Below are 72,089 nucleotides of genomic sequence, written 5' to 3'. Positions count from 1 at the left end.
TAATATAATAACTATTAGGTTATATAATAAGTGTTTAGGTTATAAACTAAAAAAAGGAAAAGAGGATAAGAGCAAGACGTAAGAGTGAGAGTGAGAGTGAGAGTGAGATTGATTGAGATCAAGAAAGAGAGCCTAGAGAAAGAGAGGGACGGCGGGAGGAGAAGAGGAAAAGAAAAAAAAAGATTAAGGTTTTGTTTTGGTGATTTTATTAATTATTTAAGTGATTTTTTTATCTTTAAAAAATATTATAATTTATATTTAATTTGTTGTTTTTATTTATTTGATGTTGAATTGATTTCGTATTTATATGTAGATGATTGATTGATTTTAATTATTTTGATTAGTTGTGTATGTAAAGTTTAAGGTTTTTAGATGATTGATTGATTTTAATTATTTTGTTTAGTTTGTGTAGGTAAGGTTTAGGATTTTTAGATAATTGATTGATTTTAATTATTTTGATTAGTTGTGTATGCCAGGTTTATGATTTCTATATGTATTTATTTTATGGTTGTCATCACACTAATGGATATATGAAATTAAAATAAATTAGGAACCCATAGAAAAAATTCCTTACACTCCACCATGATTCTATGGATTGTTGTTTTATTTGAGTGTTGGTGAGAAAGAGTATATGAAAAAAAAGGTGATGATTATGAGATTTATTTGAATGCCTTAGGCTTGGTATTGTTATGCTTGTTCTCATGAGTAAGATGTTTTGTATATATATATATATATATTGTTGTTTCGTTCTCATGAGTAGACGAGTGCTTTGATTTACGCACGTACGTATATGCTAACCATTCGGGGAGTGTGGGTCAAACTCGAGATGATATCCCCGTGCAAGTTTGGCTTCGGAGCGGTGTTAGGTATACGAGAGGCACATGGGATATATGTGTAGGAGGGGAGTGGAGGCCGAAGTAGTGGAGTTAAGGTACAAAGAATTTAATTATGAGTTTATTGTTATAGTGTGAATTGTATTGAATTGTACATCTTGAAAAATAGTAATTGACCTCCATAAATTATGAAACTTGAGCAGAGACATGTATATATGATTCTAGACAACTTTTGTGTTTTAACTTTTTATTAAAAAGATTAATTAGAACTTGTAATTGAATGATCTTTGTTACAATAGTTTTTATTCATTTTAGCAATGCAGACTTTAGATGCTGTTTTAACTCACGAAATGAGCTCATTTTTCTTGATTTCACGTAAAGTGAAGTAAAAAATTATTCTGCACATTTTTTGTGTTTTGAACTTTTCCGAAAAAAATCATCTTAGGGAAGTTTCTGTTCGTTTTCAGTTTCAGATTTTTCGGTTGAATTCCGTCTAGGATTTTCTATCAAATTTTTCTCTCAACCTATTCAGTTTCTACTAAATTTGTTTGCGCTGTCTTTTAGGAAATTTAATTATGTACAACTTTTGTTCTTTGACTTTTGGTCAATTCGAATTATTTAAGCATGAAACGGTGCATTTTTATACTTCTTCAGCAAATTCCTTATGATTAAATTATGCTAACTTTATTTTTTTTCAGGATGGTGGGTCTTACTAACTTTTTATGCAGGGATGACTCACCATATTTTTATTTTTATTTTGTTTATTCTATACTCAATTTATATGTCGTTGTGTACGGGCAAGAAACTAAATGCCATCGTATCTCGGGAAATTACCCACTAGTCTCGGCATAGATGGAACTACTTGTCTTGTCCTGTAATAAGAATTAAAGGTATTTTTGTTTGTGTCTGGTGGACACGTAAGTGTTAAATCTTGTACTCATACCAGTATACTTGTATACTAACCCGTTTTGTCTTTAGGCAACTGGGGTGTGTTCTATTTGAGCGCAGTCGAGCTTCCTTTGCAGGATTAGTTGGGACTACGGTAGTGAAGAGGAATAACTATAGTTGTTGGACATGTCGCTTGGACTTCTTTTATTTTCTTGAGTTTAGGGTTGATATTAGTTTATGTATTTATTATTTTTTTTTGTAACTTTAATATTTAGATAATTTGGCATGGTTTGTAACCTTATATTATTTAAGTTATTTTAACTATGGATTGTTTATAGCGATCCCGGTTTTTTCTCTCATTGTTTATTGTATTTCGGATTCGGTTCCGTTGATAGTTATTGTTGTCTGTATTTCATTTCTGTCCTTTAACTATTTGTATTTGAGTTTAGAATTGTCTTGGGCGTATTTCGAACAGGTTGGTTGAGCTTTTGTCCCAACTCTTGTTGCCCAGATTTTTAGTGATCCGCTCGAGCGGAGTTTGCATACCTTCAGTAGTTTGTCCGTCTGCAAAAATACTGCAAATGTGTTTTTCACGCTCGAGCGGATTTCCTTATGCTCGAGCGGGTTGCGCTTGAGCGGGTGTTCGGTGTCTATAAAAATACTGGAATAGTGTAATCTATGCTCGAGCGGGTGTTCCTTTGCGTTCAAGCGGGTGGAGTTTTGCAATTGGGTCTTGGCGCTTGAGCGGGTATCCTTGCGCTCGAGCGGGTCCAGTTTTTGTGTTTGACGCTCGAGCGTCCTATTCTCCGCTCGAGCGGGTCATACGTATATCACTTGGCAGCTGGGTCATTTTAGATCACTTTTTCAACTCTCACTCTCTCTCTTACTTTTCAAAAACCTATTTTGAGAGCTTCTCTCACTACATTTCACCTTCTCTCTAAGGTTTGATCTAGTTTGAGTGATCTTCTACCTTAGTTCCTTTGCAAAAAGTGCAGAGCTTGGCTTGGGCTACCTATCAATCCGAAAATCTTGGGATTTGGAGCACTTTCGATTTTCTTCACCTTCTCTTTTGGGCTCCGAATTTGAGATAGGGATAACTACTCATGTTAACGATCTTTGACATAAACTTTTGGTCATTTTGATTTAATGTTAAAGTTGGGTGATTTTTGGTGTTAGGGTTTCAACTTGAATAAAGAGGGGTTTTGCTATTTTGACCAATATATGTATATCTTGTGTCTTAAAATGAGCCTATTGATGTTGTTGTTAATATTTGAGCCTTTGGGTCAATATTCAGAAAATAGAGAGGAAAGCCCAAATTTTATGATATGAATTAATTTGCTTAATTAATTTGGAAAGTCATGGAAATATGAATTTGAGTTGGAAATAATGAAATTGGCTTATCATGAGATTGAATGGTGGAGTTGGATTTATTAATCACTCACCTTTGAAAATATTAATAATTTATCTGTTGAGGCATTTATTATCTGTTTAAAAATAATTGCTTTGGGCTATCGGTGGAGGATAGTCTTGATTTTGTAGACACTGCATGATGATTAGGTGAATTAAAACTAATCGGTTAAATATGTCATTGAATATGACGGTTCGAATAATACATCGAATTTGTGTATTGATTGATCGTGTATATGATAATTATATATATATATATATATATATTGTATTGTGTGGGAGGAGATAGGGGATGTACTACACGGTTTAGGAGGAGATATGGGATGGACTCCTAAATTGGATATTATTTGGGAGGAGATAGGGGATGGACTCCATTGATACAGCGAATCTGTGTATCATTTGTGAAGTATGGAAGTGTTTTAATATGACATTGATACAACAAATATATGTATCTATTTTGAAGTATGGAAGTGTTTATTATGAGTTATAATCTCATTTAACTTGTTGATATTGGAAAGGTTTTTAACATGAGCCGTAGTCTCATGGGAATTGTTTGGCCAAGTTCTGAGTCATGTTTATAAATCAAAATTGTTAAGTAAAGGAAAATGGAATGAAGCATGGACATATGTGTCATGGAACCGAAATGTGTTATGAGTTGATTTATATGAGTTAAACATTTATCAAATGCTATTGTTTTAGTCATTGCTCATATTATGTTTAGCATATCTCTACTGGGCGTTGGCTCACCCTATATGGGACATCATTTTCAGGTGCAGGTGATATGCCGCCTCCAAGGACTTAGCTTGGGAGGTTTTAGAAGATGAATGCTTACTTTTGTAATTATTTTGTGTATTACATGTAATTCAAGCCAAGGGCTTATTTTGTGTTTTGAGTTAGTACTCTCCTTTTTGTAACCAAGTGTTGGCTTGGAAAGTTGTAAGCCCGTAGGGCATTTACTTTTGTTGTCAACATGTAATACCTTTGGATTAAATACTCTGATGAATGGAAATATGTTTATTTCTCTATGTTTATGGATGTCACGAACGTATGATGTTTTTTGAGTTTATTTTGAGGGCGTTACAACTTGGTATCAGAGTATACCGGGTTTGAATACTTTGGGTACGTGGGAAGTGGTAAGTACCACAATGGGTTTGTCTCGCTTGTTAGAGACTTAGATGTAATGTTATGTGCTTATGTGATAACATGCTTATGTGACTATATGGGTATGAGATTTAGTTTCTAGGATGTTGATTGGATCCTTGGGTTTCTGGGAGTCCTATTGGAAAAGCACTTGATCAATGCTGTTTCTAACTGGAACTCTAGTAACGCCTCGGGACTATCATTATCCGGAAATGAAATTCGTAAGTACTTATGTGATTATGTGCTTACAGTTGTCTATTGCATTAGGATGTGAGTGTTATAGCTTCGGCACATTTATGAATGTGCTAATGTTCTTCGTTACCTTTATTAGGATGGCAGGACGAGGACGTGGTGGTAGGCGAGGTAGGCCTAGGAGGCAGGAGATTCCTATACCGGATGAGATTCCGGCGCAGCATGAGGGTGTTGGTCAGGCCAATGTGGCCGAGCCAGTAGGTCAGCAGGCCATGGGCGCCTTAGCCCGCGAGATGGCAGGAGCTTTAAGGGAATCTATGGGCATTCTCAGGGCTAAGAATCAAGCCCAGGCCTATGTGGTTGAGGCAGGGCCTTCATTTCTGAAGAGGGAGTTCTTCCGGTCTAATCCGGACGAGTTTATTAGCGATCCGAAAGAGCCACTTAAGGTTGATGAGTGGCTTGAGTAGATGACGAAGACGTTTGAGATGCTTGGCATCGAAGACGAGGCTTTGAAGGTGACCTTTGCGTCTTTCCAGTTGAAGGGAGATGCGGGTCAGTGGTGGAAGTTCATGAGGGGTCGAGTTGGTGATACATGGGAGGCCTTTGTAGATGCTTTCGGAGAGAAGTTTTTGTCTGTAGTTGTTAGGGAGAGGTTGAGGGACCAGTTCTGTCAGCTCAAGCAGCTGAGTATGCCAGTGGCCGAGTTTGAGGCCGCATTTACCAGTTTATCTAGGTTTGCACCTGAGTTTGTGGCGTCTGAGGAACGCTGTTGTCTGGAATTTGAGAGGAAGTTGAGACATGGGCTCAAGACCAGAGTTGGGGGATCCATGACCCGGGAGTATGGGCGCCTTGTGGATGCCGCGGCCCCTATGGAGATTATGATGCAGGAGGAGGAGGAGAGGATGAGGGGCTCCAAGATGGTCGGAGGTAGAGGGGTTCTAACCCTCAGCAGTCCCAGGGAGCTTTTGTGAGATCTACCTTTCTAGTGCCGAGTGCAGGCTCTGGGAGAGGCTGTCAGGGAGACGTTACTTGTTACAAATGTGGTCAGCTGGCCACAAGTCTCCAGCTTACCCGCAGAGGGGAGGGGGGCAGAGAGCAGCTTCATCTTCGGCTCGACCTCAGAGCCAGAGTCAGGGCAGAGGCCAGCCGCTCTCTTGTTACCAGTGTGGTCAGGTAGGGCACCTGAAGAGGTATTGCCCGCAGTTGAGTGGCACTTCTGGTGCGTCTGGTTCGAGGCAGACGCAGAGTTTTCATCTAGCACAGTCAGTTCAAGCCTCGAGGGCCAATCAAGGGGCTTCATCGTCTCAGTCTGTGCAGCAGTCTTTTGCTCCGAGAGGTGAACAGGTAAACCAGAGACCTTCAGGGCACGTGTATGCTGTTACCGTGCAGGATCTTGTACCAGCTCCATCTGTTGTGAGAGGTACCTTCTTGTTTTGCAACTCGGTTGCCAATGTGTTGATTGATATGGGTACATCACATTCCTTTATATCTGCTGCATTTGCATCTATTTTGGGGTTGGAGTTGGAACAGTTAACATCTCCTATTTGCGTTGTATCACCTGTTGGGGGTGAGTTGATTTTGAAACAAGGGTATCGAGGCTGTGATATAGAGGTCGCCGACCGCCGGCTTTCATTTTCTTTTGTAGTTATGGCTATGCCGGGTTTTGATGTGATTTTAGGTATGGACTGGTTATCGTCATACCGGGCTGTTATTGATTACTACCACCAGAGGGTCTCTGTATGTACCCTGAGCGGGGATTGTTTACATTGCTTGGGGGATCGGGTTGGTAGAGTGTTGCCACCGGTGTATGATCCACGAGGGCGGAGTGAGCTTAGTGGCCTTTTCGCTAGCTTTATGAGTAGTGAGTGTGATGAGATCCAGATTGAGTTGCCCAGAGTGGTTTGTGAGTACTCGGACGTCTTTCCCAAGGATCTTATTAGTTTGCCACCACATCGAGAGGTGGAGTTTTTTATTGATTTAGTGCCCGGCACGGCGTCGATTTCTATGGCACCTTATCGTTTTGCCCCAGCCGAGTTGAGTGAATTGAAGATTCAACTCCAGGAGTTTCTAGATAAGGGTTTTGTCCGCCTTAGTGTTTCGCCGTGGGGAGCACTGACCCTCTTTACTAAAAAGAAAGATGGAGCTTTGAGACTTTGCATTGATTACCGGAAATTGAATCAGGCTACGGTTAAGAACAAATACCATATGCCCCGTATAGATGATCTGTTTGACCAATTGAAGGGGTCCCGTTGTTTCTCTAAGATAGATTTGAGATCGGGTTACCACCAGTTGAGGGTCAGGGAGGAGGATATTCCGAAGACGGCATTCCGTACGCGGTATGGCCACTATGAGTTTCTGATGATGCCTTTTGGGCTTACCAATGCACCGGCAGTGTTTATGGACTTGATGAATCGGATATTCTGGGAATTCTTAGATCGTTTTGTAGTCGTTTTCATAGACGACATCTTAATTTATTCACCTTCGGAGGAGGAGCACGAGGAACACTTGAGAGTGGTGCTTGAGTTGCTTAGAGCCTATAAGCTGTATGCCAAGTTTGGGAAGTGTGAGTTCTGGCTAAGAGAGGTTAAATTCTTAGGCTATGTGGTCTCCGGGAAGGGGTGTCTGTTGATACATCCAAGATAGAGGCAGTGCAGGATTAGGCATAGCCTAAGAGTGTTTTTGAGATCTGCAGTTTTCTGGGATTAGCTGCGTACTACTGCCGGTTTGTGAAAGATTTCTCCAGACCAGGTTCGCCGTTGACTAGATTGACGTGGAAAGGCGTCAAATTTGTATGGAGTGAGACTTGTGAAAATTCATTCCAAGAGTTGAAAGTTAGATTGACCACCGTTCCGATTTTGATTATTCCGGAGAAAGGTTTGGGTTATGCGGTTTATTGTGATGCCTCACGAGAGGGTTTGGGTTGTGTGTTAATGCATGAGGGGAAAGTGGTAGCCTATGGCTCACGTCAGTTGAAAATACACGAGTGGAAATACCCTACTCATGACCTAGAATTAGCAGCTGTGATTTTTGCCTTGAAGATTTGGAGGCACTACCTTTATGGTGAGAGATTTGAGGTGTTCTCGGATCATAAGAGTCTGAAGTATCTGTTTACACAGAGAGATTTGAATTTGAGGCAGATGAGGTGGATGGAGTTTATTGAGGATTATGACTTTGAGTTGCATTATCACCCGGGAAAGGCCAATGTTGTGGCCGATGCCCTTAGCAGGAAATCCATCAGTGATGTAGCTTGTATAGCCATCCGAGAGTGGGAGATGTTGGGTGCACTTGGCGAGTTTGATTTGCTTCTGGGCGAATCCGTTGAGGCTGCGGCCTTGTTTTCTGTTGTTGCGCAGCCTACACTTGTCACTCGAGTGTTAGAGGCACAGAGAGGTGACCTTGAGGTAGAATCCCTCCGAGAGAAGATCTCTAATGGGAAGGTTGAGAAGGGTTTGACTGTGTATCCCGACTAGAGTGTGAGATACCGAGACCGTCTGTTTATGTCGGAGTCTTGCCGAGAGGAGGTACTCCGAGAGTTTCACCATTCGCGTCTTGCAGTGCATCCGGGAGGCACTAAGATGTACCGTGATTTGGGTCGCTAGTTTTGGTGGCGAGGGATGAAGAAAGATGTGGCAATGTTTGTATCTAAGTGCCTTACTTGTCAGTAAGTGAAGGCCGAGCATCATAGGCCAGTGGGTTTGTTGCAACCCTTGCCTATTGCCGAGTGGAAGTAGGAGCATGTCACTATGGACTTCGTTGTAGGTCTTCCGAGGACTCAGCGAGGTAGTGATACCATTTGGGTGGTTGTAGATCGGTTGACTAAGTCGGCGCACTTCATTCCTATGCACGTGAGAGATTCGGTAGATCATCTTGCCGACTTGTATATTCGGGACATAGTGAGGTTGCACGGGGTCCCCGTGTCGATCGTCTCAGATAGAGATCCACGTTTTATTGTTAGGTTGTGGCAGAGTTTGCAGAGTGCCTTGGGTACTTGATTGACTTTTAGCACGGCTTATCATCCTCAGACTGACGGGCAGTCTTAGCGTACTATTCAGATCCTTAAGGATATACTTTGAGGTTGTGCCCTTGACTTTAGTGGGTCATGGGAGAGGCACTTGCCCTTGGTAGAATTTGCCGACAACAACAGTTTCTAGTCCAGTATCGGTATGGCACCGTTTGAGGCCTTGTATGGCCGACCTTGTAAGTCTCCAGTGTGTTGGGCCGAGGTGGGTGATGCATCTTTGTTGGGCCCGGAGTTGGTTTCGGGAGACAACGGAGAAAGTTGAGCTTATCCGTAGGAGGCTTGTTACAGCCCAGAGTCGCCAAAAGTGTTATGCCGACCGTAGGAGGAGGCCTTGGCATTTGAGGTGGGTGATCACGTCTTTTTGAAAATATCACCTTGGCGGGGTTTGATGAGGTTTGGGAAGAGTGGGAAGTTGTCCCCTCGGTTTATCGGTCCCTTTGAAATCCTTGAGAGGATTGGGGAGGTTGCATATCGTCTAGCTTTGCCGCCGCAGTTGTCTGGAGTTCATGACGTGTTTCATGTTAGTATGCTTCGGAAGTACGAGCCGGATCCGTCGCATGTATTGGATTGGACCGACTTAGAAGTAGATGAGGATGCCTCGTATGAGGAGAGACCAGTTCGGGTCTTGGATAGTCGGGAACAAGTCTTGCGAGGCAAGACCATTCCCTTGGTAAAAGTTTTGTGGAAACATCACGGAGTGGAAGAAGCCACTTGGGAACGTGAATTGGGGGTCCGAGAGAAATATCCGGATCTATTTGTGGATGTTTGAGCACATGTTGTATATTTTTCTGTATTGATAAACGTTAAGAGCATTGAATGTGTCTTAAGTTGTAAAACATTGTAAATGTTTCGGTTTATGGAGATATCATGGAACTTGCCTTGAAATGGAAGTTTATTTTAAGATTGCATATGTTAATTTTGTTTTAGAAATGCAAATATATTATTGGCATTGAATATGTAATTGAATGGTGGAATATGTGTTGAAATTGGTAAACTTCAAAGGAAAGCATGTTGATAATGCATATTGAGTAATATATTGTGATTTGCCTTTTGAAAAGAGATGAGATGACCGGTAATGGGTTAGGTTGTTGAATATTGAGTTGTAATATTGTTAAGAATTGAGAAAACATGTTTTTGAAACTTGTATCTAATTTCCGGGACAAAATTCTTTAAGGGGGGGAGGTTATAGCGATCTCGGTTTTTCTTCTCATTGTTTACTGTATTCTGGACTCGGTTCCGTTGATAGTTGTTGTTGTCTGTATTTCATTTCCGTCCTTTAACTCTTTGTATTTGAGTTTAGAATTGTCTTGGACGTGTTTCGAACAGGTTGGTTGAGCTTTTGTCCCAACTCTTGTTGCCCAGATTTTTAGTGATCCGCTCGAGTGGGTCTTCTTGCGCTCGAGCGTAGTTTGCATACCTTCAGTAGTTTGTCCGTCTGCAAAAATACTGCAGATGTGTTTTTCACGCTCGAGCGGATTTCCTTATGCTCGAGCGGGTGTCCTTGTGCTTAAGCGGGTGTTCGGTGTTTGTAAAAATACTGGAATAGTGTAATCTACGCTTGAGCGAGTGTTCATTTGTGCTCGAGCGGGTGGAGTTTTGCAGTTGGGTCTTGGCGCTCGAGCGGGTCCAGTTTTTGTGTTTGACGCTTGAGCGTCCTATTCTTCGCTCGAGCGGGTCATACGTACATCAGTTGGCAGCTGGGTCATTTTAGATCACTTTTTCAACTCTCACTCTCTCTCTTACTTTTCAAAAACCTATTTTGAGAGCTTCTCTCACTACATTTCACATTCTCTCTAATAGTTGGAGTGATCTTCTACCTTAGTTTTTTTGCGAAAAGTGTAGAGCTTGGCTTGGGCTACCTATCAATCCGAAAATCTTGGGATTTGGAGCACTTTCGATTTTCTTCACTTTCTCTTTTGGGCTCCGAATTTGAGGTACGGATAACTACTCATGTTTATGATCTTTGACATAAACTTTTGGTCATTTTGATTTAATGTTGAAGTTGGGTGATTTTGGGTGTTAGGGTTTCAACTTGAATAAAGAGGGGTTTTGTTATTTTGACCAATATATGTATACCTCGGGTCTTAAAATGAGCTTATTGATGTTGTTGTTAATATTTGAGCCCTTGGGTCAATATTCAGAATATAGGGAGGAAAGCCCAAATTTTATGATATGAATTAATTTGCTTAATTAATTTGGAAAGTCATGGAAATATGAATTTGAGTTGGAAATAATGAAATTGGCTTATCATGAGACTGAATGGTGAAGTTAGATTTATTAATCACTCACCTTTGAAAATATTAGTAATTTATCTATAACGACCCCAAAATGCGTATAAGAAGTTATCCTTATTTAACTAGGGGATAATGTGTTTTAATTTAATTATATCTATTGGAATTGAAGAACTATCTATTGAGTTATGACTTTAAAACTAGCATTACCGACCTTTACGGGTTCAAAAATCGGAATTGAGTACTTGGGTATGTTAATGGGAATTTTTAGAATTATTTGGAAAAATTATTTGGAATTCTAATTTGTCTGATTCGTTAATGCACGTTTGGGTGGTTAATTTTGTACTGCAAAATTGAAGGCCTTAGAGGCTTCAGAAATCGAAACAGAGGACATATTTATGATCAGCATAATTTTTAGAGACATCTGGGAAGTTTAATTAAAATTTGATTTTGTGCGATTCGTAAGGCCACGTTTGGCTCTTCCTATTGTGTTAAATTTGTGTGTGTGGGTATATTTATATAATGGATGCCTTAGGAGTTGATGGACTCATCTCTTAGAACCAAAAATATCTTGAGAAAAAGGGGAGCCATGTGAGAGAGGGAGAGATAGAGAACTGAAAGAGAAGAAGGAAGGAAGAGCTTGAGGATGAAGAGGAAAGATGGGGAAATTGATGGAATTAAGGTAGACTTCAAGAGATTGGCTCTAGGTATGTGGAATCAACTTAACCCCTTAAGATTGATCTATTACTAGTTTAAATTCATGATCTAAAATGAAGAGAAACCACCTAATTGAGTTGGGGTTGAGAAATATGAGTTTAAATGAACTATTTCCATGAATTGAACCGTGATTTCCTTTAATTTGTTTGATGTGGGTTCAATCTTAAGAATGATTTATAGAATAACAAGATTTAAGGTGAGAATCAACCATGGGTAAGATGTATTTGCATGATTTTGAGCATATATTATGGAAGTTTGAATATATGGAAAAAATGAGACAAAGATTGATTTATTTGAGATGAGATTACACTTGGTTGATTTTAGTTTATCATGTTATTAGGCAATTTTACATGTTTTTGAGTAATTAGACTTGAAATCAAGCTTAAAAAATGGTTAGATCAAGTGTTGGAGCAAGAGCTATTTTCGGACTGTTTTTTTTTTTGCCCAGACCGCATGAGCGGCCACGGGCACCGCACGAGCGGACATGAAGAAAAAAAAGAGGTTTTCATTTTGCTTTTGGGCGCTCGAGCGGCCGGGTTCTTCTGCTCGAGCGGAATTGGGCCGCACGAGAGGCCAAAGTGGAGCGGCCAATCCTGTTTCAGTCTATACCTTGTAACTTTGAACAAGCATATCTTTTGCATCCGAACTCCGTTTTGAGTAATTCTTGAGCCTAAAATCAAGCCCCGGAAGTCTAGTTTCCAATGGTGGAGGTCTCACTCCCAAATTCTAAGTACAGAAATAGTTATGCCCAAATTAGTGACAACTATTCACTTTCTATTTACTGAGTTTGTACCGTTTCTTCGCCTGAACCTTTCTCCTATCGATTCCTCCTATTTTATGAAGCATGGATTATAACCTATGGAGGACTAATGAGTCTAGAACCACCATAGCTATTGAGTAAGGAATAAAAAGAGATTGGTTTTATTCTCATAATCTGTTATGTGCATTGTGTTTGTAGGTCAAGACGAGAACATCGTTCCACCGCTATCAGAGGCCTACCACTGTGAGTAATAGTAGTGTAACGTTACGTTTCACTTACTTCTATGATTATGATTTATGTATTGTTGTTTGGGAATGGCCTATTCCATCGATATTGTGCTTTGATTAAATTAATAGACATGTTTGAGAAATGGCTTTGCTATGGACCAAAGGTCATTCTGTCCCTATTAATAGAAGTGGGCCCGAGGCCATTATGATGTGAATGGTTCTGTCTCTATCAATAGTACTGTAGTGATACACGTGCCTTCTGGTAATGGTTATTATTAATGTTCTGTTATTCGTAAGACAACTATGTCTGTAATAAACCATGGGGAAATGTATGTGCACTATTGTGTAATGGTATTCTGATGAATCTGGAGTTATTCTGTTCTGTTTATTCGTTCCGTTTATGCTATGAGATGATATGAATTGTTCGGTCTTTAAGACCTAATGATTTCTGGTATGGAACAAAGTGTGGTACAGAACTAAGTGTTACAGTGCGAGTCACCTCTAGAATCCGTACGAGACACCTTTTGAGTCCATACATATGTGAACTGGGCCTATGGCCAATCTGTGACATCTGGGCCTATGGTCGTTCTGTATCTGTTAGGCCTATGGCCGTTTTGTATCTGTTAGGCTCATGGCCGTTCTGTATCTGTTAGGCCAGAGGCCGTTCCGTATTATCTGTGGACCAGAGGCCATTCTGTAAGATCTGTGGGCTTAAAGTCGTTCTGTATCACATATAGGCTTAAAGCCGATCTGTATGATATCTGTGGGCTTAAAGCCGTTCCGTATTATATGTGAACCTGAGACCGTATTGAAATATAGTTATGGATAAGACCTATATATGGTTGGTATCTGTCTATTTATTTTATCCAAGGTTTTGCTTATTCAATTAACCTTCTTAAGTTGCTATTATTCACTGAGCCTTGCTCATTCTGTTTTATGTATATTTCTGTAGGTGAGCCATCAGGGATTGACACTAGAGTTGTACCAAGGTTCGCCTGTCTGCCTAGTCACCTGGGGTATGTCTCCACGTGGAGACCTCAATTTATTGTTGGAAGTCATAAATTATTAAGTCTTATGTAAGTGTGTGTGAGGTTTATATAAATTCTGTGATTGTATATGTATATTTGGAAATGTATTTAAATTCTTAAATCTAATTAAACCATCCCGTATGCACAAGCTCAATAGATGTTGCCTTTTAATGATTTTGCTTGCGCTTAAGGCCCCGTATGTAATTAAATATTATTCTAAAATTCTGTTTTGAGGCCGATGTACAGGCCGGTCATGGACCTAACTTTTAGGGACGGGTTTGGGTCATGACATTATCTGTTGAGGCATTTATTATCGGTTTAGAAATAAGTTCTTTGGGTTATTGGTGGGGGATAGTCTTGATTGTTGTAGACATTGCATGATGATTAGGTGAATTAAAACTAATCGGTTGAATCTGCCATTGAATATGACAGTTGGAATAATACATCGAATTTGTATATTGATTGATCGTGTATATGATAATTATTTATATACATTATATTGTGTGGGAGGAGATAGGGGATGTACTCCACGGTTAAGGAGGAGATAGGGGATGGACTCCTAAACCGGATATTATTTGGGAGGAGATAGGGGATGGACTCCATTGATACAGCGTATCTGTGTATCATTTGTGAAGTATTGAAGTGTTTTAATATGACATTGATACAACAAATATGTGTATCTATTGTGAAGTATGGAAGTGTTTATTATGAGTTATAATCTCATTTAACTTGTTGATATTGGAAAGGTTTTTAACATGAGCGGTAGTCTCATGGGAATTGTTTGGCCAGGTTCTAAGCCATGTTTATAAATCGAAATTGTTAAGTAAAGGAAAATGGAATGAAGTATGGACATATGTGTCATGGAACCGAAATGTGTTATGAGTTGATTTATATGAGTTAAACATTTATCAAATACTATTGTTTTAGTCATTGCTCATATTATGTTTAGCATATCTCCATTAGGCGTTGGCTTACCCTGTATAGGACATCATTTTCAGGTGCAGGTGATATGCCGCCTCCAAGGACTTAGCTTGGGAGGTTTTAGAAGCTGAAGGCTTACTTTTGTAATTATTTTGTGTATTACATGTAATTCAAGCCAAGGGCTTATTTTGTATTTTGAGTTAGTACTCTCCTTTTTGTAACCAAGTGTTGACTTGGAAAGTTGCAAGTCCGTAAGGCATTTACTTTTGTTGTCAACATGTAATACCTTTGGATTAAATACTCTGATGAATGGAAATATGTTTATTTCTCTATGTCTATGGATGTCACGAATGTATGATTTTTTTTAGGTTTATTTTGAGGGCGTTACAACTTGGTATCAGAGTGTACCGGGTTTGAATACTTTAGGTACGTGGGAAGTGGTTAGTACCACAATGGGTTTGTCTTGCTTGTTAGAGACTTAGATGTAATGTTATGTGCTTATGTGATAACATGCTTATGTGACTATATGGGTATGAGATTTAGTTTCTAGGATGTTAATTGGATCCTTGGGTTTCTGGGAGTCCTATTGGAAAAGCACTTGATCAATGCTGTTTCTAACTGGAGCTCTAGTAACGCCTCGGGACTATCATTATCCGGAAATAAAATTCGTAAGTGTTTATGTGAGTATGTGCTTACGTGGAATGAATTACAATCGTCCATTGCATTAGGACGTGAGTGTTATAGCTTCGGCACATTTATAAATGTGCTAATGTTCTTCGTTACCTTTATTAGGATGGCAGGACGAGAACGTGGTGGTAGGCGAGGTAGGCCTAGGAGGCAGGAGATGCCTATACCGGATAAGATTCTGGCACAGCAGGAGGTTGTTGGTCAGGCCAATGTGGCCGAGCCAGTAGGTCAGCAGGCCATGGGCGCTTTAGCCCGCAAGATGGCAGGAGCTTTGAGGGAATCTATGGGCATTCTCAGGGCTGAGAATCAAGCCCAGACCCATGTGGTTGAGGCAGGGCCTTCCTTTCTGAAGAGGGAGTTCTTCCGGTCTAATCCGGACGAGTTTGTTGGCGATCCGAAAGAGCCACTTAAGGCTGATGAGTGGCTTGAGCAGATGACGAAGATGTTTGAGATGCTTGGCATCGAAGACGGGCTTTGAAGGTGACCTTGGCATCTTTCCATTTGAAGGGAGATGCGGGTCAGTGGTGGAAGTTCATGAGGGATCGAATAGGTGATACATGGGAGGCCTTTGTAGATGCTTTCCAGGAGAAGTTTTTGTCTCCAGCTGTTAGGGAGAGGTTGAGGGACCAGTTCTGTCAGCTCAAGCAGCTGAGTATGCCAGTGGCAGAGTTTGAGGCCGCATTTACCAGTTTATCCAAGTTTGCACCCGAGCTTGTGGCGTTTGAGGAACGCCGTTTTTTGGAATTTGAGAGGAAGTTGAGACACAAGACCAGAGTTTGAGGATCCATGACCTGGGAGTATGGGCGCCTTGTGGATGCCGCGGCCCATATGGAGATTATGATGCAGGAGGAGGAAGAGAGGATGAAGGGCTTCAAGAGGAATCAGGATGGCCATGGAGATGGTCGGAGGTAGAGGGGTTCTAACCCTCAGCAGTCCCAGGGAGCTTTTGTGAGATCTACCTTTCCAGGGCTGAGTGCAGGCTCTGGGAGAGGCAGTCAGGGAGACGTTACTTGTTACAAATGTGGTCAGCTGGGCCACAAGTCTCCAGCTTGTCCGCGGAGGGGAGGAGGGCAGAGAGCAGCTTCATTTTCGGCTCGACCTCAGAGCCAGAGTCAGGGCAGAGGCCAGCCGCTCTCTTGTTACCAGTGTGGTCAGGTGGGGCACCTGAAGAGGTATTGCCCATAGTTGAGTGGCACTTCTGGTGCGTCTGGTTCGAGGCAGACGCAGAGTTTTCAGCCAGCACAGTCAGTTCGGGCCTCGAGGGCCAATCAGGGGGCTTCATCGTCTCAGTCTGTGCAGCAGTCTTTTGCTTCGAGAGGTGAGCAGGTAGACCAGAGACCTTCAGGGCACGTGTATGCTGTTACCGCGCATGATCTTGTACCGATTCCATCTATTGTGAAAGGTACCTTCTTGTTTTGCAACTCGGTTGCCAATGTGTTGATTGATATGGGTGCATCTCATTCCTTTATATCTGTTGCGTTTGTATCTGTTTTGGAGTTGGAGTTGGCACAGTTAGCATCTCCTATTTGCGTTGTATTACCTGTTGGGGGTGAGTTGATTTTGAAACAAGGGTGTCGGGGCTGTGATATAGAGGTCGCCGACAGTCGGTTTTCATTTTCTTTTGTAGTTATGGCTATGTCGGGTTTTGATGTGATTTTGGGTATGGACTGGTTATCGTCATACCGGGCTATTATTGATTGTTACCGTCAGTGGGTCACTGTATGTACCCTGAGCGGGGATTGTTTCCATTTCTTGGGGGATCGGGTTGGTAGAGTGTTGCCACCAGTGTATGATCTGCGAAGGCGGAGTGAGCTTAGTGGTCTTCTCGCTAGCTTTATGAGTAGTGAGTGTGATGAGATCCAGATTGAGTTGCCCCGAATGGTTTGTGAGTACTCGGATGTCTTTCCCGAGGATCTTATTAGTTTGCCACCACATCGAGAGGTGGAGTTTTCTGTTGATTTAGTGCCCGGCATGGCGCCGATTTCTATGGCACCTTATCGTTTTGCCCCAGCCGAGTTGAGTGAGTTGAAGATTCAACTCCAGGAGTTGCTAGATAAGGGTTTTGTCTGCGCTAGTGTTTCGCCGTGGGGAGCATCGGCCGTCTTTGCTAAAAAGAAAGATGGGACTTTGAGACTTTGCATTGATTACAGGAAATTGAATCGGGTTACGGTTAAGAACAAATACCCTATGTCCCGTATAGATGATCTGTTTGACCAATTGAAGGAGTCCCGTTGTTTCTCTAAGATAGATTTGAGATCCGATTACCACCATTTGAGGGTCAGGGTGGAGGATATTCCGAAGACGGCATTCCGTACGCGGTATGGCCACTATGAGTTTCTGGTGATGCATTTCGGGCTCACCAATGCACTGGCAGTGTTTATGGACTTGATGAACCGGATATTCCAGGAATTCTTAGATCATTTTGTAGTCGTTTTCGTAAACGACATCTTGATATTCACCTTCGGATGAGGAGCACGAGGAACACTTGAGAGTGGTGCTTGAGTTGTTTAGAGCCCATAAGCTGTATGCCAAGTTTGGGAAGTGTGAATTCTGGCTAAGAGATGTTAAATTCTTAGGCCATGTGGTGTCTGGGGAAGGGGTGTCTGTTGATACATCCAAGATAGAGGTAGTACAAGATTGGGCACAGCCTAAGAGTGTTTTTGAGATCCGCAGTTTTCTGGAATTAGCTGGGTACTACCGCCGGTTTGTGAAAGATTTCTCCAGGCTAGCTTCGCCGTTGACTAGATTAACGCGGAAAGGTGTCAAATTTGTATGGAGTGAAACTTGTGAAAAGTCGTTCAAAGAGTTGAAAGTTAGATTGACCATCGCTTCGATTTTGATTATTTTGGTAAGAGGTTTAGGTTATGCGGTTTATTGTGATGCCTCACGAGAGGGTTTGTGTTGTGTGTTGATGTAAGAGGGGAAAGTGGTAGCGCATGGCTCACGTCAGTTAAAAATACACGAGTGGAATTACCCTACTCAGGACCTAGAACTAGCAGCTGTGATTTTTGCCTTGAAGATTTGGAGGCACTACCTTTATGGTAAGAGATTCGAGGTGTTCTCAGATCATAAGAGTCTGAAGTATCTGTTTACACAGAGAGATTTGAATTTGAGGCAGATGAGGTGGATTGAGTTTATTGAGGATTATGACTTTGAGTTGCATTATCACCCGGGAAAGGCCAATGTTGTGGCCGATGCCATTAGCAGGAAATCCATCAGTGATGTAGCTTGTATAGCCATCCGGGAGTGGGAGATGTTGGGTGCACTTGGCGAGTTTGATTTGCTTCTGGGCGAATCCGTTGAGGCTGCGGCCTTGTTTTCTGTTGTTGCGCAGCCTACACTTGTGACTCGAGTGTTAGAGGCACAGAGAGGTGACCTTGAGGTAGAATCCCTCCGAGAGAAGATCTCTAATGGGAAGGTTGATAAGGGTTTGACTGTGTGTCCCGACCAGAGTGTGAGATACCAAGACCGTCTGTTTGTGCCGGAGTCTTGCCGAGAGGAGGTACTCCGAGAGTTTCACTATTCGCGCCTTGCGGTGCATCCGGGAGGCACTAAGATGTACCGTGATTTGGGTCGCCAGTTTTAGTGGCGAGGGATGAAGAAGGATGTGCCAGTGTTTGTGTTTAAGTGCCTTACTTGTCAGCAAGTGAAGGCCGAGCATCAGAGGCCAGCTGGTTTGTTGCAACCCTTGCCTATTGTCGAGTGGAAGTGGGAGCATGTAACTATGGACTTCGGTGGAGGTCTTCCGAGGACTCAGCGGGATAGTGATGCCATTTGGGTGGTTGTAGACCGGTTGACTAAGTCGGCGCACTTTATTCTTATGCGCGTAAGAGATTCAGTAGATCATCTTGCCGACTTGTATATTCGGGACATAGTGAGGTTGCACGGGGTTCCAGTATCGATCAAAAAATAGAGAGATAAAATAACCAAAAAATTTTAAAAGCTAATAAAATTGGTTTTTAAACTAGTTTCTTTGCAATTAGAAAATAAATTTGTTTTCACTTAATTTTATATTGGGCGAAAAGTAATAATTTAAAATTTTGATCTGGTCCACGTGTTGAAAAGAAAAACTTTACGGGACTCGAACACGGTCCTATGGTAGGGTTAGGTTTCTTTCATACTCTCATATCCCTATATCTCTCTATATCTTTTTGTAAGCTTTAATTTACATTCGTTTCGATAATTCGAATAATCTATTTTATAAATTTTATAATAAAAATTATTCGTATAAAAAATGAGTTTAATCAGAAAATTATAAACACATGAACACAAATATTTTATTTTGTAAAATGAATAGTTTAGATTTACATTCACATTTGTCATTTATGTTATAAAATAAAATGTGATTTTTTTTAAATATATAATTTTTTGATGGAACATATTTTTGGCATGAATGATCTTTATTACAAAACTTATGAGATAGACGGTTCGAATTATCAGTGTAAGTTCAAATTGGGACATACAAAAGAGTTATGGAGAGGTATGAAAAGATGAAGGTACTGAGGGGGATTTTATCCCATTCGGTCACTGTACCACTCTGCATATATTAATTTATTATATTCATTATATTTTCTCTCAAATACAAAATATAATTTTTTTCACAAATAATTAATATAAATATTTTTTATTTAAATATAATTTTTAAGATATTTTTAAAAAATTATAAAATTACGATTGTAATGTTTAAACTAGTTAAACTTAGGCTTTTTTGGGGATCCTAAAAAAAAAGTCAATTTATTGATTTATTGGCTTATTTGAATCATATTAATTTTTTATTTTTTTAACATATTTTTTCAAAAAAATTAAAAAATTATCTTTTTTCTTTCCAAAACAGGTCATAACTTGACACATTTTTTCAATTTAACCAACGATGGGGTTTTCTTGGGAAAAGTAGCCATTTCTTGATTGATTCTTCTTATGCCATTAAAAGTAGAAAAAAAATTATAAATTAGAGATAATTTCATAAAATATTTATAAATTTATAGAAAATTTTATAATTTTAATTATTAAAGTTGATAAAATTTATCATTGATTTGAATTTTTTTTTTTGTAAACATTTATGATGTGTTTGGTAACGTTTATGTTTTCAGTTTATATTTACAAAAATTTTATAAACTGGTTTTTGTTTATTTTTAGAAAAACATAAACTACAAACGTGCTTGGTAATTGACAAAATGTTTAAAAATTTTAAAAATATAAAAAAGAGTGAAAAATGGCAAGTGATGGCAAGTGATGGCGGAAGACGGTGGTGGAAAGTGGTGACGGTTGGTGGTGGGTAGCTGGTGGTGGCGGGTGGTAGCGGGCGGGTGGTGGTGGTAGTGGGTGGGTGGGTGACGGTGGCGGCTGGCAGCGAGTGGGTGGTGGTGGTAGTGGTGGTGGTGGCGTTGGGTGGTGGTGGCAGGTGGGTGGCAGATGGTAGGTGGGTGGTAGTGGTGGGTGGGTGATGGTGGCGGGTGGTGGGTGGTAGCGAGTGGGTGGTGGTGGTGGCAGGTGGGTGGCGAATGGCAGGTGGTGGTGGTGGTGGTGGTGGTGGGTGGGTGGGTGACGGTAGCGGGTGGTAGGTGGGAGCGAGTGGGTGGTGGTGGCGGGTGGGTGACGGTGGCGGGTGGTAAGTGAGAGCGAGTAGGTGGTGGTGGCAGATGGGTGGTGGTGGTGGTGGTGGTGGGTGGCTGGTGGTAACAGGTGGTGGATGGTGGTGATAGGTGGGTGGTGGCGGGTGGTGGTGAGTGGTTGCGGCAAGTAGGTGGCGGGTGGTGGTGGCAGGCGGTGGATGGTGGCGGGTGGTGGCGTGTGGATGGCAGGTGGGTGGTAGTGGTAGTGGTGGTGAGGGGTGGGTGGTGGTGGCGAGTGGGTGGCAGGTGGGTGGTGAATGGTGGTGGTGAGGGGTGGGCGGTGGTGGCGGAAGACGGTGGTGGAAAATGGTGACGGGTGGTGGCTAGCGTTGGGTGGTAAAAAAAAAAAAACTGAAAACTCACAATGAAAACACATTTTTTGTATTTTTATTTTTTGGCCAAATTTATAAATTGAGACCACTGATTTATAAACCAAAAATTTTACTAAACAAGTTTTTATTTGAGTTTTTAAAATTTTTATAAATATAAACAGAAAACTAAAAACGTAAGTGTTACCAAACAGCACCTTACTAAGTTGCAATTTTCCCTTAAAAGTATGGAGTGGGTCCATTGTTTGGGGAAAAAAATTAATCAAATGCTAATGGAAAAAAATTAATCAAATGCTAATAGTCTACCGGGATGTTGTTTCATAATGTAATTTTGGGATAAAAATAATATTTTCAAAGTTTTGGGAGAAAAATTAAAGGGAAAATTACTTGGGGAAAGCACCTTTAAATCCTTAATTTGGGAATGTTAACCCATTTAGTCCCGACGGTTTTTTGTTGGACTAATAGGTCCAATTTTATGTGTAAATTCATTAATACCTATTTTTTAGGCGTCTGGGTCAGTAATTGAGGGGCTAATTTTGGGTTGGTGTTTATGTGTAATTTACCGAATTGCCCAATAAGCTTACTATAGGCCTTTTTCTGATTTCCCTTCTTTTTGAACATCAGCAAACATCAACTATGTCATCAACATCATCAACATCAGCAACGCCATCAAACATTATTCATCAAACATCAAACATTAAACACTAAACATCAAACATTATCCAGCATGACCAACATCAAACATTATTCACCAACATCAAACATCAAACACTATCCAACATCACCAACATCAAACATTATTCATGAAATATCAAACAATATCCACCAACATTACAGTGAACGTATAATCGTATAATTGTATAAACATTATTCTTCAACATTAGGGCCTAATCGTATAACACAGTGAACGTATAACACAGTGATGTTCCAAGGAAAATAGATCAAATTATTCAACATCACCAACATCAAACACCAAACATTATCCAACATCACCAACATCAAACATTATTCATGAAACATCAAACAGACCCCTGTCTCACCCCCACATCCTCTTCCCTAGCCCCTGGAACGACCACCGCATTCCCAATCGGCTAAGAAGAACCTCTCCCCCCTCCCCGTTCCAGTCCTATGGTGACCCAATCATTCCCCACTGAAAATCCATTCAAAATAAGAGCAGCACCCTCCCATCCATCCCCAAACCGTGACTGTGGAAAAAAAATTTGATGACGACAAACACCCATTTGAACGACAATCTGGATTGCAGACCCCCCCGACGTTCAACAATATCGACACGCCGCCGACCCATACTGGGTAGGCATGTCCCATTCTGTGCGACGCCGGAGCAGCGTGTTCGTCGTGGGTTGGTTAAGGAATATTGAGATTTGGTGCGATTTGAAGTGCGAGATGGCCGCCGTGATTTGGGGAAGGAGAAAATCGATCTGGTGCGAGTTGATCTCCCAACTGGCCAACGGGATTTGGGGAGAGAGATCGGTGTGGAGGTGCTGATGTTATCATGGCGTTGATGTCACTGATGTTGTGATGATGGCACTAATGTTGATGATGTCGATGATGGCGCTGATGTTGATCATGTCGATGATGGGGCTGAGGTTGATCATGTTGACTATAGCACTGATGTTGATAATGTTGGGGCCTAATCGTATAGCACATTTTATGGGTAAAAATGTAAACTCCATACATAATATATCAAAAATGTATATCATAGCAAAAATAAAAAATGACTAAATGGTTTAAGAAAAAATATTCAGGACTAACTAGAGCAACATTTATCAAAATGAGATTTATGAGTAATTTTTCCAAATTACTTTATAGTGGCACAAAAAAATACATAAATATGGAGAGGTGCCATTCAGAATTACTCCAACGGTAGTAGGCATTTTACCTATCCAAATATTACTATAAGGTATATATTTTATTTTGCCTATCAACTGTTTTATGTTTTTACTCCAACCATGCTCTTTATTTTAGCTATTTATCCAAATACTATTAATTTTATAGAATGTCACGTCAACAAAAAAGATGGAGGGAAATGATCCTAATGATTGAATACATTTTGCCTAGCGTTGAAGGCTAGCTACATGTAGCTAGTGAATATGAGTTGAGCCAAAATGCCTAATCATATGCCTAGTGCATTGGAATTGAAAAAAGTGAATCACACTAGGTATTTTAACTAACAAGTATTATATGCCTAGTACATTGGAGATGTACTTACAAGATGAGTTGTCCTCTTCATATTTTTATAGTTTTTTTTTTTTTTTGGGTTCCACTGTTGAGTGATTTCCCCAAAAATCAACCAAAAGTGAGATTATGTTTATGGTAAATGCTAATGAGTCGTTAGGGATATTGTTTAATAATGTAGTTGTGATAAAAAAAATATTTTCAAAATAGTTGAGTGAACAAGTTAAAAAATATATTAATTTTAATGCAAAATGTATGGAAAAATTATTCTCTCCGTTCCAATTTGTTGATCCTTTTTAGGATTCTAACTTTTTAAGGAAAAATTATTATTTATTCCTAGAATAAGTGCTCTAACTTAGTTGTTATTGGTTGAATCAATGAAATCCATCATCTTTCTTTCTCTTATAGGGGACAATGGGACACTTGTCCCTCAATGAATGGTGTGAAGTAATGCTCAAAAACAAACTAATAACTTCTCTTTTTTAAGAGGGCATGCAATCATTACATTCAAATTTAAATTTTAAAATATTTTTTCACTAATGCCTCCATCTTTTCAAATTTTTAATAAGGTTTGAGTCATATAATAAAATAAACATTGAGTTTTTAATTCTGTCAGTTTGAACTCTATTTTTTTTAATTTATTTTCAATCTAAATCATTCACCTATTTTTTAAAGTAAAATCGATTGAAAAAGAATATTTTAGTTATTAAATTCAATGTCGGTGTATATAAAATATCAAAAATATTTTTTTTGGTTAAGATTAATGACTAAAATATTTTTTTTTATCAATTTTATTTAACAAAAATAAACAAATGATTTACATTGAAAACAAATAAAAAATTTAGAATTTAAATTGATAGAATTAAAATTTTAAATTTATTTTATTATAAGTCCTTTTATTTTTATAATTTCTCAAAATGTATTAAATTTAATAAAAATATTTTGTATTTTTTAATTCTTTTGTTCTTTTCTTGTAGAGCAGAGTAGTGTTACAGGTGAGTTTCCGATTACAACCAATCATTTATTACGAGTGAGTTTCTCGTGTGATATTTTCATCTTATATTTTTTTTAATTATTAATTAATTATTTCATTTATATATAATTAGATTTAAAAAATAAATTTACAATAAAATTGAGACCAATGATGATCTCTACCTTACGTCCTCAACTGATGTAACTCAAGTTGAGACACACCAGGATCCGAGAGGTGTATCAGAAAAAGAAATTATGATATGATATGATATGACTGATTCCTACAATTTTTGTCGAATCCTTAATACTCTTTTCTTTTATCTTTTACAAGTAAAAATCGTATTATGTGAAAAAAATTAATAAAATATATTTATATAAAATAATATAAATAATTAGATTTCTGTATGTAAATTATAAAAATAACAAATATTGAAATTTGCTATTTAAGTTTTACAATTATACCACAATTTATGTATTAATTTTTAATTTGTCATAATTTCAATAATGTAACTTTCAACCATCTTGCTAAAATTGTAAATTTAGGAGAGTTAAACTTAAGCAACTTGAGTCAAGTTTGTAAATTTTTAAAGATTGTGCAACATAATTTGTAAATTGGTAAGAACCTATGTAAAATTAAAAATTCGAATAAATTTTAATGAACTTGGACAAAAATACCAAATAACTTGAGCAATCGAAACAAAATTGTATATATAAATATATAAAATTATTTTCTAATTTATTTTTTTAATAATAAATAAGATTAATTAAAAATTTAATATTAATGAACAAAAAAAAATACACTTTGTAGAAAGGAATTATCGAATAAGTTGATATTAAAAAATTATATTTTATAATGACGTAAAATAATTTAAATATTATTTTTCAAAAATTATTCTTAATTTAAAAATTACAATAAAATATTTAAATATAATAAAATTAAATTTCTACAAAATAAAAGTATTTGTATTAAAAAAAAAGGAATAAGAAAATTCAGAATAGTATTCTCATTTGATTTGAAAATAATTGTAGATGACCAATAAATTATCACCTATAACTCTTATTTTTTTAAATAAAAAAAGATATTTCACAAACCATCACTTTTATTAGAAAAATAACATTTATTTCTATTTGTTTTAGTAAAACTCACTTTTTAGCAATTTGAGCCAAAATTTTTTCAATTTTTATTTTAGTTTGTTTAATTGATGATTGAGATTAAAAAAAATAAATTAACAGGATTCACCATGTTTTGTAAGTGTTAAAAAAATTGGATGAACGATAAGAAAAATGTTTGAGATTCACAAAAAATACCAACAATTGTATCCACAATGATGTGGTATCATATGTGTCTAATGATGGATCTGGGGGGCTAGGGGGGCAGCCGCACTCCAAAAAATTTGAAAAATATCATATATTATACTAAAAATTTTAAAATAACTTAAAATTATAGGAGTTCGCACCCCAAAATTTTTTGTAGATAATTTCAAAATTATATAGAGTAACCCTCCCAATTTTTTAATGTGTCAACTCTTGAGAGTAATCCTAGATCCGTCCCTGTAATGTGTCAACTCTTGATTTTTTATACACTCAATGACATGAGGCTCAATTCTTTTGACACATCATTGTGGGTGAAAGTGTGAGTTTGTAATATTGCTGGAACAATAAATTATTCACATGTGTCATTCTAATCAAAGTAACATAATTTAAAAAAAAATTAAATTTAAAATTTAAAATTTTATTTTATAATTTAATAAAATATGCATAAATTAAGGAATGAATATTGATCTTATACGGGTAACATAATTTAAGAAAGAATTTAAATTGAAAATTTTATTTTAAGAATATAAAATTAATTTATAAACCAATCATATTGTAACACATATTAACAATTTTTTTAAAAAAAAAAAAAAGAATTGCATCTTTAAGTTTTAATGAAAGGGCAATGTTTTTCAATTATAATAGTATATAGAATAATCTCAATGTTACTCTTATTGATATCCTAAATACAAAAATTATGAGTTAATTATGATAATTTTAAACTTTTATTTAAAACTTATAAATCATGAGATATAAATTACTATAATTTTAAATTTTAAATTTATATTGTGTCAATTTTAAATTTAAATTAATAGATTACTTTCTATATTTCCTCAAATTTGAATTTTGAAATGGATTAGTATACTTTTTTTTTTCTTCTATAGATTTAATATACTTTTCATTTGAAAGTCATAAATTAAGATATATTAATTTTTATTTATTTATTTATGCTTAAATAAGAGCTAGCCAATAGAAGATTTTTAAAATTTTCAAAAATTAAAAAATTATGAAATTTAGATTGAAAACTTAGATTGAAAAATTATGAAATTATTAAATAAGAGCTAGCCAATAGAACTCTCACAAGACTTGTGGATTAAAAACTCCTGTTTTTTCTTATATAATATATAATATATAGGTGTCGCGACCCAAACCCGGCCCTATGGGTTTAGTACCGTAACCGGCCAGTAATCCGAGATTACCGAAGGCCTGCTTAATAGTAGTACAGTAAAACAGAGTTCAGGGCCCGGCGGAAGCCAATACAGTAAATGAATAATGTCCATTGAGCTGTGACAGTCTGTATGCAAAAAGATTTTTCATGCATTCATACACATAAACAGTACAAAATAGTATGCACGATATTTACAATCATTCAGACTAGGGATTCAATTCCTGTATAACAGTACAGTAACATTCAGTCTATACAAAACAGTAAGACAGTACAGAAATGGGGAATTGTAAAACACCCCTAAGCCTTAACATGATAGGCTCGGAACCTCGCAGTGAGGCACATAGGCTGGCTTGACAAAACTGGAGTCTAACCCATGCTCCTAGCTCCGATCTGGTGGCTGAGCACCTACATATATATATAAACAGTGAGCTAAAGCCCAGTGAATAACATAATGCGTAAAGAGGTTATGAATGAAATGTCCTTACAGTAATGAAAGCAGTTCATTAAACAATACTTCAGTCTTTCAGTCAGAACAGTTATTCAGTCATATGTGGTACATCCATTAGCATAGAAGTAAACAGTAGGTCTTAAAGACCGAACAGTAATGATGGCCATCAATCAGTAAACAGTAGTGGTTCCACAAGGGAACCGACAGAGATCTCTGTAACAGTAACAGTAACAGTAACAGTAACAGTAGATGCCAAGGATGCCACAGTACAGTTTAGAATATAGGACATACATTCATTCAGTAAACAATATCAGTTCAGTAAACAGTTCAGTTCAGTATTCAGAAGATAATCATTTGAACATATCTTTACACAATTGTTACTCACAGAGTTTGGGCTACAGTATGCTAGAGTGCGTCTCCCCAGTCGCCAACCCTATACAGTTCACAGGTTGAACACACACTAAGCTACACAGTTGGGAAATATCATAACTTGATCCCTAATTTGCCTCGGTGTGTTCTACATCTATATTCTCAAGAAGATGTCTTAAACTAGGCCTAGGAATGCCTAGAATGGGATGAGGATGCTAAGATGTACTCAAAAAGCAGTTTTCAGAATTTAGCAGAAAAACAGAGTCCCGCTCGAGCGCAGGTTTCCCCGCTCGAGCGGTCATGCAACAAAGGTACACGCTCGAGCGTCAACTTTCCTGCTCGAGCGTACTGTAAAAGTACTGGATGGGTGAAATCTCCGCTCGACGGACGCTCGACGCCCGCTCGAGCTTGAGACACATGACTCCGCTCGAGCGCGCAATCCTCCGCTCGAGCGGTCTGTAAAACAGTGCAGAGATACTGGATGCTCGGGTTCCCCGCTCGAGCGGCACTTCCCCCGCTCGAGCGGAAGTGCAAAATCTGGAAATTCCAGATTGCACCTCCAAGCCAAAAACCAAGTTTAGATGCATCAAAACCGATCCTCTTGGGCTAATTTCTGGAAAAACACTTGTAAACACATGGAATAACATGATTCAACTCTCAATTTGAGAAATCAAAGCCCAAGGGTGTTTAATTCAAACCCAATTTCAAACCAATTTCATGAACATGAAGAACATGCAAACATGCATGAATTCAAATCAATTCAAAGCTTCAAAACATGCTCTAGTGAGCCAATTGATTCACAAACAAGATGAAAACATGGCCTACACTCAAGACATGAACATGCATGTGACAATTTGTCATGAATTCGACTCAAAACTCACCAATTCAAACATGCATGCATGAATTATGTTCTAATCCTACATGTATGAACTAAAACAAGACTTAACTCTACAATTGAAGCATGAATCATGCAAGAATTAATTCTATGACAACAACAAGAAGATGAATGTCCTACCTTAGTTTTGTATTCAAGGTTTAGGAGTCCAATATGACAATTTACACTTCAATCCAAGCAATTCAAGCCAATTCAACAAAATGAGCTCAATTCTCTCCTATTTCCTCTCTTGGTCGGCTAGGAAAAAGGGCTGAGGAAATGGTTTTTGATTCAAGTGTGGTGTAGCTCAATATGCCTAGTTAGTGGCCCACTAGATGGCTTCACTACAACAAAAAACATTTTTGGTGACACTTTTTAGCAACCAAACAAAAATTTAGTTGCCAAAGATACATAATTGGCGACAGAATATTTGTGGTCACTAAAAAATAGACTTTTGGCGACGAATTTAGAATTTTGGTCGCTATTGATTTTGGCGCCAAGTGAATTTCTTGCGCGGGAGCGCGAAAAATTTTTTAGCGACCAAATTAATTTATAGCGACGGAACATTTAGTCGCCAATTGTATTTGTTTGGCGACAGACATTCCTTGGTCGCTAAAAATCTGAATAATATTTTTGGCAACCAAATTAATTTGGTTGCCAATAAATTATTTGTCTTTACAAATTTTTTATTGCCCAAAATTGTTGATAAGTGAATAAACAATTTGGTACAGACAAATAATTTATAGAAATAATTTGTACTCTTTAAAGACAAATAATACAATTATTAAAGACAAATAATTTCTATAAAGACAATTATTCCTATAAACAAAGTTTGCCAAAAATATAGAAATAGTTTGTTACAAATATTTGTTGATAAAAATAATTTATAGTAATAATTGTATAGAAATTTGTAGCAAATTAATAATTTCTATACAAATATTAATTGTTACAATACAAATATTAATTATTTCTATAAAGACAAATATTAATATGTTTTCTATACAAATATTAATTGTTACAATAATTTCTATACAATTATTTCTATATTTCCATACAAATATTAATTTATTAATTTGGACCAATCTATTAATTTGTCTATAAAAATATAGAAATAATATGTATAGAAATTTGTAAAAATATAGAAATAATTAATTTGACAATTATTTCTATAAAGACAAATAATTTATAGAAATAATTTGTATTTTTTAAAGACAAATAATACAATTATTAAAGACAAATAATTTCTATAAAGACAATTATATCAATAAACAAAGTTTTTTATTTTTTACCAAATTATTAAAGACAAATAATTTAAAGACAAATTAATTTGTATTTTTTTTTTACCAAATTTTTTATTGCCAAAAAATGTTGACTAGTGAATAAACAACCAATTGACCTAACTTCTTCTCATTTCTCATCCATGTGAAACGGCACACAGCACAGAGTGATCGGCGGCAGCACTTCTCAGGTATGTTCTTCTTCTCTTCTTCTTCTCTTCTTCTTCTCTCCCTCTCCTTCTCCCTCTCCTTCTCCATCTCCTTCTCCCTCTTACTCTCTTGCACCGCTGAATGCGAAAGGCACAACAGTGCTCGATCGGCGGCAGCAGATCGCGACCCTTGTTGGATCGCTGCTCTGTTCTCTTCTCTGTCTCTAACATTGTGAATGTAGTCCCTCTCCCTCTCCCTCTTGCTTTCTCGCGCAGCCGAATGCCAACGGCATAGCAGCGCCGGGCAGCACCAGATCGGCAGCAGATCAGCAGCAGATCGTGACCCTCTTTTTGGGTCTTTGCTCTGTTCTCTTCTCTGTCTCTAATATTCTGAATGTAGTCCCTTTTCCTCTCCTAGGCTTTCAATTGGGTTATATGATAGAGAGTAAGAGAATGTCCCCATTGAGTTATTTTTCGATTGAGTTATTTTTCCAAAAAGTTCACTAACTAATCACTTCATTATTATTGACAAGCTTGTACACATGCATGCATATTCACACATTGAATACATGTTTTGATTGTGTGACCATAAAATGAGGCCAAAATGAATGAGTTTGTTGAATGTTTCTCAGTTTGAGAATATAGAGCATTGAGAGGGAAGATGTTTTTCCACTGTATGATATTTTAATACTGTATATAGTGGGAGATATAGATACCCTTCTGGGAGTAAAAAATGCCTTTGGTCACTAACATGGATAAGAAGAGATGATTGGAGAAACACTTTTTTAGAGACTCATAATCTCATGCCGTTGAATGAGAAATCGGGTGTCCGTTGTGTTTTGTACAGAATAGGGGTTGCTATGACTCTTACTAGGTCTGACTCCAAACCTATTAAGATTATCTAAATTGTTCGTTTTCTATTATTTGTCAAGCATATTATTTATGTAAAAATCAAATTGATCGAACATTGATTACCACATGATGATTGAATAAAATTTTATTTTATTTTCAAAATGAATTATTTTTCAAAATCACATTGTTTTTAATATAAATGTGATCTCTAATCGTATAACTATCAATATATCTTATCAACCTAATTATTTTATAACTATCAATACATCTTATCAACTTAATTATGTTTATAAATTATGAATTTGTTTGGCATGACCTATTGTAACACACTTTTTTATCATTTTATTGTTTTTGAGTCGTATCACCTCTTTACATTTCTACATATCTTTTTATAAAAAAAATAAAAAATATACTTATTTAGATTATTCTAAACCATCCTTATATATTAAAAAGTTATTACATAATGAAAAGTGCAAATCATGTTGATGGGTTTAAGTGAGTCACACTAAATAGCCCTTTGCTGACCCGAAGCGACATGGCTTGGTAGGCTCCCCATGAATGAGGGGTGAATTGGGGTACAAGTACAAGTTGCTGGTTGGCAAATGATACTATTACTCCTGTAATTTAAGTGAAACAGCACTTTAATTTTCCTTAAAATTATAAAAATTAGAATAATATTTCATTTAAACTATAGAATTAATGATATAATTTTTCTATAATTTATTTTGAATTTCATTCTAATCTTTGTAATTTTGTACATGATTTTTTTAATTCAAAATATGATAACACAGTCAGATGGGGTACATTATAATATAATTAAAAGTGTAAAAATTAAATTAAAATTATAAGAATAAAAAATAGAAAGACTAATGATGTAATCTAGCCTTGCTGATATTACTACCAAAAACACACTTTTTAATTTTATTTATATTTTTTTAATAAATTCAAACCAAAAACACACTTTATTAATTGGTCGAACCGACACAAACATTCATACCGTTTTATTTTGTTCAAGACAAAGATTTCACACCCCACTGTAGAACACCACTGTCCCAAACCTGGCAGTGTTCGTAGATAATATACAATGAAGCTATTACAATTATTGCTTTATTAACTTATTGTTTTATTAAAATAATTTTGTATTTTTATAAGAACACATACTATAAATAATAGACATCTTCTTTTGTTGAAAACCATCTTCTTTTCCTTGTGTTTGACCAAAAAGCATTGAAGTGGAATAAGTGCATCCACCATCTTCTTTTCCTTGTGTTTGACCAAAAAGCATTGATGTGTTTTGGGACATGTTGATTGAACCTCACTTTTCATATTTTTACGGATGATATCTCCTTTTAAGAAGTACAATAATTTATTTAGGTGTGTAGGTGAATTGTTTATTTTGCGCATATCCATGAGTGTCCTTATACGTTATTTGACATTCATTTCATGCCCATATCTCTTCATTAATTTCATGTATAGTGCGATTTTAATTTAAAATTTGATTTACAATTATCAATTATTATAGGTTATCGGTTAATGCAGAGAGATAAAAAAGCTGCACTCGTTCGTTGGGGGCAATTACTACATCAGGTAATCTTTGACTATTTGTTAAGGCATTTTTAATTTATTTAGAGAAGTTTGACACTTTTTTATTAAATTTGTGGGTATTAGAGGATTCACTTAATTTTATTCTTAGGATTCACTTATTGTATTCTTAGTTTCGTTTTACTATTGTGAGCATTCATGATATAACAAACAATTAGATGATCCAAGGAACTATTTGATATATAAATAAGATAAGCCCAAATATGCTAATTAGGGGGTGGTTGTTGTGTTTTGCTACAAAAATCTCAATTCCATGTCTAACTCAACAAATAAATAACTCAAATTGCTAAAATAAATGAATATGCTTTTACAAAAATAACTAAACTAATATGTAACAATTTGAAGACCATAATTTATATAGCAATTATAATTTATGTATCTATGTCATCACTTACTATATAATTCTTTTTCACTCTTTACTCTACATTGCATGCTTTACTTGAATAGTAATTCTTGTTTATCAATTATTATTGTTAGTACAACTTGTCAATAAATTACACATACCTAATTTAGTTAAAGGTATATATCTATGTCATCACTTACTATATGATTCTTTTTCACCCTTTACTCTACATTGCATTTCCTTTTTTTTTTTCTTCTTTTTTTTTTTAAATTTAGTTAAATGACATAGGACCACTTACCTATTGAATATTAGTGTACATAGTGATAAAGGAATTTCACATAACATTGGCTTTGTAGGTGACCAAATATGGACAAGAGTTGGATGTTACTTAAGAATAGAATGAGTTCCCAGTATCGAGATGGGGTAAAGGCTTTTGTTCAGTTCGCAATGTTAAATGTAGGGCCAAATGGTAAGATTCGTTGCCCTTGTATGGACTGTTTGAATTGTGAACAACACACTAGTAAAATTGTGGAGTATCATTTGGTCGTGAAAGGAATGTCCCCTTCTTATAAGACTTGGGTGCATCACGGGGAATCTGTTCCCATGAATGAATCTCATGCATTGAATGATGACGACCACAATGACTTTGGAAGTGTTGGGGACAGAATGGAAGAAGATATAGACAGAGATCAAGATGAATTCCTAAATTTGTTAGAAGATGTTTACATGGGGACTATCATGAATGATAATGAAAATGAGGGGGATGAAGAAGACGATGACGATGATGTGGCTAACAATGTTGAAGGAGAGGATGTGCGCAACTTCGATAAATTATTGAATGATGCTCAAAGAGAGTTGTACCCTGGGTGTCGTAAGTTTTCTGTTTTATCATTTGTTGTTAAGATGCTTCATGTGAAGGTGTTGAATAAGTGGAGCAATAAGTCATTCAACATGTTGTTGGGGATATTAAAGGACCTTCTACCGGTAAGTGATCAAGTGATCCCATGGACCCTTTATGAAGCCAAAAAATTCTTGCGTGACTTAGGCTTAGGATATGTGACGATTCATGCATGTAAGTATGATTGTGCACTTTTCTGGAAGAAGAATGCAAATTTGGAAAACTGTCCGATTTATCAAGAGTCCAGATACAAGTTGAATGATGGAAAAGGTAAGAAAATTCCTTATAAGATCTTAAGATACTTCCCGTTGACACCGAGGCTGCAAAGATTATATATGTCAAGAAAAACAGCTGTAGATATGAGATGGCACAAAGAAAAGCGAGTAGATGATGGGATATTGAGACACCCGGCTGATGGTGAGGCGTGGAAGGATTTTGATAGGCAACATCCTATGTTTTCCCAAGAGGCTCGAAATGGTTAAATGAGATGCAAGAAAAAGTTGAATGATGACCATAAATAAAAAATGTTAGCTTGATTGGTAACAACTACACCTAAATGGTTAAATGAGTTCTTCAACAATTCTCTTTCTTTCTTGTAATATAGTGAATAATTTTCCTTTTGTTCTTATTGTAGCAAAAACTCTCTCTTGCAATGAATCTATAAGATCATCTGTTTAGCATTTGAATTTTCATCACTCTTTAGTTCATTTTTTAAGTGACTCTAAGCTTCACAGCATAGTAAAAGGTAATTAGAGTAGAGCATATAGCGATCCCGGGTTTACCCTTGTTGTATAGTGATCCGGACATGTGTCCGTGGATGTTGGTAGTTGTTTATTATCTTGTTTACATCCTTTCTTACTTTGTATTTGAGTTATAGGATGTGTTGAGCGGGTTTGTTACAGGTTGGTTGAGTTTAGAAACCAAAACTTGTTGCCCAGATTTTTGGCCTGTACGCTCGAGCGGAGGTGTTGGCGCTCGAGCGTAGATTACATCCATCCAGTATCTTGTTGTGCAGTGTTGTGAGCTCGAGCGTAGGGTTGGGAGCTCGAGCGGAGGCCTGGTTCTGCAAAAGTGCTGGGCGAGTGCATTCTGCGCTCGAGCGGGAGGTTGGCCGCTCGAGCGGAAGTCTGTGAGTGGCCGCTCGAGCGGGGTGTTTTACGCTCGAGCGGAGACCTGGGTTAAAGTCCCGAAATTGTGACTTTTCAAATCACTTTTTCACTTTCTCTTCTCTCTCTTACTTTTCCAAAATCACCATTGTTGAGCCTCTCACTCTAGACTCTACCTTCTCTCTAGGTTTTGATGTAGTAGGAGTGATTTACTCACCTTTGGCCTTTACAAAAAAGTTGTTGATCGTCGAGGGCTTCATTTTAATCTGAAAATCTCGGGTTTTGGAGCACGTTGGGTTTTGTCGTCTTCTCCTTTGGGACTCCGAATTTGAGGTAGGGATAACCTACTCCTCTCTATGGGTTTTGTCTTTAAATTTTGGTATTTTGAGATGTTGGGCTTGGTTTGGTAATTTTGTGAAAGTTTGGGGCTTTTGTGTAATTTTACAAAAGTTGGGGTTTTATTCATAATAAACCTAGATGCATGTTTGGCATAGAAAATGGAATGATTGTTGAATCATTGATGAAAATGGGACCTAAGGGTTGAAATGGTAATTATGGAAAATGGCCTAATTACATTGTTTAATTAATTGGGATAATTAATTGGTGAGAAATGAGGAAATGAAATGTTGATTGAATATCCATTTGTGCATTTATTTTCTGTTTTAGAAATAACTGCTTTGGGCTATCGGTGGAGGATAGTCGAGATTGTTGTAGACAATGCATGATGATTAGGTAAACGGAAACTAATCAATGGAATGTGTCATGGAACTTGACGGTTGATAGAATACATTAATTGTGTGTATTGTGTGATTGTATATAGAACCAATGTGTTTATATACATTATGTGTAGAGGAGGAGATAGGGGATGTACTCCGCGGTTTAGGGGAAGATAGGGGATGTACCTCTAAACCGGATAGGTATTGGGAGGAGATAGGGGATGAACTCCGTAGACAGAGCTCATATGCTTGTCTAGAGAAGTGAAGATAGAGCTCATATGCTTATCTTTGTGAAGTGTGGATACAGCTTGTATGCTTATCTGTGGATATTGTTGATATACATATCTGTTGAGAATGTGGATACAGCTTTTATGCTTATCTGAATGTGAGATATAGTTTTTATACATATCTGTGGAAATGATGATAGAGCTGGCATGCTTATCTGTTGAAAAAGGGAAAATGAAAGGTAATTGGGACTTGTAAGTCGTTGACATAAATATGTAATTTATGTGATTGTATCAGTGTTGACCAACTATCAATTGCTAATGTTTTAGTCATTGTCCATGGTTGGTTTAGTGTATTTCTACTGGGCTGTGGCTCACCCTATATGGGAATATCATTTTCAGGTACAGGAAGCATGCCACCTCCAAGGACATAGCTGGGAGGCTAGTGGCGGGCATAGTTTTGTCGTTTTACTTTTGATGTATTACATGTAATTTCAAGCCAAGGGCTTAATGTGTAAACGAGTTAGAACTCTTTGTTGTAACCAAGTGTTAACTTGGAAAGCTGTAAGCCCGTAGGGCATTTTGTTATGAGGTTAACATGTAATACTTATGTCTTGGAATTCTAATGAACCAAAGGAATGCGGTTAGTTTAAATGTAAATGCATGGCTTATCTGATGGATTTATTGTTATTATTTTGAGGGCGTTACAACTTGGTATCAGAGCGTACCGGGTTCGAATACTTTGGGTACGTGGGAAGTGATTAGTATCACAATGGGTTTGTCTCGCTTGATAGAGACTTAAATGTAGTACCATATGCTATGTGTTTATTTGATAACATGCTTATGTGACTATGTGGGTATGGGATTTAATTTCTTGGATGTTGATCGGATCCTTGAGTTTCTGGGAGTCTTGTTGGAAAAGCACTTGATCAACGCTGTTTCTAACCGGAACTCTAGTAACGCCTCGGGACTATCATTATCCGGAAATGAAATTCGTAAGTGCTTATGTGTTTATGTGCTTATGTGGAGTGAATTACAGTTGTCCAGGCATTAGGACGTGAGTGTTTAGTTTCGGCACATTTATGAATGTGCTAACGTTCTGTGTTGCCTTTATTAGGATGTCAGGACGAGGAAGAGGTGCTAGGCGTGGTAGACCTGCGAGGCAGGAAGTACCGTTACAGGGTGAGATTCCGGCAGTGCAGGAGGGAGTTGGGCAGGCCAATGTGGCCGAGCCAGTAGGTCAACAGGCTATGGGTGCCTTGGCCAGAGAGTTAGCAGGAGCTTTGGGTATTCTTAGGGCTGAGAATCAGGCAGCTGAGGCAGGGCCTTCTTTCTTGAAGAGGGAGTTCTTCCGGTGTAATCCGGACGAGTTTATCGGGGATCCTAAAGAGCCGCTTAAGGCAGATGAATGGCTCGAACAGACAACGAAGACGTTTGAGATGCTTGGCATCGAGGACGGAGCACTGAAAGTGACCTTGGCATCCTTTCAACTGAAGGGAGATGCGGGTCAATGGTGGAAGTACGAGAAAGCTCGTGTTGGTGGTACTTGGGAGGCGTTTGTGAATGCTTTTCAGGAGAGGTTTTTATCAGCAGCAGCTAGGGAGAAGCTGAGGGATCAGTTTAGCCGGCTTAATCAGCAGGGCTTGTCAGTGGCCGAGTTTGAGGCTACTTTTACCAGTCTGTCTAGGTTTGCACCTGAACTGGTGGCGTCTGAGGAACGCCGTTGCTATGAGTTTGAGCGGAAGTTGAGGCGGGGCCTCAAGTTGAGAATTGGTGGGTCTTATATTCGAGAGTATAGACACCTAGTGGACGCTGCAGCTCATATGGAGCTCATGATGCAGGAGGAGGATGAGGGGCAGAGAGGCTCCAAGAGGAGCCAGGATAGTCAGAGTGATGGCAGGAGGCAGAGGGGTTCTAACCCTCAGCAGTCTCAGGGTGCAGTCTCTAGATCGACCTTTCCAGTGCCTAGTGTAGGCTCGGGGAGAGGCAGTCAGGGAGAATTCACTTGTTACAAGTGTGGCCAGCTGGGTCACAAGGTATCTGTTTGCCCGCAGAAGGGTGGGGGTCAGAAAGCTGCTTCTTCTTCAGCTAGATCGCAGAGTCAGAGTTTGGGCAGGGGGCAGCTCTTGACTTGTTATCAGTGTGGACAACCTGGGCACATGAAGAGGTTTTGCCCACAGTTGAGTGCCACTTCGGGAGCGTCTGGTTCTAGGCAGACGCAGGGTTTTCAGCCAGCTCAGTCTGTGCAGGCCTCGAGGGCCAATCCGGGAGCTTCGTCATCCCAGTCTGTGCAGCAGTCTTTTGCTCCGAGAGGTGAGCAGGTAGACCAGGGGCCTACGGGGCGTGTGTATGCTGTTACCGCGCAGGACTTAGTACCGGCTCCATCAGTAGTGAGAGGTACTTTTCTGTTTTGCAACTCAGTTGCTAATGTGTTGATAGACACGGGTGCATCTCATTCTTTTGTATCTGCTGCATTTGCATCTGTTTTGGAATTGGAGTTAGCACAGTTAGCATCTCCTATTTGTGTGGTATCGCCTTTGGGTGGTGAATTAATTCTGAAACAGGGTGTTAGAGGATGTGATATAGAGGTCGCCGACTATAGGCTTCCTTTTCCGTTTGTTGTCATGCCCATGAAGGGTTTTGATGTTATTTTGGGTATGGACTGGTTATCGTCATACCGGGCTGTTATTGATTGCTACCGCCAGAGGGTTACATTGTGTACCTTGAGCGGGGAGTGGTTCCATTTTTTGGGAGACCGGGTTGGTAGTGTTTTGCCACCGGGGTATGATTCGCGAGGGCGAAGTGAGCTTAGTAGTCTACTTGCCGGCTTTGAGAGTGGTGAGAGTGGTGAGACCCAGGTTGTATTGCCGAGGGTGGTTTGTGAGTATTCGGATGTTTTTCCCGAAGATCTTGTTAGTTTGCCACCTCACCGAGAGATAGAGTTCTCTATTGATTTAGTGCCTGGTACGGCGCCGATTTCTATGGCACCTTACCGTTTTGCTCCAGCAGAGTTGGTTGAGTTGAAAGTTCAGCTCCAGGAATTGCTAGATAAGGGCTTTGTTCGCCCTAGTGTTTCACCGTGGGGAGCACCGGCCCTCTTTGTTAAAAAGAAAGATGGTGCCTTGAGATTGTGTATAGACTACCGGAAGTTGAATCGGGCTACGGTTAAAAATAAGTATCCTATGCCCCGTATAGATGATTTGTTTGACCAGTTGAAGGGTTCCCGTTGTTTCTCTAAGATAGACTTGAGATCGGGTTACCATCAGTTGAGGGTCAGGGAGGAAGATATTCCTAAGACGGCATTCCGTACGCGGTATGGCCATTACGAGTTTCTGGTGATGCCATTCGGACTTACCAATGCACCGGCAGTCTTTATGGACTTGATGAACCGGATTTTCCGGGAGTTCTTAGACCGATTTGTGGTTGTTTTCGTGGACGACATCCTTATCTATTCGTCTTCTGAGGAGGAGCACGAGGCACACTTGAGAGTGGTGCTTGAGCTACTTAGAGCCCATAGGCTGTATGCCAAGTTTGGGAAGTGTGAGTTCTGGCTGGGAGAAGTCAAATTCTTAGGCCACGTGGTATCCGGGGAAGGGGTGTCTGTTGATACATCCAAGGTTGGGCACAGCCTAAGAGTGTGTTTGAGATCCGCAGTTTTCTGGGATTAGCTGGGTATTACCGTCGGTTTGTGAAAGATTTCTCCAGGTTAGCGTCACCGTTGACTAGACTGACTCAGAAGGGAGTCAAGTTTGTGTGGAGTGAGACTTGTGAAAAGTCGTTCCAAGAGCTGAAAGTTAGATTGACCACCGCTCCGGTATTGATTATTCCGGAGAGAGGGTTGGGTTATGCGGTTTATTGTGATGCTTCACGAGAGGGTTTGGGCTGTGTGTTGATGCAAGAGGGGAAAGTGGTAGCTTATGGCTCACGTCAGTTGAAAATACACGAGAAGAATTACCCCACACACGACCTAGAGTTAGCAGCTGTGATCTTTGCCTTGAAGATCTGGAGGCACTACCTTTATGGTGAGAGGTTCGAGGTATTCTCGGATCACAAGAGTTTGAAGTATCTGTTTACACAGAGAGACTTGAATTTGAGGCAGAGGAGATGGATGGAGTTCATCGAGGATTATGATTTTGAGTTGCATTATCATCCGGGAAAGGCCAATGTTGTGGCCGATGCCCTTAGTAGGAAAACCATTAGTGATGTAGCTTGTATAGCCATCCGGGAATGGGAGATGTTGGGAGCACTGGGCGAGTTTGATTTGCTACTGGGCGAATCTGTCGAGGCTGCGGCCTTGTTTTCTGTTGTTGCGCAGCCTACACTTGTGATTAGAGTGTTAGAGGCACAGAGAGGTGACCTTGAGGTAGAATCCCTCCGAGAGAAGATCTCCAGTGGGAACGTTGAGAAGGGTTTGACGGTGTATCCCGACCTGAGTGTGAGATACCGAGACCGTTTGTTTGTACCGGAGGCTTGCCGAGAGGAGGTACTCCGAGAGTTTCACCATTCGCGCCTTGCGGTGCATCCGGGAGGTACTAAGATGTATCAGGATTTGGGTCGCCAGTTTTGGTGGCGGGGTATGAAAAGAGATGTGGCTGTTTTCGTATCAAGGTGCCTTACTTGCCAGCAAGTGAAGGCCGAGCATCAGAGGCCAGCGGGTTTGTTGCAACCCTTGCCTATTGCCGAGTGGAAGTGGGAGCATGTCACTATGGACTTCGTTGTGGGTCTTCCGAGGACTCAGCGGGGTAGTGATGCTATTTGGGTGGTTGTAGACCGGTTGACTAAGTCGGCGCACTTTATTCCTATGCGCGTGAGAGATTCGGTAGATCATCTTGCCGATTTGTATATTCGGGACGTAGTGAGATTGCACGGGGTCCCAGTGACGATCGTCTCTGATAGAGATCCTCGTTTTACTGCTAGGTTGTGGCAGAGTTTGCAGAGTGCCTTGGGCACTAAGTTGACCTTTAGTACGGCTTATCATCCTCAGACTGATGGGCAGTCCGAGCGTACTATTCAGATCCTCGAGGATATGCTTCGGGGTTGTGTCCTGGATTTCAGTGGGACGTGGGAGAGGCACTTGCCATTGGTAGAGTTTGCCTACAACAACAGTTTTCAGTCTAGCATCGGTATGGCACCGTTTGAGGCCTTGTATGGCCGACCGTGTAGGTCTCCAGTGTGTTGGGCCGAGGTGGGTGATGCACCTTTGTTGGGTCCGGAGTTGGTTAGGGAGACGACGGAGAAAGTTGAGCTTATCCGTAAGAGGCTTGTTACAGCCCAGAGTCGACAAAAGAGTTATGCCGACCGTAGGAGGAGGCCTTTGGCGTTTGAGGTAGGTGATCATGTCCTTCTGAAGATATCACCTAGGCGAGGCCTGATGAGATTTGGGAAGAGTGGGAAGTTATCCCCTCGGTTTATTGGTCCTTTTGAGATCCTTGAAAGGATAGGTGAGGTTGCTTATCGGTTAGCCTTACCGCCGCAGTTGTCCGGAGTGCATGACGTGTTTCATGTGAGTATGCTTCGGAAGTATGAGCCAGATCCATCACATGTGCTGGATTGGAGCGATTTAGAGGTAGATGAGGATGCCTCGTATGAGGAGAGACCGGTTCGGGTCTTGGATAGGCGGGATCAGGTCCTGCGTGGTAAGACCATTCCTTTGGTGAAAGTCTTGTGGAAACATCACGGAGTGGAGGAAGCCACTTGGGAACGTGAGTTGGAAGTCCGAGAGAAATATCCGGACTTGTTTATTGATATGTAATTTTGTATTTGAATTTTACATTTTGTTGAACTTAAGAGCTTTTATATATGTCTTAAGTTGTGAAACATTGAGAATATTTTGATTATTGGTAGTATGTTTTGGAACTTGCCTCATATGGAAGTTGAATGTAACATTATATCTGTTGAATATATTGTTGAAATTGGAAGGATAGTGCATAATGTTGATGCATGTTGAAAGTACATATGTTGTTTACATATTGTGATATGTCTCTTATTTAAGGGATGGGTTGACCGGTAATGGGTCGAATTGTTGAATGTTAAATTGTAACATTGTCTAAAATGAAGGAAAACTTGTTTTGAAAACTTGTGCTTAATTTCGGGGACGAAATTCTTTAAGGGGGGGAGGTTATAGCGATCCCGGGTTTACCCTTGTTGTATAGTGATCCGGACATGTGTCCGTGGATGTTGGTAGTTGTTTATTATCTTGTTTACATCCTTTCTTACTTTGTATTTGAGTTATAGGATGTGTTGAGCGGGTTTGTTACAGGTTGGTTGAGTTTAGAAACCAAAACTTGTTGCCCAGATTTTTGGCCTGTACGCTCGAGCGGAGGTGTTGGCGCTCGAGCGTAGATTACATCCATCCAGTATCTTGTTGTGCAGTGTTGTGAGCTCGAGCGTAGGGTTGGGAGCTCGAGCGGAGGCCTGGTTCTGCAAAAGTGCTGGGCGAGTGCATTCTGCGCTCGAGCGGGAGGTTGGCCGCTCGAGCGGAAGTCTGTGAGTGGCCGCTCGAGCGGGGTGTTTTACGCTCGAGCGGAGACCTGGGTTAAAGTCCCGAAATTGTGACTTTTCAAATCACTTTTTCACTTTCTCTTCTCTCTCTTACTTTTCCAAAATCACCATTGTTGAGCCTCTCACTCTAGACTCTACCTTCTCTCTAGGTTTTGATCTAGTAGGAGTGATTTACTCACCTTTGGCCTTTACAAAAAAGTTGTTGATCGTCGAGGGCTTCATTTTAATCTGAAAATCTCGGGTTTTGGAGCACGTTGGGTTTTGTCGTCTTCTCCTTTGGGACTCCGAATTTGAGGTAGGGATAACCTACTCCTCTCTATGGGTTTTGTCTTTAAATTTTGGTATTTTGAGATGTTGGGCTTGGTTTGGTAATTTTGTGAAAGTTTGGGGCTTTTGTGTAATTTTACAAAAGTTAGGGTTTTATTCATAATAAACCTAGATGCATGTTTGGCATAGAAAATGGAATGATTGTTGAATCATTGATGAAAATGGGACCTAAGGGTTGAAATGGTAATTATGGAAAATGGCCTAATTACATTGTTTAATTAATTGGGATAATTAATTGGTGAGAAATGAGGAAATGAAATGTTGATTGAATATCCATTTGTGCATTTATTTTCTGTTTTAGAAATAACTGCTTTGGGCTATCGGTGGAGGATAGTCGAGATTGTTGTAGACAATGCATGATGATTAGGTAAACGGAAACTAATCAATGGAATGTGTCATGGAACTTGACGGTTGATAGAATACATTAATTGTGTGTATTGTGTGATTGTATATAGAACCAATGTGTTTATATACGTTATGTGTAGAGGAGGAGATAGGGGATGTACTCCGCGGTTTAGGGGAAGATAGGGGATGTACCTCTAAACCGGATAGGTATTGGGAGGAGATAGGGGATGAACTCCGTAGACAGAGCTCATATGCTTGTCTAGAGAAGTGAAGATAGAGCTCATATGCTTATCTTTGTGAAGTGTGGATACAGCTTGTATGCTTATCTGTGGATGTTGTTGATATACATATCTGTTGAGAATGTGGATACAGCTTTTATGCTTATCTGAATGTGAGATATAGTTTTTATACATATCTGTGGAAATGATGATAGAGCTGGCATGCTTATCTGTTGAAAAAGGGAAAATGAAAGGTAATTGGGACTTGTAAGTCGTTGACATAAATATGTAATTTATGTGATTGTATCAGTGTTGACCAACTATCAATTGCTAATGTTTTAGTCATTGTCCATGGTTGGTTTAGTGTATTTCTACTGGGCTGTGGCTCACCCTATATGGGAATATCATTTTCAGGTACAGGAAGCATGCCACCTCCAAGGACATAGCTGGGAGGCTAGTGGCGGGCATAGTTTTGTCGTTTTACTTTTGATGTATTACATGTAATTTCAAGCCAAGGGCTTAATGTGTAAACGAGTTAGAACTCTTTGTTGTAACCAAGTGTTAACTTGGAAAGCTGTAAGCCCGTAGGGCATTTTGTTATGAGGTTAACATGTAATACTTATGTCTTGGAATTCTAATGAACCAAAGGAATGCGGTTAGTTTAAATGTAAATGCATGGCTTATCTGATGGATTTATTGTTATTATTTTGAGGGCGTTACAGAGCATGCATCCACATTGAAATGGACACTAATGAAAATCTTCATTGGGCTAAGCTGCCTTTTCTACTTTGTCATGTCAATGTAGGACAACATTTTTGAAACTGCCTTGAACAGGATTTCTAGCAGATTTAGGTGAACAAAATATTATTGGGCTATGTACTCAGTTGGCTACTATCTATCTATTGGCCGTGATGGCTATTGTAGGTTTAATGCTAGTGGGTTTGTATGGTGGGATGTGTGGGTTTAGAGAGGAACTAGAGAAAAGAAAATAAGAGTTTAGGAAGGAGACTAGTAGAGTTTAGGAAGGAACTAGAGTTTAGGAATGAGAGTTTCAAAGAAAGGATGATTTATTATCCCTATGTTTTTGAGATTGCTGCTATATTTTGTTTTAATCTAGGGACTAAAGATGTGGTTTAATTTCATTATCCCAATGTTAAACTCTTATTATGTTTCCTAAGAACATTATAATGCTATACTAGAAATGTCACATATCTCATAATTTGACCTTCATGTAAGTAAAAGCAGCCTCAAGTTTAAGATTTAGGTCCTTCTGATTTCAATTTAGTCATGAAAGTAAAGTTAGCACTTTGGATTACATCTCATTGCAGTGATAGCTCCTACTCAATTGATATTTGCTCTTGTTTTGGAACCTTGAAATTGGATTTCATCAGTATTCCATAATGACATAATTTGAGTTAGGTTTTGGTTGGACAACATGTGACTGGTTTACAAATTTATAGAGATATTGCTTGTAATTAGTTCATATATGCCAAGTTTAACTGGTGAATTATGTGTTACTTTTTGATTTTGGTATATTGAAATTTTGTAATTCACCGTAGGAAAATTTTCTCTCAATTTGTTCATCTATAATGTGAAACCAATGTTTTTAGACCAAGACCTTTATTATTAACATTTTAACATTATAATTTTTTTTTTCATATGTTTGACAGATTGGCAATGGATCGAATATAGTTCGGGGAGCATCAAAGGATTACATTTTGAATTTTTGGATATATTTTGTCATAGGTTTTTGTTATGAATTTGCAAGCTTGGAAGGTTTTTTGGATTGGCAATGGATGAATTATAGTTCGGGGCGCATCAAAGGCTTACATTTTGAATTTTTGGATATATTTTGTCATAGGTTTTTGTTATGAATTTGCAAGCTTAGAAGGGCTTTAGGCATTACATGTTTGAAGTTTGGGATTGTAAGAGATTTGTACTTGAATTGGATGTTTTGGATTTGATATGTTGTTTATATTTAATATGGTACTACTTTTGAATTTAGTTTATATTTTGGATGCTTTGCGCAAATGTGTTGATTTGAATTATATTTTGCTTATGTTTATAGGTTTATGAATGATGTATTGAACAGGGAAATTGTTAAAAAAAATTATTTATAGGTTTATGAATTATGTATTAAACAGGGAAATTGTTAAAAAAAATTATAAATAATGAATTTTTGGTGACAGGTTTTTTTAGTTATAAGTTTACTTTTGGTGACATTTTATTTATGTCGTTGAAAGTATGTGTCCATAATTTTTTTAGCGACCCAAAACTTGATTGGTCGCCAAAAGTTTTAACATTCAACAACCAATTCTTTTAGTCACTGAAAGATATTTTTAGCGACGCATTTATATGTCGCTGAAACTTAATATGTCATCAGCTAAAGGCTATTTTTTAGTGACTAAATGTTACTTTATGGCGACGAAATTTTAGTCTTTTGGTGACGAAAGTATTTGGTCGCCAATTTATTTATAAAGGCAACCAAAATTGATTTGGTCGCCAAAGCATTTAGTGACAGGGCTTCAGCAACCAATTTTGTTCATGTCGCGGATACTTTCAGCAACCAAAATTACACTTTTGGTGACCAAAAAATAGGTCGCTAAAAGTGTTTTTTTTTGTAGTGCTTATTGGTAATTAAGTCCAAAACTTGCAATCCATCAGTATTTAATCTAATTTATTCATACCTACTCAGTTTTCAGATAAATACACTACAAAATCATGTTAATTATGAGGATCATAAAACATCAATCAATTCCGGATTCGGTCGCCGATAGGGCCTTCAATTAGCAGTTTAAACATAAAAACACGAACAGATCAAATAAACAATCAACAGATAAAATGCAATTCAAACAGATGTACTCATTCTATCCAGTTCCAGTTTTCAGTTAGTCAGTTCAGTACTTTAAGCAGATTATTATCAGTTCAGTTATATCAGTCACAATCAGTTCAGTTTAACGGTAATCAGCGTTTATCGGTAAGCAATGGTGAGGGTTATTACAATAGGTTTGGATAAGTCTTCTAAGAAACGCTAGTGGAAATCTTATCTTACATATATCTTATTAGTGGTTGGCTGAGTCTAATTTTGTTGTGTGTAATCTATTTATCTACCTATCTATACTATTATAGAGTGAATATCCTTATGGTGTCTTGAAACAAATCTATCTATATTATTATAAAGTGAACATTTGTCTTGAAACCTTTGTTTCTAGTGAACACCCTTATGGTGTCTTGAAACCTTTGTTTCTTATGCTGCCAGGTGTTTATTTTTTTATTTGAAATAAAAAAAAAATTAGATGGATGAGAGGAGAGCATTTGAACCTTAGACTTATGCTCAATGAATAATACTCTTACCACTTAATTAGCACATAATATATGATAAATGTTTTATTTTATTTTTATTTATTTGACTTATATACGTATTGCGTATGGCAATTGCTAGTATATATATATATATATATATATATTTTGACGAGTTGAGATGAGTGTGATCTATCATTTTAAATGGAGATGGTGTCCGTATATTTAAACTAATCGAATTTTGTGTATTATATTTACACATTAAAAAAAAAATGTGCGGACAAATTTATTTTCGAGTTGATTTGGTTGGACTGGAGTTTCTCGTCAGCATTATTTTCTAGAAAAAATATTTAGTACCCACCCCTTTTAAAAAAGAAAAAAAAGAAAAAGTTACACTGTAAAAAATGTTATGTCATTTTGTAATAAAAATTATAAATAAAAAATTTATGATGCATCTTTTTAAAATGAAAATTATGAATTATTGTGATTAGATTATGAATGATATAGTTTAAGGTCACATTTGTTTGGCGGATTAGGTTGGATGAAATTGTTAGTGAAATGATTGTTAGTGAAAAGTTTGTTAATGTGAGGATTGTGAGGGATTATGTGAATGTGTGTTTATTTTGATGATAGTATAGGAGATGATTAATAATGTGATTGTTAAATTATTTTGTATAAAATAAATAAATAAATAAATTATTTCTATATTAAAAAAAATCGAACAAATATTAAAACAAACATGTGTACTTGGTAAAAAAAATTTTTTTTTTAAATTTTTTTTTAATATAAAATAGACTAAATCCCCTCACTATTTTCTTAATCCCACCCAAAATTCAGTCAAGCTAATCCCTCTATGTGAGGGTATTCATAGTCCCATGAGACTACTAATTCCCTTATATTTTTGTTAACCAAACATGGGCTATGTGGAACCCGCATGATTGATAGTCTAATCCCCCACCTATGAAGCCAAACAAACCGGACCTAAATGTTGCAATCTATCTATCATAAGAAATATTAAGAATTCTGTTAATGTGAAAAGTTACAACATGATCATTTTTTTTTTAAAGTGTACACCGTAGCTGCTCCCTTATTTTTAAGGAATATTTATCAATAAATCCTACTATCTCATAAATAAATACTCTAATTAGTTTCAAATTTTTTTCAATTGATCTGTTAAATTCTATTAGTGGAGAGTTTCTTTTCGTGTGGTCTTATTTTTTATTTTGGTAGTATTTTGGTGGACATCTATACCCTTTTATTAATGTGACAGATTTAATGTGATATTCTAATGTGACAGGTATTAATGTGACACTCCAAAAAAATTTAAAACTTCTTAGTATACTTTTCTCAAATGTGGCAACGTGATAGGTACGATGTGACGATCCAAAATTTTTACTCCAAAAAAACTAAAAACTTTTAGCCTCCGTTTGGGAAGTGGGTTGACTTTTTGGCTTTTTTGGCTATTTTAGCCTGGGCTTAAAAGCTTGGTTTGGGAAGGATTTTTTGGCTTTTTGGCTTTTTTGAGTTTTTTTGTGAGAGAAGAATGTAATGATTATGGGTTGGATGTGATGTTTTGTTTGTTATGGCTAAAATAGCCTATTTTATTTTTTGTGGCTAAAATAGCCAAAAAAGCCCAAACCATGGCTTCCCAAACGAAGCCATAATGTACTTTTTTCGAATGTGACAACGTTCTTTAATGTACTTTTCCCAAACGTGACATGTGACACTTCAACGTGGTGGGTACGATGTGACGCTCTAAAAACATTAAAAATTTTTTAGTGTAATTTTCTCAAATGTGATATTCCAATGTGACAGGTATAATGTGATACTAAAAAAACTTTTTAGTATACTTTTTTAAATGTGACACTCCAATATAACCGATAAATGAGTCAATATATATCCAAACGGACTGAATGGATAAAAAAAAAGAAAAAAAAATGGGACTATATATCGTTCCCACTTTCTCTATGCTAAAAACTAGACAGAACAACAGAATCGCATGAAATAATTAAAGTCAAGGATTGTCATTTGCACACAATCAATAAAACTGATATTGCAATGACAATTTAAAGTGGAGAAATATCCATCATTGGTATTTTTAAAAATTATTATAAATATTAATAATAATTAAAATTTTAAATTTTTTTTTCATGACTTTGTATGTTTTTTTAAGTACCATTGTTTTGTATTTTTCCCATTTAAAATTTGGAGAAGGATTCCCTCTGAGTTATAAAGTATTGTTTGAGTTTATGGGGCTCACTATGATCTTATTTTGATAATTTGAACTATTTATTTTGTCGAGTACTTTGTATATTTCATCCACACACACAAAAAAAGATTGATTGATAATTATAATTTATTCAATTTATCACGTTCATCACAAAAGAAGAAGAAGAAGATGTTAATTGTGTTTTTAAAAATAAACCATCCATTTTTTTGGTGTCAAATGCAATAAAATTAAAGGTGTTACGATTATCAGATCTACCTAATTTTTGTATGCCGATGAAATACACAAATGTAAACAAAATGAATAGTTTAGATCATCGAAACAGAATTCGTGATAGATTCAACGAGTCAAAATAGCACCATCTAGTGGATCGGAGAGAAGCTGTCTATTTGTATAAAAAAATTTATTTGCACAGCACTATCCTAACCAAATATAGTATATCAAATGTGAGGATAACTAAAGAAAAATGTTTAAGATCACTAATTTAGGAGCACTAGGAGAGCACTAATTGGTGGGGTCCACTTCCTGATGTGATGTTTTACTTTTTTTTTTTTTTTCCACTGCCAGTTCATTAGAGCTGGCATTAGTGGTGCTATTTTAGTGGTCTAAATCACTGCTGATAACTAAATAGGGTAAATTGTCAATAAGTCTTATTTTTTAGACTTATTATCATTAAATTTTATTGATAAATTTATTAAGTGATAAATTTATTAGTCTCTCTTATTTTTATAATAAATTTACGGTTATAAATTTATCAGTAAAGGTATAAATTGTGACGCCTGGGTTTTTCGGGTCGCTTGGGCGCAAATCTTCTGCTCCTAGTAGTTGGCAGTTTTGCAAGCGGATCGCTCGAGTGTAGAATGTTTGCTCCAAGTAATTTCATTGTAGCTCTACAAAACTTTTGGAACCTCTCATTTTTCGCTTGAGCGATCCTTCCAAATTTGTGCTGTTCGCTCAAGCGAAGGAAGTTGCGCTCGAGCGGTCAGTCAGGACAGCAAATTTTTATAAGTCAAACCTTACTCATTTCCCCTCCCCCCCCCCCCACTTTTCACACTCTCTATCTCTGTAACTCCATTTTTCCGAAAGCCCTAACCTACAAACCTTAGATTTCTCTAACTTCAACCCAAGATTTCCTCAAAATCATCCAAAGAAAGTTGAAAGGAAGTCTAGATCAACATCCCTATCGATTGTTTCCTCAGATCATCGAAGTTTCGAGTGTGGTCTACAACCCTAGCTTCCAAATTCGAGGTAGGCGTGTCTTTAACTCGCTATATCTTCAATTTGAAACACGTGTGTGGTAATTTCATTAACTATTCATGGTGTAGATATATATATATATATATATATGTATGGGTTGTATTGCTAGTAAGTGATTGGAGAAAAATGTGGTGATATTCTATGATTATGGATGAAATCATGTTATTATTGAAGATTATAGAGGTGATGAGGAGAGTTGATCTCCAATTTGTACATTTGAGAGGAAAACCCAAATTTTCTATAAACCCTACTTTTGAAATTTATTCAATAAAGAGGGGTTTTGCTCAATTGGTTTCAAAAACATAAAATTGATGTATTTACTTAACATTAAGGGTGGAATGTAACATTTGAAGCTTTTTTCCTATATAATCCTTGATGATAATGAGAATTGCTTGTGAGGTATCCTCTCTTATTGATGTATAAAGTAGTGAATTGTTATGAATTGAAATCATTGTAGGAAAAATTGAAGATTTATAAATTCATGCATCATACACATTATCAATTTCTCTTTTGACACTATGATGAAGTGATTGTTGAATAGCGGAAGGGGGTAAGCAGTCTATGAGTCTGGGTAGTGAGTTGGGTTGGTTTTTGAGTTGTGTCATGTAATTGGTACTTGCGCGGGGAGTCAAGGTGTCCAATTGCCCCGTCTGCGCATATCGCAGGACAAATTTGGAAAAATATTTTTTTTTGGTGTCCACGAGCCCGCCGTTTCTAGAGCTGGCAAATGTGGAAAACACATGATTTTGGGTGTCCACGCCCCCACCGTTTATGGAGCCGGCCAATGTGGAAGGCAAAATGTTTTTTGGGTGCCATCGCCCCACCGTTTCTGGAGCCTACAAAACTATATATATATATACGTATATTTTGACTTTCGGCTCTTACTAGGGATGTCATAATACGTTTACTACCCGAAGTGAATGTGAAATGATAAAACAAAGTTCATGCATTGCATCTTTTCTTTTACTCACATAGCCTCTGTACCCATCTTCATTTCTATATTTTCAATTGTTGCATTGCATGATCATAAGTTTTTTAGTTGGTTATATAACTTGTTAAATTCATGACCTACTGAGCTTATGCTGACCCCAAGCTAACAATTTCAAGAAATGAAGACGATGTGTCCACTAAGTGATGGCCTTTCATAAGAAAGGATTCTTGGAGCTTGATGACACATCTATTGAAGTTTTGTTGGGTTTTGGTTGTTATGATTGTAATTAAGGACTGACTTATGTGCAAGTGTGGAAAGAACATATTTTGGAAGAAAATTCCTTTTGAACTTGATTTTTGTTCATGGTCTTGTCTATTGAACTATTTTGCTTGTTGAGAATGTAATGAACAATATTGTAACTTTTGGGAAATAGTTCAACAGAAAAGAATGCTATGCTCTTCCTACTATGTTATTCTCTTTCATTATATATATTGGGTGTTGATAATGCTTGGGAGAACAAGATCCAGTAGGGCTCCTTCCATGGCATTACATAAATAAATATATTTAATTAATAAGATTGATTGATAAGTACTCTTAAATAATACGTTTTTTTTTTTGTTGTAATAAAATAAATAATACCTTACCCATCACAATGGAGAGTATTACATTAACTTTACAAAGGCCAATTTCCGTACAACTCAACAATCCTTAATTACCTAGTACTTGTACACAGTATACTACAAAATAAGAAAATACAAATGCATGTACAAAAATGTTTGGACACTCCTAAAAACAAAAACTCAGACTTCTATCAACAACCCACAATGATATGTAATGGTAAATATTAACTTTTAATTTGTTACATATTTAATAATTAATGGTCCAATGTCTTTACCAAATCATTATAAATGAATTTGTAAAAAATAGTGGCTAGCATTACTCATGGATATATGTGATTCCAGACACCAACTTTATAATATACAACTACATAAAAAATAAAAAAAAATAGAAATATCATTTCTTCTCCTTCACGAATGGACAAAAAGTGATATTTTTTTTTTTTTGACATATGCATGCATGCATGCTTTGGTGTTTATTATAAGTGTTAGATTTTTATAATTGGAAATTTCGTTTGATAAAATTTTTTTTAGTTGTAAATTTATTTGCACTTTTATTTCAGTGAGATTGTGAGTATTTAGATGGAAATTCAATCCGAATTGTTCCTGTGTAGAAGAGTTTGTACTAACATTTCGTATTTTGAGCATTCTTTATTTGCCACTTTGTGAACTATGAATGAAGAAGTCAAAGTTGTTTGAGCGTTCAAGTGGTCATTTGTGCGCTCGAACGGTGAAATGGTTCATCCAGTATCTCTGCCTATGTTCTGAATTTCTGAGAGATAAGTTTTATCGCTCGAGTGGTAGATGTTGCGCTCGAGTTGGCCTATATGTTTGCATTGCCTTTACTCACACCACTCAAGCAATAAAGTGGTGGCTCGAGCGGTCTTTGCGACTTTGTTTATGGTCGTGTATTCGACATTGGCATTGTGGATTCAATGTTGGGTAAAGCAGTTCCGAGGTGAAGACGGTGGTGGAAGAGGCACATCGGGCTTAGTTCAATTTGGACGTGGATTCGTTAGGTGATTAAAAATTTCTGTATCTAATTCCTTTGTCTTCTTAGTGGATTGTTTTGTGATTTTGGCTCGTAATTTTTTTTATCACAATTGGAAGTGTTATAATTGTGATTTTTTTCACATTAAATTGTTGTATTAATTTGTTATTGATTGTTTGATTGTGATTGCTATTTATTGTTTAAAATTGAAATATAATCACAAATCAATATTTCGAAATTTTTTAATTTTTCAATAAGCGTTAATATTGTCATTTTGTTTAATGAATTTCTCTAATAGAAGATATGCCATGCTTACTTATTTATTTTAAAAAAAACCATCAAAAGCAAGTAAACTCTCTAGTTTACTAATTCAATTTTCAACAACTCTAGTACAACAATCCATTGAGATATAATCACTGACTTCATACATGAGTGGCAAAAATAAACATAATTTAAATTTTTTTTAGCAAATGAGAGAGAGCTTGATCAATTCGAGATCAACCTAAGCGAGTCCGTCTCACCTATCAGTTAAAAAATAAGCATGATAATCATGCATGACTAAGCTAGGTGAGTAGGGCTTGACTTGATCAGACAGTAGACTACTAGTTTTCCTAAGTGAACTTTCATTTTTCCAAAAACATTATCAACTCTTAAATCCCGAAAATAGTAGTTGAATGCATACATATATAGAGAGAGACCCAAAGAGAGAGAAAATAAGAAAGAGAGTTTAAGAGAGAGAATGAGTGATTTCTTTTTTTTGCTTAATTTTGATTTTTTGGTACAAAATCTTTTTCTATAGTATTTTTGTCGAAAAATGCTTGGGAGCACTAATTAGTGCTCCCACTAATTAGGTGGCAGTGGGTCCCACCATTAATGATGTGATGTTTTGGTCTTGGAGTTGTGTTTTTTTTTTTTTTTACTTTTTAATGCATTAGTGCTATTAGTGGTGATGTTTTTAGTGGGATGAATCATTGTTGTATTTTTGTCTTGATTGCTATATAAAGGCACACATAGTGTGAACACAATAAATGTGTGATTAGTGCGTTAGTGAGTAAGGAATGGTTGAATCTTTTATTCTATTATTTTTATTATTACAAATTAGTGAAAAATTCATTTTATCCATCTAATTTAGGCCACTTGTATTTTATCTCTTATTATTTAGAAATAGTCATTGTTGGTTATTTTTGACACTTTAAATGCCATGAATGTAATTCAAGCATACAAGTAAGGATCTGAAAAGTCCTTACAAATAATAAATGTCAATTTTTATCAAGCGATTGTGTTAATATTCTCTTAACGTCAATGAAAAGAATTTTATTGTGTTGTATTGAAAAGATGAACCAAAACTTATAACTCAAATTCGTAACAGAATGGGAGGAAGAGACTGGACATAAATTCTGTAAGAATGGTGATCGAAATTTTATCAAAGTTCCAGTCATTTGAGATCCAACAGTTCCTCACTTTCAAATTTTCTTCTTCGGGTGTAAAAGGTCCCTCCATCAGATTTCTAAGAGGGCCTAGGCCAGTGAAATGATCAAACCAAAAGTTGGTAGTAGCGCCACTTCTTATGAGAATTTTTGTGCCTTTATTGAATAGGTCTCTACCTTTGGATATACTTTCATAGGTAAAGGAGGCTCTTTCCATAAGTGGAGAGGTGCCATGATACTTGGCTTTAAGGATTTTTGTCCACAAGGAGTTTTTCTCATTTGCCAAGCGCTAATTAAGGTTGGCCATGCACACTTGATTGACAAAGTATGTCTATCTAATGCCTAAACCACCAATCTGCTTAGGTTTTGAAACATTTTCCCATTCAAACCCCCCAAAAATCACTACAAGAAAACTGGCCTATAACAACGTTTTTGTTATGGCGTTTTTTTAAAAACCGTTGTTTCAAAACGATTTTCAAAATATTTTGTGAGCAACTCATTTAAAAAAACACGCGTGCTGGGTGTATTCACATATTTCTCCTTTTTTTAGCCCACTCGTTTCTCTCAGTCCCGAGATAGATCTAGGGTTTTCTTCATCACTCCTCTTTCGTATGGTGAAAGTTCACTAGATTGAGCATCGTAGGCTCCGATTCACGATCGTAATCTCTATCCGGCTCTCTCCATCTTGGCTCAAAGCTTTCGATCAGTCCGATTTGAAGATTAATTTTGTGAGTCTCATTTTCTGATTTTTTGATTTTGTTTATATACGAACTCAGATCTGTATCTTCGATCTCAGATCTGTATCTACAATCTCAGATCTGTTTGATTTATATATAGACTAATTTATGTTAAAGAGAACACAGATCGATTATCGATCGATCGATTGATCTACGATCTCAAAGCATATTAACATCCTCAAACCGACTCTATTTCTGACTCGTTCGTGGTGATCTTTGTTGGTCTATCACATTAATCAACATTGACTTCATCTTTCTGAATGGTTGTGGTTTTGTACAGTACAGGTTCTGTGTGTTTTTTCTAATGATCTGTAAGTTTTTTCTTATGGTGAAAGTTCACGAATATGTTTGTTGGTCCATCACATTAATCAAGATTGACTTCATGTTTCTGAATGGCTGTGGTTTTGTACAGTACAGGTTCTGTGAGTGTTGGTTTTTGTGCGTAATTGACTGGTAAAGTGCGACTGAGAAATTTTGGAGTTTGCTTCTTCCTCTTATATATGAAAATGGAAGATATAAACTTGGATATTCTTGTTCTTGTTCTTCTCGCCTCTCAAGGGTATGACTTAAGTCTCTGTTTTTGTATTTGTTTTTGTTTTTCAAGAAATGTTTTAACCATTTTTTGTTCAACTTTATTCATGGTACCATCAATTGTACATTTCTTTTTTTGTATAGTTTGCATAGTTCTTGTTTTCTCTTTTAGACTCCTTAGTTTGATTAAGAGTTATTGAACAAGGTTGCATTCTTGATCTCCTTGTCCTGAGAGATTGGCTTATAAAGTTAACCAGTTCAGAACTTGATTTATTAGATATGGAGTTTTTAGTTTCAGTTTTTTGTATGGAATTTATAGTTCTTATATTTTCCTTGCAATGCGCTGCTTAAATTTATGGGCTTTTCGAAATGAATGAATCTTCTCCATTATACTTGATGATAAGAGAAACATTATTGAATAGAAAACCTTGTCTAGAGGTATTAGAGGGTGGGTCCCTCCAGCAGGACTACTTCCATCTCCTTGAGTAACTAATGACCAATTAAAAAGTGGAAGCTTTTTTAAGAAGGTAAAAGTTGACGTAGATTGCATTTTGAGTAAAAGTTGAAAGGAAGATGTAACAAGTGCCCCTTCAGTTATTTATTTCTTTAATCTGTATTCTTTGTGCAGACATGGTAAAAAATAAAGGGTTCTTGCCATCTGGACCTTCAGAAATACCCATTCAGCGAAATCAAATAAAGGAAATCATATTCTCCTTACTTCCTGCATGCACATATCCTGATCCGGATACTAGAGTTCCATTTAAAGTGGATATTTCTTTAATCTGTATTCTTTGTTATTTCTTGTTGTAGTTTTTGTTTTTTGTTTTTCTTGTGCTGAATAATCTGTCGATTTTCATAATCTGAAGTGTTGATAAAATTTATTTCAACTGATTCCTCATGTGAAAAAATACTTCTTCAGGACATACGCATGTTGCAGAGGCACTAAAAGTACCACTCCATGTATTTTTCACAATGCCATGGACGTAAGCTTTTTACTTTTCTTTTTTTTTGGGTGGGGAGGGGGAGCTGGTTAAATGCTTAAAATGTTAATTTGACAAATCTGTACTGTTGTTTTAAGTTTCCTACTTATTCCAGCGTCGTAAATTAATCTCTATATAATTTTAGGCGTACATTCTGTGCACTACTGAGTTAAGTAGGCGTGTTTATTGAACATTTTTTTTTCCAGGCCTACCAGCGAGTTTCCACATCCTTTTTCTCGTGTCAAACAAGAAGTTGGATATAGAGTAAGCCTGTTCTTCTACATTTTTTTTTTGCGTTTATGTCTTAATAATCTATTGGGTCTCAATTAATTTCAAAAGAATGCTTCTATTATTTGTTTCCATTTCTAAATGAAGATTAATGTTTTTTGCAGCTATCATATCAAATTGTTGATGCACTAATTTGGCTTGGAATATGGGACATTATAAATGAGTTTAGGAAGAAAAAATTGAAGCTGAGACCTGTGACATATTTAAGTGGTTCTTATAGTTCCCCAGATGTACCTTATGGATATCTTTGGAGTCCTCATCTTGTTCCCAAACCGAAAGGTCAATTCCCTGTTATCCATTATATTGCTGTTTATTGAAGGAGTACTGTAGTGTCAAGTCTGCACATGTATTTGTAACTTATTTATTAGTTTCTGTCCGGTGGCAAATTTCTGGAGTTTTTTTTTGTTACATTTGATGCTAGAGATACTTTGGTATACTAATAGTTGCTATTTTTTTTCTTTTAGCTCATATTATTCTTGTTCTTTTTCTTTTTCATTTTTATTTTTATTTTTTTTTAATTTTAATTAAATTTATCTTCCATCTTTGTTGCTTCTTCTTCTTCTTCTTCTACTACTACTGGTGTTACTACCACTACTACTACCTTTGTAAGTTTGTAACCTCATATTCAACCAGTTCTGAATGCAAAATGTTTCATTGTACATTTATTAATGTTGTTATGTGAGAACATGTTACATATTGATAGATCAAGCTTCATTGGTAAAAAGAACTGAACAAAAAGCTGCTTATGATTAGCTTTATGGTTGGGTTGGGAAAAGGAAAGCGTGTAGATAGAGTCCTATAATAGGCAGTGGAAAGGTTTTGAGGTTAGTAGACAAAGTGGGGCTGAAATTAGATCCGATCTTTAAAGTGGCAAGTTGTTGGAAATTTTGGAGAGCATTTATAATTGATTTTACAGGCAATACAAAATTTTTTCTGTGAGAACTATCAAAAGAAGCACCATCAGTATTTCTCTTGTGGGGAATTAGGTTCTTCTGATAAATTGTTTGGTGCAGAGGTACGAGTTCTTCTGGAAAATTGAACTAATATTTAAATGTTGACGGTACATTTTCCCCATTGGATCTTCATAGAATTCTTTTTGGTTAAGTTTAGCTATTATCATTATAAAAATTGAAGGTATTCCATCAAGAGCAAAATTTAGCCACTTAGTGTTTCTAGAGCAACATTTAAAATAATCTTCTTGGTTAAATTTCAACAAATATTTTGAAATGAGATAGAATAATTATTTTAAATTATTAATGAGTCAATCAATCCCTGGAGATGCTGTGTGAAGTCATATTGGATGATTTTGTGTTGCATAATTCTCCTCCCCTCCTATTCTTCTCCTCTTTTATGGTATTTATTTTCCATGAAACATATATCTTAGTCTTCATAATGCTGTCTGTATGCTTGGCTCGTTTGATCTGCTAGCTTGAGTTCCATTAGGGTGTCTAGATGCTTCTTGGGATAGTTTGGTCTTGCCCTTTGTATTTTGGATCACATCTTTGGTTTTATGTTCCTTATTCTTCATGCTATTTTGCTTATTTTATTTGCTTTGTAAAGAGATTTTGACGGTGATCAAATTTTTTATTTTTTTCTATTTGTTCTAGAAGTCTGGTTGTTGGGTTGTATTTTTGTTTTTCTTTTCTGTTTTTCTTTTCCCAAAGACAGATTAGAAATTTGAGTTTATTTATGAGTCTATTTACTTCTGTTTTCCTGATTTGATTTTAATATGCATTTCTGGATTACTAATTCCTTCTAGTTTTCTAATAACTGATTAGAATTCCATAATTGAGGTGAATATATTAGCATGCCAATTCACATTTCTATAGTGAGTTATGTTGCTTGACTTTCTTGACCTCATTGTGAGCAGTGATTGGATCTGCATCTGATTTGCCTAAAATTTTACCTTCTAAATACCTTGTGGGTCTTTCCCTGTGTTTCTGCAACATGTGGTCTCTTTTACCATCCACATTGTGTTGCAAAACTGCTCCACCGTAAGAGTGCAGCTGAGGCAGAAGAGCTTCGGAAGAAGATAGCTGCTGGGGAATTTTTCACATGTCCCATTCATAAATGCGTTATCTGCAAACTGGGTGAAAATAAGTTGGAACCTGATTTGCAATTTGCAGTTTGCAATTTGCAGTTTGCAGACATTGTTCCAAGTCGCACCATAGAAAATGCTTGCCGGGGTAAAACCATTTAAATGTTTCCACAATGTTCCACTTGTTTCTGAATGCTATCATGAAAACGTATGGTCTAATTTAACTACTAGTTTTCAATGGTTGATGCTTGGTTTACTTTCATCAGGAATATTACTTTTGAAGATCTGGAGGATGAGGGCATCCTGCAAAGGGCTTGGGAAGGTCTTATTCCAAACCGTATTTTGATTTATTACTTGTAAGTGTCCTTATTCTTTTTCTCCTTTATTTTTTCTGCAGTGGCTTGCAAATTAATTATTTAAAATTTTCCTTTTACTAGAGAACATGAGATTGATGATGAAATTAGAACTCCAAATAGAAACCACATAAAGTTCCCAGATGATGGACAAAATAAGGAAAGACAAGCATTAGAGCTACTCTTGAGCAAAAGGAAAGTTTTGCAGAAGGAGAGAGCTCTGGCCTCAGCAGATGCTTCCAGAAAGAGAACTCTTGGGAAGGTATAGAAAGGGGTGGATTTGTCTTCAATTACCACAGTGGATGATTCTTCAAAGAACAGTGCCAGAAAATTGACTCGATCCAATTATTCAAAGAAACAGAAAGTGGGGGATATAACCAGAAAGCCTCAGAACAACACTGGCTCTACAAAAGTCAATAAGTCCTTCACTGATGGAAACAGGTTTTCCTTGGTGTGCTGATTGGTGAATTTCAGATTTTTTTTGTTTTTTTTGTTTTTTAAAGATTGGGATGAATTTTATAACTTAAATATGCTTTTTATGAACATGTACAGTCGAATTGTTATGTAAAATATTGAATTTGATGGTTTTATCAACTTTTATTCTTATTTTCTGGTATGATGTGTTTTGTACAAATTGGAATGTGAATGGAATGTAAATAACCACCTCATAGCATATTTTTATATTAATTAAATTAACAAATAAAGGAAAAAAAGATGGCGTTTTTGTTCAAAACGCCACTATATTCTGTGACGTCATCAATTATATTTGGCTGAATTATTTGGGCAGATTAAATAGTATATCGGCGTTTATGAAAACGTCACTATAAGCATCAGTGACGTTTATAAAACGCCTTATACCTATAGTGACGGCCGTATCAGCGACGTAATGTAAAAACGTCGGCATAGACTTTGGTGGCGTTTTTACCACTTATAGCGGCGTTTTTGCAACGCCGGTAAAGGAAATTTTTCCTGCAGTGAATCTCTATTTAATTTCTCAATGGTATCAATGGTTTTCTTGGGAGGAAATTGCTTTGCATGATATACGAGGGGATAGCCACACTGACGGCTTTGATTAAAGTGGTTCGACCAGTAGGTGAGAGTAGACGGGCTTTCCATCCCATGAGTTTATTTTGAATTTTATCAATAAGGAAACGAAAAGAAACGGTATTTGGTCTGTTGTGATGGATAGGGCAGCCCAGATACATACCCAAGTTTGTGGTTGTGGGGATTTGAAGGATGGTTGCTAAAGAGGCACTGGTGTGGGATTCCACATTGTTCGAGAATAGAACCTTGGATTTGAGGAGTTGACTTTTAGGCCCGAAACATCACAAAAATTTTTAACAGTGGAGACAATTTGTTTTGGTGGTTATTCCGAAAAAGATGAGATCATTGGCAAAGAATGTTGGAAAATTTTGGTTTTATAAGGTTTATTTTGGGTTAATTTTGAGCCTAAAATTGAGTGGGCTCCAAACGTCTTTTGGAGTGGGTCCGAAAAGGTGACGTGTTTCTTGCTGCATGGCAAGTCACACGGTGAAGACGGTTCGTCAAAACCATTTATGAGTGAATGGGAAGTTGACGTCGTTTTCGGGTTTGTGGAATTGGACATTTAAGTTTTAAATGTGGGTTTCCTTGTGAGGCTTGTCCCACATTGAAACTTGAAGAGAACTTATGTGTGTATATAAGTTCTAGGTGTACAACCTTGGGTTAGGCCCCAAGTTTGTAGAAGGGATGAGTTATGGACAAAGTGAACCTTAGCCCAAACCACCACACGCGCGCCACTGCCGGCCGAGCGTGAGTGTGGGTCAGGTCGATTCTAATATTAATTTTTGGACAAAATTTATTTGAATTTTCAAATGAAATTAAATTCAAATTTTGTGCCAAAAATTGAATTAATTTTTTGTCTAATTTTATCTTCTTCAGTCCGAAATTCCTCACAGATTCAAACAGTTTTTCAGTTATTAAACTCCCAGAAACTGCCCAGTAGTTTCGAATTTAACTGCCAGCAGCTTACAAAATTCAAAATTGTCCAGATCTGTTTGAATTTATTTTGTATCTGTTCGTTCAAAATACTGCATCTGTTCGGCAATTTGTATAGCCTATAAATACCAGCCCTATTCCAGCATTTTACCATTTCGAAATTCAGCATTTCTTGCCTTCTTTTTGCTCTGTTGCATGATATAATCTTCATATTTTATAGGAAAAAAAAAATCAAAGCGTTAGAACACAGGTTTTGTTCGTCGAACAAATTGTTTTCGAGTGTTTCTACAATTTGTGAAGATCATTGTATCATGGGAGATAGACGCCATCAGTCCATAAGCACCATAGCAGAGTGAATTTGTCTTAAGGACAGAGTGTCACACACACGACTTGGTCTTTAAATATTCACTCGGTTCGGTAAAAATAAATTTGGTGCGTAATTTATTTTATTTGTTTGATTTGTTTCAATTTATCTATTGTACACAGAAGATTGTTCCAACAATCTTAAGAAAGATTCGAATTATTCTATTTACAGAATTTATCGTTTATTTCCTTTCTTCTTTCTTCTTCTTACAGAAATTATTTTCTGTGATTTTACAAAATAATATTCTGGTTGGAAAACAAATAGTAGTAATATACTGTTTGACAGATAGTAGTATTCTATTTTCTTTGACAACTAGTAGTAATATACTGGTGTCATTAACAATTCAGAATATTTATTTGTGGAATTTTGTCAGAAATTAATTGTGGTGTTCTTAATTTATTTCTGAGTGTTCATTAATTAAAAAATTCTGTTTTAGTTTTTTTTTTAATTATTGAAGTGTTATAGAAATTTAATTTTCTATGTGGAATTAATTTGGTTAAATAAAATTTTTATTTTATTTCTAAATTAATTGAAAAATAAAAATTACATTCTTGTTTTTTTTATTTTTTATTTTTATAGAATTTAATTCTGTGAATTTGAATTAATTTTCTATGTAGTATAAATTCTAATTATAATTTTGTTTTATAATTTAGAATTTATGGCTACTAAAACAAATGCTTAAACAAGTACTGGAATGGTGACTGCAATTGCGCCAACCCCCTCTCTTGTGTTGACAGTACCGGTAAATCACGGTGAGAAGCCAGAAAAGTTCTCAGAAACTGATTTTAAAAGATGGCAACAGAAAATGTTGTTCTATTTTACAACTCTGAACCTGTCTCATTTTTTCTGTGAGAATGCTCCTACTCTGAACGAGGGTGAAACTGACTGGCAAGTGGTTGTTGCGATCGATGCCTGGAAACATGCTGATTTCCTTTGCCAGATCTACATCTTGAACGGACTTGACAACACATTATATAACGTCTACAGTCCTATCAAGACAGCAAAGCAACTTTGGGAGTCTTTGGAGGAAAAATACAAAGCGGAAGATGCCGGCTCAAAGAAATTTGTGGTTGGCAAATTCTTGGACTTTGTAATGGTTGATTATAAGACTGTTATCAGCCAAGTTCAAGATCTCCAATTCATTCTGCATAACATTCACGCAGAAGGCATGTCTCTCAGTGAATCCTTTCAAGTTACAGCTTTAATTGAGAAATTACTACAAGGTTGGAAGGAATTCAAGAACTACCTCAAACACAAGCGCAAAGAAATGTCTTTAGAAGAATTAATTGTGCGTTTGAGGATTGAGGAGGAAAACCACAATTCTGAAAAGCGGGCTGGTAAGCATCCTATGAAGTCTAAGGCAAATGTGGTGGAACATGTTCCAAAAGCAAAGAAACGGAAGTTTTCTAGAGAAAGTTCCTCACAAGGCTCTAAAGGAGTTGGGAGGGGGGGGGGAGGAAATAAAAAGTACAAGATTAATGGCAAATGTTACATCTGTAACAAAGAGGGACATTAGGCCAAAGACTGCCGCAGTAAAGGTAAAAGCAAAAGAAGAACAAACAAGAAGCCTGCTCAATCCCATATGACCGAAGTGGACAATATTTCCAATGGTGTAGATGACATTAATCTTTCTGAAGTTGTTTTCGAGGCAAATCTTGTCGAAAATCCTAAAGAATGGTGGGTGGACACTGGTGCTACTCACCACATTTGTGCCGACAAAAAGATGTTCACATCTTATTCTACAGTGGACAACGGTGAACAACTTTTTATGGCAAACTTCCAAAGTTGAAGGACAAAGGAAAATTGTTCTCAAGATGATATCTGGAAAGGAACTCGTTCTCAACAATGTGTTACATGTACCGGACATTCGCAAGAATCTTGTTTCCAGATCTTTGTTGAGTAAGAATGGGTTTAGACTAGTGTTTGAGAGTGACAAATTTGTACTTACTAAGAATGAGATGTATGTAGGAAAAGGTTACATGTCTGATGACCTTTTCAAGATGAATGTAATGACCGTTATACCCTCAGTTATTAATAAAAATACATATTCTTCTAACTTACTTGAGTCTTCAAATTTATGGCATGGTAGACTAAGACATGTTAATTATGGATCTTTATGTAGATTAATTAATATGGAATGTTTACCTAAATTTGACATTGATTCAAATCATAAATGTGAAATTTGCGTTGAGGCAAAATTATCTAAAACTCCTTTTCATTCAATTGAAAGAAGTACGGAACCACTTGAATTAATTCATAGTGACATTTGTGATTTTAAATTAATTCAAATTAGAGGTGGAAAAAAGCATTTTATCACTTTTATAGATGATTATACAAGATATAGTTATGTTTATTTAATTCGAACAAAGGATGAAGCTTTGAAAACTTTCATTCAATATAAGAATGAAGTTGAAAATCAATTTGGTAAGAAAATCAAGAAACTTAGAAGTGATAGAGGTGGTGAATATGAATCACCTTTTGGTGAATTTTGTAAAGAACATGTAATAATTTATCAAACCACTGCTCCTTACTCACCTTAGCAAAATGGAATTGCTGAAAGAAAAAATAAGACTTTAAAAGAAATGATGAATGCCATGTTAATAAGTTCTGGATTACTTCAGAACTTGTGGGGGAAGCAATATTTTCTGCTAATTATATACTTAATAAAGTACCCCGAAAGAAAGTGAATCAAACACCTTATGAATTGTGGCATGGGAGAGTACCATCCTACAAATACTTAAAAGTGTGGGTGTGTTTGGCTAAAGTGGCAATTCTTAGTCCTAGAAAGACTAAGATAGGTCCTAAAATAGTTGATTGCATTTTCATTGGTTATGCCAAGAATAGTAGTACATATCAGTTTTTGATTCATAAATCAGAACATTCCGAAATGCATGTAAATACTATTATTGAATCTCGGAATGCATCTTTCTTTGAACATGTATTTCCAAATAAGACTGGACAAGAGGCTAGTAACAATAAAAGATCTTTTGATACTATTACTAGTAAGGATCTAGAACAAGAGCAAGATCAAATTGACGAAAAGGATCCTAAGCGTAGTAAACATGCTAGAACCTCAAAATCTTTTGGTCCAGATTTTCTAACTTTTTTGTTAGAAAATGAGCCTTTAACTTTAAAGAGGCTATGCGCTGTCCTAAAGCTCCTTTATGGAAAGAAGCTGTTAATAGTGAAGTTGAATCTATCTTGCAAAATCACATTTGGGAATTAGTGGACTTACCACTAAATTGTAAACCTCTTGGGTACAAGTGAATTTTTAAAACAAAAATGAAACCGGATGGATCAATTGACAAATACAAAGCAAGACTTATGGTCAAAAGATTTAGACAAAAAGAAGGTCTTGATTACTTTGACACATACTCACCGGTTACTAGAATAACATCTATTAGAATGCTAATTGCTATTGTGTCTTTGAATAATCTAGAAATTCATCAAATATATGTGAAAACCGTTTTTCTTAAATGGTGAGTTAGATGAAGAAATTTACATGGAACAACAAGAAGGTTTTTTAGTTCCAGGAAAAGAAAAGAAAGTATGTAAATTGGTTAAATCATTATATGGTTTAAAACAAGTGCCAAAGCAATGGCATGTGAAATTTGACAAGGCAATGATGTCAAATAGATTTAAAATTAATGAGTGTAACAAATGTGTTTATATTGAAAACACAGACAAATGTTATGTCATTGTATGTCTTTATGTAGATGATATGCTCATCATAGGTAGTAATAATGATATGATTAAAACTACTAAGAAAATGTTGAATAAAACATTTTGACATGAAGGACATGGGCATTGCTGATGTAATTCTTGGTATGAAAATTACTAAAACATCATAAGGTTATGCTTTGTTACAATCTCATTACATTGAGAAAATTCTTGACAAATTCAGCAAAGATGATGATTGTAGACACCCCATTTTTGACTGTCTTTAAGACTTGGACGTCATCGTTTGAACACTCGATGATCATCCATGCTCATGTTCGTTTTGAATTCGAGAAGGTCTCGACTGCGTGCATTGCCTTAGGATCTCTCAACTTGACTGTTTTGTGCTTGGTTGTGGACCAAGGACTTGTGATTTTTGCACCTAAGGGTAGGAAGTGGCTTTTTGGCTATCCCCTTAACCCACTGACCATGGCCTGAGGCCACCGGCCTAGTTTTCTTGCTATCGGCTAAAAGTGTTAGCCGATCGGCACTATATTTGGTCGGCCGGCCATTATTTTGGTCAATCGGCCACATTTTCTGGCCGAGGCCTTTCCTTTGCCTTTTTCAGGCATTGTGTATGCCAGTTGTGCTAGCTGGTGAGCACAGACTCTGCCCTCCATACACGTGTATGGAAGGATTTGAACCAACACTTAGCTTCTCTTGGAAGCTTTGAATTGGACTTCCTATAAAAGGAGAGCCTCCCCTCCCTTTCCAGGGGTTCAACCAACTGATGTAGAAGATAGATATCACTCTCTTTCTATATCTCCTCTCTCTCTATAGTTGTGTGTGTAATAGTGTTCTAAAGGGTGTTCTTGTTCATATTTTTGCACTAAAGCACCTAGTGGTACACTAGCCCTTAGTTACTGAGGTGCTAAGGAGTTGATTTCAGAGTTTTTGAGTTGGTTTTGATCAGAAGGAGGTGCTGGAGTTGGTGTTCTTGAAGTGTTCTTCAAGGGTGAGAAACTACTCTTTTATTCCCCATTTTTGCTTAAGCTTTTAGCAATACTTGCATACTGTTTTAAGCTTAGTGTCCAACTGAAAAAAGTTCTGTTTTTATATGCTAAATATGTTTGTTTAAGGTTACTTTTGGGTTGGGAGTTGTCTACTCCCTCTTAGGCCTTGTTTGGCCTTATTTTGTGACCTTCTTTTTGAGCTTTGAAACCTTTTTGTTTTAACCTTCTCACCACTGAAATCCAAAGGATTTTTAGTGGTGGCGAAGTAGTTTTGAGGTCTTGAATAGGGGAGGGACACCCCCCATTTGTGTCTCATTTGCTTGCATTGTTGGCTCACCATAGTAGCATGTTTGCTTAGCATGTTTTGGCTCCATTTCAGCAAGTATTTGGTGTTACCTTGGCATGATATACCTCTGTTTTAAGCTGGTTTGTTGGTCTCTTGCATGCACCATGTACTTGCCTTGTAATCCCTTCTATTGCCTTAACATGTATCTTGCATTTGGACCATCATGCTTGCACATTTCGGCTCAACTCCAAGGAACGTTTAGTAATGTTTCACCATGTTTAAGCTCTGTTTGGTATTGATTTGATCATATATGCATTGCTTCGTATAGCCTTAGTTCATCCTAGCTTGTTAAGCTTTGTGCACCGAGTTGCTAGCATACATTGTTTTGACTATTCTCATGATTTGGCATCATTTGAAATCACATTTCAGTCCATGTAGTGTAGCCACACACTTATGTTTGCCATCTTTTCAATGCTTTGAAGAGTTGTTGTTTTGTGCCTTAAGATTGGGTCATCGTGTATGTCTCCATGATTAGGTCTTTGGGATGCCATCTCATTGGGTTTTGGGGCTTGTTTTGACATATTATAACTCTGTTTTTCATTGCATAATTCATGCCATGTTTGGTTATGATAGGCGTAGTGTAATGCTCCTTTGTTTGTGCCCATCTTTTTAGCTTGTTTTGGCCTCATTCCATGCATGTTCTAGCCTTGTTTTGGCCTGCCCTAGGATTGTCTTAGGTCACTTTGGACCTTTGGGGCTTGGTTGATATGGCCATGGTGAGAGCTCCTTGACTAGCTTTGGGCATTGAGCCCATTAGTATGCTATGCTTCACTTGTGTATATGATTTGGCATCATTCTTCACATGATTTCAGAGCTCATAGCATTGTCATGTTCTCATGTTTATCCCATGTTGCTCTTGATTGAGGATTGTGCATCGTTGCCTAGCTTGCGGATCTATGTATGTGTATGCATGTCTCCTTTTTTGGTACCTTGATTTGGGTGTTTCGGCTATCGTTTTTGGTGCGGCTGAGGTTTATCCATCTTTAGTGTAAGTCCATGGATCATGCATTTGTGTATTGTTGTATGCTTATCGCATTGCTTGTTGTTGCATCCTTATGGTTGGTGTCATTGTTGCATACCTGTCACCTTGTGTATTTCCATATCTAGGTTGCATTGTAGTATTGCATACTTGTTGCATTGCCATGCTGTTTGCATGTTAGGTTACATCACATTGCACTTGGCATGCTCATGTTACATTGCCTTACATTCCCATGTTGCATTGTGCTTGGGTTGCATGCGTTGCATTGTGTTTGGTTTGGGGTGTCAAACCAAACATGAGGGCCGAGGGACGTTTCGTACTTGAAGTGGCGAAATGTGCCTCAACCCTTGGTTGCCAACGTTCTTGATCAAGCATGATAGAGTTCTAGGCATTCATATGTTTTGTTGCATTCATTCCACATTGATTTGCACACTTGGCACCTTTGGCCATTATGCATTGAAATGCGTGATTGATGGTCCGAGGGTCGAGAGTCATACTCCCTTGAGTTTATAGCATGATAGGGAGGGTGGTTATGCACACATTATCTTGTAAATGCCTTGCCATGCACTGTTTGTCCTCTGCTACAGCAAAAACAAAATTCTGTAGAAAGATATGGCCAGTCGGCCATCTTCAGTGCCGGCCGGCTACCAAAATCTGGCCGAGAGCCTTACAAATGGTCGATAACCATTTTACAATGGCCGGTGGTCCTATCTCTTGGCCGGTGACATCACACAGTTCTTAGGGAGTGGTTCAGAAACATCCTTGGGACTTGTTAAGTTTTTAGAGGAGAAAAATAGTGCAAACATAGGCAACATGTGGCATGGCAACGGGTTTCCGAGTGAGGCGATTGAGCATGCATCATTCAATCATTCCGAGGTGGAACTGCAGCGGCCTCCTTTTGTAATTAATTTGTTAATTAATTAAGGGTTTGTAATAATTAATTAGCTAGGATAGTTGATTAATCATTTGGTTTGTATTATTTATTCGGACCCACCGTCGAGAGGGCGGATTTTGTAATAAGTGTGCGTGCGTGTGTGAGTGTCTTCCAACCCCACGTCTTTCTCTCTTTTACTTACCCGCTTTCATTGGTTAGTTTTAGGTCATGTTTCAATTAGCATACTTGTCACGCCCCAACCCTGCCCCTAAAAGATCGGGCATGACCTGTGCGGAAGTAGACACTAAACCTGGTATAAATATAATACATAGGGGCCTGAACGGAAGCATTGCTGACAAAGATAATATAAGAAAGTATGACATCCATTGAGCTACCACTATCATGCCAGGATCACAAATAACGTATAAGACGAATAGATATAAGGAGCACACATTTGAGAACTAGATATTTATATATATTTATATACATACATAGCATATACAGAACCAGCCCCAAGATTGGGCATAGAACAAAAATATTATATACATTACCCCCTAAGCCAATAACGAAAGTATGCGCCATGATCTAGCAAAACATTACATAAAAGAACGGCTGCGACCAAGGGCCTGGCTATGCTTAGGCTGACAAAAGTGTGACGGTGGCCGGCTAGGACCGACCTCCAGCTTGGTTACCTACAGAAATAGACATAACATAGAGTGAGCCAGGCTCAATGAACAATAGTATTTAAGTGCTTCGATACATTATTAACATTGTAATACATATAAAGTGTAAGTAATGCGGAGATCATGTAGCGAGTCTGAATTTGTACACATTTACCGAATAACTTTATCGGTTCACAGTCTCATAGATTGGCCCTTGGCCTAATGGGTTCACACGTTCACAACTTAGCCCTTGGCTTCATAATTCCATAACTTAGAATCATAGTTTCACAATTTGGCCCTCGGCCTCTTAAATCCATATTTCACAAGTTGGCTCTCGGCCTCATGGATTCACATTTCACAAGTTCTTTCGATGTTTCCATAGTTCACACTGGGTCTCAATTTTATGACTTCACAAGTTCTTTTGGTACTTTCACAACTTCACACTGTTTCTTAATTTTATAAGCTCACATTTCTTTCCACGTGGCATATATATTAAGTACAATGTTAATAACAATAATACTTAGCGAGATTAAAGTACATCTAGTACTATTACTCACTGTGTTGCGGCGGGGCACTTGATCCTCTTGAAGCGTGTCCTACACATGCACAAGATACACTTTAGTTTCCCTCTTTCTTGTTAAATCAATTCTTGACTCATTTTTCTTCGATTAATTTAACGAACATCATAACAATATAAATTGCAGGTTGTGACAATATTAGAGGGTCCAACACGCAAAACGGAGCGACCCGTGTTTCCCAGCCTGAGCCGCACGTGCGGCTAGGATTCCCGCACGTGCGGCAAAACCTCCCGCACGTGCGGCAGTGATGCCTCGCACGTGCCTTTTTAGCAGTGTTGAAGTCCAAAATTTGCCATTTTTCCCGCACGTGCGGCCATGACTCCCGCACGTGCGGCTGGGGCTCCCGCACGTGCGGCCTTGGACCCCGCATGTGCGGCGATTCTGCGCAAAAAAGTCTGAAAATTCTGCACAATTCCATCCTTCTGCAGATATGTTTAGGGCCTCAAAACTTAATTATAAATTGCTAATGTAAAGGCTCAAATGCATGTAAATAAGCATCAAAATACATACTTCATTTGAATATCAGTTAAATCATTAATCCACACTCATAAACACTCCCCATTTCATGAGATTCCTAACTTTACACACATATATAGACGCATATACACAAAGCCATGTCAAATAATAAAAGTCAAGCAACTCAATTGAGTCATAGCTATTTTAAATTAAGTCAAAACATTCACATTAACTTCTTAAACACCCTTAGAACCACAATTCCATCCCTTGAGTGCCATGATTTTGAGTATATCTCTCACTATTGAAGAAGAAGGAGAGTTGTAGGAGTTAATTAATATAACATCTACATACCTTGTGCTAAAGTTTCTCAATTCCCCACCTTCTACCCTTCAACCTTTCTCTCCTCTAAGCTTTTCTCTCCAGAGCCATGTATTGAGTCAGGAGGTTGTTTTTGTTTTTATCGAGTGGTCAAGGAACACACACACACACACATATATATATATATATATATATATATAATGAGGGAATAGGACAAAAATTAATCGTTTAATCGTCCCAAATTGAAATTTCACAAAAGTGCTCAATATTATTTAAAAATTATGCTGATTCCAATTGCGTAATCACTTTCGGATTATTAAGCCTCTAAGGCCCTTAATTTCTGTTTCTAATTGTCACAGATACTATCCTTACCTAACAGATACAAGTTCAATTCATAAAATATACATACTTAAACTTAATTTCCCATGAAGTTTCACAGTAAGCATTTGAAAGGGCATAATCAAAGATTTAAAATATCTCAGAATCACATATGAGGGTCGGGTTATTACACTCTCCCCCCCTTAAATAAGTTTGGTCCCTCAAACTTGCTTTTACCTTAAAACGGAAACAAATGCGGGTATTGATGTTGCATTTCCTCCTCCTTTTCCCAAGTTGCCTCGGTCCCGTAATGTTCTTGCCACTCCACTTTTACCATTGAGATTTCTCGATTGCGTAACTGTTTTACTTGTCGATCTAAAATTTGAAGTGGTTTTTCTTCATAGTTTAGTTTGTCGTCTAACACAATGTAGTGGTGATCTATGACATGAGATGGATCGGACGGGTATCCTCGAAGCATAGAGACATGGAATACGTTGTGTACTTGACTCATGTTCGGTGGGAGGGCCACTCGGTAAGCTACCGGGCTTACTCTTTCCAGAATTTGAAAGGGACCAACATACCGGGGTGTTAATTTACACATTTTTCCAAATCTCGGATGCCCTTTCAATGGGGTGATTTTCACGAACACATGACTATCCACCTCAAATTCCAGATCCCTTCGTCGGTTATCCGCATAACTCTTCTGTCTGCTTTGAGCCGTTTTCAATCTTTCCCGGATAATTTTAACCTTTTCAGTCGTTAATTGCACAATTTCAGGTCCTAGCAAGGCTCTATCTCCAACTTCGGCCCAACATACCGGGGAACGACATGGTCTTCCATATAGAGCTTCATAAGGTGCCATTTCGATACTCGAATGGTAACTATTGTTGTATGAAAATTCTATCAACGGTAGATGGGTTTCCCAACTTTCTTGAAAATCTAGCACACACATTCGGAGCATATCTTCTAGAGTCTGTATCGTTCTCTCGGATTGACCGTCGGTCTGAGGGTGAAAGGCTGTGCTGAACTTAAGTTCCGTATCCATGGCTTCCTGCAGACTTTGCCAAAATCTCGAAACGAACTTGGGGTCCCTATCCAACACAATTGAAACTGGAACGCCGTGAAGTCTTACAATTTCATTTACATAAAGTATTGCAAGCTTATCTGCATTATATTGAGTTTTCACTGGCAAGAAATGAGCAGACTTAGTTAACCGGTCTACAATGACCCATATCGAATTCATGCCTCGAGGTGTCCGTGGTAATCCCACGACAAAATCCATGGTCAAATGTTCCCATTTCCATTCCGGAATTGGAAGGGGTTGTAATAAGCCTGCTGGTCTTTGATGTTCCGCTTTTACTTGCTGACATTGCAAACACTTAGAAACGAACTCCGCGATTTCTTTTTTCATACCTGGCCACCAAAAATTTTGCTTCAAATCCCGGTACATCTTAGTACTTCCCGGATGTATTGAAAATCTCGAGGCATATGCTTCTTCCATCAATTTTCGTTTAAGTTCCAGCACATTGGGGACACATATTCGGTTTTGAAACTTAAGCACCGACTCCATAAAGTTGAACCCCGGTTTTGGTTTCGTCTCTAACTCATTACATATCTTCCTTAGAGTGTTATCCTCCATTTTATGTAACTTAATCTCTTCCAATAAAGTCGGTTGAGCCATTACTGCTGCTAGTACTGCCTCCTGTCCACGTACTACAAGGTCCACATTCATTTTATCTAATTCAATCTTCAGCTCCTTTTTCTCCGTCAATAGGTTTGCCAAATCTCCCATATTCTTCCGACTAAGTGCGTCCGCAACTGTGTTGGCTTTACCAGGATGGTAATGGATCTGTAAGTCATAATTTTTAATTAACTCTAACCATCGCCGTTGCCGCATATTCAATTCCTTCTGGGTAAAAAGGTACTTGAGACTTTTGTGATCGGTGTAGACTTCGCAGGTCGTGCCATAGAGATAGTG

The 72,089-nt window shown here is 37.3% G+C and overlaps 3 protein-coding genes across 6 annotated transcripts in view; 2 read left to right on the top strand and 1 right to left on the bottom strand.

Annotated features, from left to right (window-relative positions):
* The first annotated feature begins 29,752 nt into the window (after positions 1–29,752).
* LOC145821936 (uncharacterized) lies at positions 29,753–33,937 on the top strand. Its single transcript, XM_082918507.1, has 3 exons — positions 29,753–29,802; positions 32,135–32,199; positions 32,914–33,937. Exon 3 carries the CDS (start codon positions 32,924–32,926, stop codon positions 33,935–33,937), a length of 1,014 nt encoding a protein of 337 aa, XP_082774633.1. The 5' UTR covers positions 29,753–29,802; positions 32,135–32,199; positions 32,914–32,923.
* Positions 33,938–54,058: 20,121 nt separating this feature from the next.
* On the top strand, positions 54,059–59,185 carry LOC114263441 (sterol 3-beta-glucosyltransferase UGT80A2). Of its 4 annotated transcripts, XM_082921185.1 has the most exons (9): positions 54,059–54,370; positions 54,660–54,690; positions 54,792–54,938; positions 55,830–55,893; positions 56,097–56,154; positions 56,283–56,457; positions 58,049–58,364; positions 58,483–58,572; positions 58,654–59,185. In XM_082921185.1, exons 4-7 carry the CDS (start codon positions 55,883–55,885, stop codon positions 58,174–58,176), a joined length of 372 nt encoding a protein of 123 aa, XP_082777311.1. In that variant the 5' UTR covers positions 54,059–54,370; positions 54,660–54,690; positions 54,792–54,938; positions 55,830–55,882; the 3' UTR covers positions 58,177–58,364; positions 58,483–58,572; positions 58,654–59,185. The 4 variants fall into 4 exon arrangements, with proteins under 4 accessions (XP_082777311.1, XP_082777310.1, XP_082777308.1 ...); XM_082921184.1 differs by lacking the exon at positions 54,660–54,690 and having other exon boundaries at positions 54,797–54,938; XM_082921182.1 differs by lacking the exon at positions 54,660–54,690.
* An 11,164-nt stretch (positions 59,186–70,349) lies between these two features.
* The window catches only part of LOC145821935 (uncharacterized), a 3,855-nt gene continuing 2,115 nt past the window's right edge, over positions 70,350–72,089 (bottom strand). The window contains exons 3-4 of the mRNA XM_082918506.1: positions 71,525–71,960; positions 70,350–71,275 (exon numbers count right to left, since the gene is read on the bottom strand). Of these exons, the coding sequence (XP_082774632.1) occupies positions 70,350–71,275; positions 71,525–71,960 (1,362 nt within the window). The remainder of the gene's footprint in view (positions 71,276–71,524; positions 71,961–72,089) is intronic.

This window comes from Camellia sinensis, chromosome 3, assembly GCF_055761805.1.
Source record: "Camellia sinensis isolate YWXY chromosome 3, ASM5576180v1, whole genome shotgun sequence".
Taxonomy (NCBI): Eukaryota; Viridiplantae; Streptophyta; class Magnoliopsida; order Ericales; family Theaceae; genus Camellia; species Camellia sinensis.
The sequence above is the reverse complement of the archived record's forward strand: the minus strand, read 5'-3'. Positions and strand labels throughout refer to the sequence as shown.

What these genes read in the sequence shown, in the direction of transcription:
- LOC145821936 (XM_082918507.1), top strand. Translation starts at nt 32,924, where the DNA reads ATGGACAAGAGTTGGATGTTACTTAAGAATAGAATGAGTTCCCAGTAT.
- LOC114263441 (XM_082921184.1), top strand. An exon ending in AACAAGAAGTTGGATATAGA is followed by an intron (nt 56,155 to 56,282) that starts GTAAGCCTGTTC and finishes TGTTTTTTGCAG; the next exon opens with CTATCATATCAAATTGTTGA. An exon ending in TCTTGTTCCCAAACCGAAAG is followed by an intron (nt 56,458 to 58,048) that starts GTCAATTCCCTG and finishes CATTGTGAGCAG; the next exon opens with TGATTGGATCTGCATCTGAT.